The following is a 72,089-nucleotide window of genomic DNA, read 5'->3' as shown; positions in this document are numbered from 1 at the left end:
TCCGCTGGAATGCAAAGCGAGGACCTGAATGTTGGATTAGTGTCTAAGTCCATAACTATTTTGGTATGTACTTGACCCAATGGTGCATGGTCCTTTTGGGTTGCCTTCACCAAAGGAACTTGATTGGAGAAATAAATAAAGAGAGAGAGGTTATTATGATTTATTAATATGTTATAAGAATAATATATTAAAAGAGAAATCATATTTGTTTAATTAATATTGGTCAATAATTAATTAGGAATTAATTTTGTGATCAAGTGAAATTAATTAAACTAGAGGGGCTGATTTGTAATTATATGATAGTTACAAAATAAGGTAAGGATTATCTTATTATTAGGGTGAACGAATTTAAGGTGATAAGGCCTTAGAATTCGACTATGATAAGCATTCAAAGATTATCTTATAGGTTGCTTTGTGGATAAGCATCTAGATAAGGATAACGACTCAAACCCTATCTGAACACCTATATAAACACCCCTTGGCACATGAATTCGTGTATCCCTTCCCAAGAAGTCCTAAGGACGAATTCTAACCTCTCTCCTCTCTCTTTATACCTTCTCCATTTGCTCTTGGTGTTTGTAAGCCATTAGAGGAGTGACACTTGTGACTCTAAGCCTTGCAAAGTCAATTCAAGGAGATTTGGGATTGTTATTGCTACATAACAATCAAGGTAACACCTTAAACCTAATTATATGTTAATATCGATTTCCATATGCTAGAATTAGGGTTTATAGTCTTGGATTCAAAGCATGTACAATAGAGAAACGTAGATCCAAGCATTAGGGTTTGTATGAGCACATAGGATGTCTTATGACCAAAACCCATCAGTGGTATCAGAGCCTACGATGGTTTCAATTGTATTGATGCATTGTATACCTAAAAAAATTGATTTTTGATGTTTTAGAGGCTGGACTCGCCGAGTCCAGGGTGACTCGATGAGTCCAGGCTTGACTTGACGAGTCAACTCGTCAAATAATGCTTATCTCGGGATTTCTTGCTGTTTTTGCATATGGATAGTTACCTTATGATGTTAGATCAATATTAATCCGATTATATGATATATTTGACTATATTTTTGATCTAAATGAAGATATTTATCAATCAATAAGGTAATCGTTTCCTTATAAGATAATTGATTAATTGTTTTGAGTAAATTGATAAATTATTTTGCAAGAAACCATTAAATAAATCAAATATGGATAATTACGTGATTAAATGTTAATTTGAATTACTTGTTATTTGATCCTTGTTGTTATGAAAAGTTTCATATTTTACTCTTTAGGTTTTATAGTTTAAATTTGAACCCAAAAGTTTTTTTGTTTTGAAATTTAAATAGTTAAAACCCTAATGCTTTGAAAAACGTTTCAAAACTTGCCCTCAAGTTTTGGAATTTAAAAGTTGATTAAAAGTTAATTAGGAATGTTAAATTCTAAAACCCTAAAAATGTTTTGAAAAGTTCCAATACACCCTTATGGTTTTATTAATTAATTAAGGAGTATAATTAAAAGAGATTTAATAAATCCATAAAAGTTTAGGTTAACCATTTAATTGAATTAAAAGTGTAATTGTTAAAGTTAACCACATAGTATTTTAAAAGTATAAAATGCACCCTATACTATATATATAACATTAAAAGGCTAACATTATATATATGTATGAGTAAAAGTCAGTCTTACCGTTAGTAGGCCTCATTCACGAAGCTGGTCTATAAGGGGTGTTTAAGAAAATTGCATATAAAATGGCGATTGAATGGGTATCCACTCTTACCCACCGCACTCTTGACTAGTGGAGGGTCGTTAGCCGAACGGGTTGGATATGACGAAACCTTCCATTATAAGTATAATGAAATAAAAGGTAACAATGTTTTTCTAATTCCCAATCTTAGTTACTTAGGCAAAAGTGAATTGATGCAATTCAATGAAATTACACTTTGTGCCCTTGCGAAGACGTTAGTGGAGCATCTGTGGTTTACCGGCACACTAAATGGTTCTAAGCAAAGGTAGCAAAGGGTGACTCAATGTTTGTCATAGTTCGGTGGAGCATGTGTGGTTTACCAGCACATCGAATAGGTGACTGTAACATGTGAGGGCACCATGTAAGTTTGCATGGTTATTCACACCCGCTTTGTGATCCTCGACATCCCAGTCACAAACAAGAGGGGCATATCGAGATTTAAACATGCCATTGAAAGTTCAATGAATCTCAAAGGATCTAGGAGTTTTCACATATTTAAAACTTAAATTTCTTTTTCGTTTTTCGTGGTGGAAATTAGTGAATCGTCATTCACTTACCTTCAAATATTCTGCAATTAGGGTTACGGCATCCCTCTCCCGAGTTGTAGAATATTGTGTTGGGTCCTAGCCTTAGTATTTCATTTGGGTGATTTACTAAGGACTCAATCTATCAACTAACTTGAATTCGTTTTTTCTCCTGTTTTGTAGATGTCAAAGTTCGACAACTATGGTCTTCCCAAATCCTGTGGAACAAGCATTCCACATGAAGATGATATTCCACGATTCGATCGAGGAACAAGAGATCATGCTTCACTTCCTCCTCCTCCTCCAATTATTCTCCCTAACCCACAAGTTCAAATGCTTGAAAAGTTCAAGATCACTCAAGCCCTTTTGGTAAGTGAACATAAAGAAGGAAAGTCGGTGTGTGCACACATCCTAGGGATGAAGTCACACTGTTGGGATCCGTTGTCTATGAGGAAATGGCTGTTGATTGGGTTCTTCAGTCACTTCCTAACTCATAGTGAGTTCGTAAGAGAGTACTATATGATGAACAGCGACGTGACCCTTATTGATCTCACCTATATGCTTATTGCTACTGAATCAGCAATGGTTTGGCACAATAGAAAAGAAAAGTTGATTGGTGAATCTGCCTTCGAGACCTCTATGGATATAGACAATGGCAACGAAAGACATGCTATGATTGAAAAGATTGATCATAAGAGAAAGGCGATGTCTGAAGTAGTTCCATGTCCTGTTCCAAAAAGAGTCAATTTGCTTTTATTACCAAGGGGCATTGGAGACGAAGCTGCCCTATTTACCTAAGAGATCTAAGAAATGGGAGAGTCGAAACGTATGGCTCTAATTTAGGTAAAATCCATTGACTAACTCTTTTAAGCTTCATTCTAGATTCTGAATACATAATGTGATAAGATTACAATTGATGTTTTGAAGGATCGAAGAAAAGAAAAGAAGCTTAAGGGAAGAAGTGAGCAGAATCTAACCGTGAAGGAATGGATTTCGATCGCGTTTCTCGAAGATTAGATTCTTGAGATACTACTTAGAGTTAGAATTAGATTACTAAGAAAGATGTATTAGCATAAGTTTTTCAATGAGTTGCATTGTAAGGACAAATTTTTCCGCAATAAAATAAATTTTGATTTTAAATTTTATTTATTTATCCTTACAATGGCGTGTATGAAAAATTGATGTTAAAATTATTAGCAATAATGGATTTGTTTCTTATTGTGTTATGCAAAGTCAAGAATTTACCAAATAGGGAGAGTTTCTCATTGCCCAAGTTTCAATTGGACAAAAACTTGGAATCATGCAACTTGGTTGCACGATGAATGAGAAATTTCGTATTTGGAAAATTAGACTAATTCATTGACAAAGTGTCAAGTGAAGGACTAGGAGATCGAGTACACAAAGTTGTGTGTTAATCAAGTTCACCATAAGAGTAACAAAGATATTCGTCATGATTTACTAAAGGCTTAGTAAATATGATTACACTTACAAGATTAAGTGTAATTCTGAATTGATTAAAGGGTTTAGATCAATAGTAGAACGAATAAGAAGAATCAAGTAGGCAGAAAGATAAAAGTTTCTCCATTCTAAGAAGAAGGGAGAGTAGCTTTTATGCTTTATAATGGATCTTAATGATTAAGAACCATATCTCAATTGATCCTCTAAGTAAGTCTTACTACAATTGTATGTTTAAGAAGAGGAATCAAGGATTGAAGAAATGGTTAAATCAAGAAGTCTATCATACTTCGTTCCAATAACAAGTCTTAAAGTTAAGATTGTGACAATGAGTAAAAAGTATTAAAGGTTTATAACATTCATCAAATGTGGAGAGTTGTGATGTCTTGGATAAGACAAAGACTAACTAGGACCAATTTATGAAGTGTTTTGATAAAAGCTACACTAACTCTTGAATATTTGTTTGTCAAGAAATGGTTAATGACAAGAGAATCTTATATGTCAAGGAGTCAGTGGGAGTCTTAATGGTCTTGAAAGGTTTCAAGAACAAATCAAATAAACCTTATCGATCATCACTAGCACACGAGTTAAGGTTTACAACCTATCGTGATGACATTATTTTGATTCTGTGCCGATCCAATCGAGTTAATTATGCATGAGAGTTCTATGAGTTCTCATTTTGAACGCATAAAAGACAAGGCACCTTAATCAATGAAAGGTCCATTGATAGGAAAAATGTGAGATGCTTAACTACTTGGAAGACATGGTGGGCAGCTGTGCTATCATAAGGCAAGAAATCAAGATTAAGAAAGTTCAGTCCATATGAGTTTGAATTTGTCGTAAACTTTGGTTTTAACAAATTCACATGGATAGGAACAAATACACCATTTAAATCTAAGTGTCATAAGATTTGCTCCTTCATGAAAATGATTGTGAGGAAATGCTTTCACTAAGAAAGATTTTAAAAAGATAGTGATTGTAAAATTGCATTCTCGAATTAAATTATGGTTACGGTATCCCTTTCCATGATTTGAATTGTGAGGTTTGACAATTAGTCTTAATTGTTTAAGACACACATATGAACTATCTAAGGCAAAGGTGTATAAGTTCAAGAAGCCTTGATAAAAGATTATCAAAGCACTAAGTATTAGAAACATGGACATAAGAAATTCAATAGGTATTGTCTTTCTAAAAGTTAAAATGTTTATGAATACATGTCAAAGCTAGTGGGAGCATAAATGTTATGATTCTATGATTATTAAGGCAAGTATTGCAAGTTGGCAATATTAATTATAGAAAAAAACAAGAGTTATACCTTGCAAAGTCGTAAGGGTTGTAAAGTTGTTTTGCTATAATTAAGGGAGAGAATATTATGCTTCATTTCAAATCTAAAGGATTAGGTTGTGAAATGTTAGTAGATTTAGTCAAAGGTACTTAAAATTTCGATTATGATTACGGCATTCCTCTTCACAATTCGAATTTTGAGAACATAGCAAATAAAACATTGTGCATCGTGTCCCATTCGCTTCAGGTATAGGATCGATTGCAAATGCTTTAATGTTTGACCATTCTTAAATTTTCCAAATGTCTAGCGCATTTAGAGGGAAAAGGGACTAGAATCGGTTTTGATTAAAATAATTAAACAACTATCAAAGAACAATCCAAAGTTCGATAAGGATTGGTTGCTTGTGAGTGGTTGGAAGCATGGTATTGAATGGACCATATTGACATTATTATGAATAGATAAGATTCTATTAAGAATAAGTTGTCATATGGAAAATATGGAAGCGTGTCCATATTGGGAAGTAAATATTGAAAATCTATGACTAGATTAGAAACTTTTATGCAAAAGGATGTTCAAAGGAATGTACTTTGAGTGAGAGACATCATATCTAAGGAATTGTCTTGTAACAATCTCCGATAGAAGATTTTATAATATCATTGGCAATAGTCTTTGTGACTTTGGTGCAGTGACATTACGAAAGAATCATTGCATAGAATGTTAGAATCTAGCATATTCTATAAGTGGCAAGAATTTGATATTCTTAAACTTATGAAAAACGGATATGGAGTTGTGAAATGAGAATGATTGGAAATGTGTCCAATATGATCTATTTCACAAAGTAAGAACCATAGGTAAACATTGTGTGCATGCTAGGAGCATGGGACAAGTGTAATAATTCAAGTAAGAAGTTGATTACCCGAAACGACAAATAATGAGTAATCGGTATGGTGACAAATAAAAGGAGTTTCATTTATACTCAAAGGTTTGAGGCCATACGGGATTAGTATTATTCTTGTGTTTCACCTTGCATGTTTTGACTTCCAGAATAATTGAGTTTATTAAGAATAATCGAATTATTCGAACGGGCCACAGTCATTCATATGTTGGAAGTAGATATGAATGAAGACTGTCATGAATTGGTGTGTGGATTGTCTAAAGAGCATTAGACATAAGCAATTGTTTGCTGCAACGTTCATGAGTGCTTATGAATATGATTTGAGCATTGGATTAAACCCACGCTCACTTGGATTACTCCATGAATTGTATCACGAGTAATTAGTGAGACGATAACATCTTATATTCTTGAAACCGAGATGTGTGAGTTGTATCTTGCTAATCAGTTGCACATTGATAATATGTAAACGCACTAGTAACTTGGTGTTATAAAACATATTGTTGTGTGTGATTTGGTTAGTGAGTGCAAGCAAGCATTGTATCAAAGTTTATCCGTTCCTTTTATTCAAAAAAATAAAAGCGATATCTTTGGGCCCCTCGATGGTTTAGTGATAACAAACGTAAATGCTCGGCCGGGCTAGGGCTAATTTGATTTGTTCAATTAGTCAGTTGTCATAAATTAGAAATCGAGAAGTAGTACAAAGAGCATGATTTGAAATCATATCTCATACGATATCTAGAATGGAGGAATATATGATCCCTTATCTAAGGACACGCGTATCTGATAGGATCAGAGTTGACAGCCGCTTTGGAAAGCTACGATTGCAAATCAGGATCTGAAGTTATACGCATAATAGTTATTAGACTTATCCAAGTGGGAGACTGCTGGATTAGTTTCTAAGTTCATAACTATTTTGGTATGTACTTGACTTGATGGTGCATGGTCCTTTTGGGTTGCCTTCACCAAAGCAACTTGATTGGAGAAATAAATAAAGACAGAGAGGTTATTATGATTTATTAATATGTTATAAGAATAATATATTAAAGGAGAAATCATATATGTTTAATTAATATTGGTCAATAATTAATTAGGAATTAATTTTGTGATCAAGTGTAATTAATTAAACTAGAGGGGCTGATTTGTAATTACGTGATAGTTACAAAATAAGGTAAGGATTATTTTATTATTAGGGTGAACGAATTAAGGTGATAAGGCCTTAGAATTCGACTATGATAAGCATTCAAAGATTATCTTATAGGTTGCTTTGTGGATAAGCATCTAGATGAGGATAATGACTGAAACCCTATCTAAACACCTATATAAACACCCCTTGGCACATGAATTCGTGTATCCCTTCCCAAGAAGTCCTAAGGACGAATTCTAACCTCTCTCCTCTCTCTTTATACCTTCTCCATTTGCTCTTGGTGTTTGTAAGCCATTAGAGGAGTGACACTTGTGACTCTAAGCCTTCCAAAGTCAATTCAAGGAGATTTGGGATTATTATTGCTACATAACAATCAAGGTAACATCTTAAACCTAATTATATGTTAATATCGATTTCCATATGCTAGAATTAGGGTTTATAGTCTTGGATTCAAAGCATGTACAATAGAGAAACCTAGATCCAAGCATTAGGGTTTGTATGAGCACATAGGATGTCTTATGACCAAAACCCATCACTGAATACACCTGGGAACATGAAAATAAGATGAAATACAAGTACCCACATCTTTTTCTCTAATCCACAAGTGTTTTTCTTACGTTAAATTTCGGGATGCAATTCCCTCTAACGGGGGGATGATATGACAACCCGATATTTCGATTCTATGTAATGACTTAAAAATATTGTAACCACTTTTGAAAATAATGAAATTAACTTTAAAAATAAAATGTACAAAAGTCTCAAACCCGAGAAATTATGGTTTCTCTACCCAGCACCTACTAGGTGTGTCCCTCCTCTGACTCGTCGTGTCCACTCATTAAATCTGCGTGAGACACTCAACTCAACTCAGTGAGTTGGATCCTCAACTCGTCGAGTCTCTCCTTTAATCAAACGATTAACCACACAATAATAACATTGAAAATCTGGATGTTACAACACCTTTTGGAGTTTACGGTCCTTGGACCACCTTTGAGAGTTTATGACCGTAAACCCATGAGTTTACGGTCGTAAACTCATGGTTACTCCTACCATTTCGTGTTTTGGTGTTTCTAGTTCATGCATGCAAGTTTCTAGCCTCTTGTCTAAGTATTAGGGGGGAGTTAGGGCATCAAAAAACCTATTTGGGGGTGTTTACGGTTTTGGGAGGTCCCCAAACCGTAAACTCATGTTCTTGGGTGTTTTTGGTGATTAGTCCATGGATTAACAAGTATTCTAAGAAAACAACTAGCTACGAGGAGTATACTTACTTATAGGAGGCTTGTAAGAGTGTTTAGGGCCAAAAAACACTAGTGTGCTCTTGGTGTTCTTGGAGAACACTTGAAGATCTAAGATAAATCAAGAATCTATGGATGAAATGGTGTATAAACACTAGATTAAGTGTTGTATGAACGAATTTAGGAAAGAAAACTTACATTTTTGGTGGATTTGGAAGAACTTTCTTATGATACTTGAGAGAAAAGCCTTGTGTTCTAGAGTTGGGAAGTGGGAAATGAGAGAAAAGGGTGTAAATTCATGCTATATACATGAGTCCTTGGCGAAAAGGTTTTTACGGCCCGAACACCCCATGTTTGGCTGTAATCTCCTAGCTAGGGTGTTGGTTGATTGGTTTGTTACACCTCACTAATAATGACACTTCCTTTTATTATTCGTTTGACGAAAAATGAAAAAAACTAGAATAAAACACTAAAAGGACTTAAATCTGGCCAAAAATGTACTGAGATGTTTTTTACATTTATTTGAAGTGTTTCACTATACAATTGAAAATTTCGGGTTGTCACACTTGGAGTGACAAAACTTTAAACTTGATTCCTAATGAAAACAACATCAGAAGCATAAATGAGTTTCTTAGGCAATATGAATTGTGATAAAGCTACATCCACATGATACACTGCATAAGCTTATAAGAGTAACAACATAATTATGAGTTTTGAGGAAATTATAGCTACCTATTGTTGGTGAAACTGTAGATAAAGCTGCATCCCTACATCCACATGATACATTGAATAAGGTTTTAGGAGGAACAACATAATTATGAGTTTTGAGGAAATTATAGCTACCTATTGTTGGCCAAATTGTAGGTGTATGATCAGTCGAAACTACAACAAATAGTGACACTATAATTGTTGTAAATATGTTTCAGCGGTTTTCATAGGTAAATTTGTTATATCAATTACTGATAGAACTCAAAAAGAAAAAGACAAAAGATATTGAAAATTCAGTCCAACCCACCTAAAATGCCCTATAAGTTACCTTTTTGGCCCCAACTCATATAGACCTAGTATTTGTCTTGTTTCTTTGGTGTGCGCTCAAGTTGGTGCTAATGTTACTTGCTCGATTTCTGCTAAGAGATATTGTCTATTATTGCTCCCTTAACCGTGATGCATAATAAAACCAGCCAAATAAGAAAAAAAACCCACAAACAAAGAAAAATTAAGAAAAATATCTTTTTAATATTAAAAAACGCAGGTGGAATGAAAAAAGGAGAATGGGCTGTCCAAGTCACAGAATAAGCTTCAAATAAGCATTCAAATAGGGCAAAACAGACACACACACAAACAACTGGTAAAAAATTGAATTAGATATAAAGAAATTAACCTTGGTATAGAAAACAAAGTTTATGTTAATTATAAGATGAAAAGAGATTAGGAGAATGGAGATTAGATGAAGAACAATGGAAAGGAAAAGAAATTATAATGCACGGAAAGACAACAACCATCAGGAGAGAATCATTTACCTTCTACACTTTGTAATCGATGAACCATATATCTAAGTGCAATTCAATCGATGTTTGAATGAAGGTCTGAGTGTTTTCAAGAAAAAAGAAGACGATGTAAGGAGAACAAATAAGCATTCAAATAGGGCTTTACATACATACACACAATCAACTGGTAAAAAAATTGAATTAGATATAAAGAAATTAACCTTAGTAAAGAAAACAAAGATTATGTTAACTATAAGATGAAAAGAGATTAGGATAATGGAGATTACATGAAGAACAGTGGAAAGGAAAAGAAATTATAATGCAGGGAAACACAACAACCATCAGGAGAGAATCGTTTACCTTCTAGACTTTGTAATCAATGAACCATAGATCCAAGCACAATTCAATCGATGTTTGAATGAAGGTCTGAGTGTTTGCAAGAAAAAAGAAGACGATGGAAGGAGAAAGAATTGAGAGGGAATATGGAAAGAGAAAGGGTGTGTGACAACCCGATATTTTGATTCTATGTAATAACTTAAAAAGCCAAGTATTTTAACCACTTTTGAAAATAATGAAATTAAATTTAAAAATAAAATGTACAAAAGTCTCTATTTGGTTACCTACTATGTTAAATATCATTAAACCGTGATCGTACATAAAAAGAACGTCCAAATCTGACTTCGTATGAGGAAGTTATAATTTTTGCAAGTTCGGTATAGCGGTAGACAGCTAAAAACTCGAAACAAAGAGCGAGCGAATTTTGGCCGGAATGACCTAAATGAGAATCGAAGGTCCTGACAATGGTATTTCAACAGTAAAAATCTGGCAAAAACGGACATTGGATAAAAAGTTATGGATTTCTAACGAACTTTTCTTACCCCGACCTTTTAAAAATAAATAATAAAAACAATTTCAAAATTTGCCGACAGAGTCTAAACGAAAGTTGTAGAGCGTAGTCTTACCTACGTGTGGGATATAAAGAACGTCGAAAACGGAGTTCGTATGAAGAAGATATGAATTTTTTAAGCTTACTAAATAATTAAAATATAAATTTAAATCAATGTTCGTTATGATCCGAACGAGGAGTCATCGGGCCAATCCGAGTTACGCCCAGCGTAAGAGCGTATGCCCAACGTACTCGAGGACTAGGCCTTGGATCGTCCATGTCACCCCTATGTGTAACAACCCCATTTCTGGTATGTTACTTAATGTTTATTTTTCTAAGTTTTCAAGAGGGACTCGACGAGTCTGTTGCCCGACTTGTCGAGTAGAGACGGGATTTCCAGCACGTGCAAGTGGACGACTCGATGAGTCCATATCCTGGACTCGGCGAGTCCGCCAGTATAGAAGATACCCTAGATCCACGAGTTTTGCACCCTATATAATCCCCCTTATGCACCCAATCTGGCCTCCCTCACCCTCAGAACATTTCAAAGCAATACCTTAACCTATCTTGAGTGTTTTTGGGCATTTTTGTGTAAAGAGTGAAGATTGGAAGAGAGGAGGAAGGCTAGATCCAAAGGAGAAGAAGGGGAACAAGATCTTGCATCCATTTCAGAGTCATTTGAGGTATTAATCGGACTCTTTCTGTTCTTTGGTTGTTTCTCTTTAAAGAATCTCATTTAGGTTACCTTTTGCCCATTTATGAGCTTAATCTAGTAAGGGAGCTTGTGTAAGTGATATAGCTTTCAGATCTAATCATATTTCTATCCCAAAACCCAGATCTAATACCTTTATTGAACCTTGTTGCATATAAACCCTAGATCTAACTTTATTCATGCATTTAAGCCTATAAACCTCTTTAGGAGTATATGTGCACGTAAAAATGGAACCTTTACGTGCAAACTAAGCCTTAGGAGCCAGATCTATCAGTTGGATGCATTGGCCTTGAGCAGAATCATCTGTATAGTAATTTCATACATGTGACTTGGCGAGTCATTCTTCGGACTCAGCGAGTCAAGTCGCGAGTCCAAGACAGTCTTCATACCTCTAGATCAGACTCGATGAGTTGTTCCTGCAACTCGGCGAGTCATAGCCAGAGTGTTCAGACGTTTCAGGAGGACTCGACGAGTTGTTCATACAACTCGGCGAGTCGGATGCCGATTGACTAAATGATAACATTGAAGGGGAACTCGTTGAGTCTATGCCAAACTCGTCGAGTAGTAACGATCAGAAGCAAAGAAGTGAGGATGAGGACTTGACGAGTTGGTGACCCAACTCGACGAGTCAGGTCAACTGTATGTTGACTTTAACCAATATGGTTGAATTTGACCAGCGTTAAAATAGTCATTTTACCCTCAGTATAGTTATCAGCATTTGATTCAGTGTGTTATGGAAATTGTAGCCAGGGAGATACCGGAGCAGCAACAGACAGTTTCCAGAGTCGTTCATTTACCAGCCAGTTTACGAGGTGAGTTTTCTTTCAGTAGGAACGGGTCTAAGGCCACAATGCCTGCCCGTTTAGCTAGTAGTAGTTTCCGGACTTCGGTCCGATGTAGTTTTTAGCATGTTTGATGCCTTCGTGGCTCAGACAAGATTTATGTGTTATGTGTTCTGGGCTATGGCCCGATGCAGTGTGCAGTTTATGTGTTCATGCTAGTTGATATGTTTATGCCATGCTATGTTATGCTCAGTCAGTTTCCGAAATTCGGTCCGATGCACGGGACAAGGTCCCAATCAATTCCGGACTTCGGTCTGATGTAGTTTCCGGACTTATGTCCGATGCAGAGGGCAAGGCCCTGGTTAGTTCCGGACTTTGGTCCGATGCAGTTTTCGGAATTTGGTCCAATGCAGTGGGCAAGGGCCAGTATGTGTTTATATGTTGTTGTATGGTATGTGGTAGTTTGGGGGAGCTCCCTAAGCTTTGTGTTACAGTTTCAGTTTTGGTTTAAGGTACTTCCGCAAGTAAAGGGAAGGGCTTGGGTTGATGGCATCGCACACACCACAGCTTCAGCTTTATTACTGAGAGTTTTGTTCAGATACTTAGATATGATTTTATACAGTTCTTGATATGACATTTTTATTATGGCTTTTGGGATACCCGACGTGTGGTTTTATTATATGACATTCAGTGTTACAACTTTTATTATTATATAAAAAACAAAATTTTTGGGATGTTACAAGTTGGTATCAGAGCCTTGGTTTGAGGGATTCAGGCACACTTCCGGGTGTGTCTGAACTCAAACTAACGAAATGGTAAAATGTTTTTCGAAAGAAAAGAGTTTTAGAAAAGTAAAAAGAATTTTAGAAAGAAAAGAACTTTGATAAGAGAAAATGATGTGGTGCATGAAATCAGTCGAGCTCAAGTAAGTACTCCCAAATTATCCATACAACAGTATGTATCAGTTAATGTTGAGTTTTAGTTTTAGTTTCAGTTTCAGTAGAACATCATGCTAGTATAGGACAAAGGATCTAGGAGGATGCCTTATATGTCTGCTTTATGTGTTTCAGCTTTATAAGAATTGCATGCTAGCATTGAGTACTTAGAAGTAGGATAGCATGTTTAGGTTATGCCTGATAACATGAGCTTAGCATTGTATGTTAGTACAGTTTCCCATTATGAGGATAAAATTGCTTGAGTAGTCTCCTATGTCTGAATGTTGCTTTCTTTGTGCTTTGTGGGACCCTGAGTGAATGGACTTAGCCATTAGGTGAATGCGTCACGTCACATGTGAACATGGTTGAATAATCTCAGAGTGCTAGACTTGGCCCTATTGCGCAGCTCTTGTCCGAGTCTAACCGTTGTAGGGACGAGTCTTTTACTTGAAGGATTATCTAAGCCTCGCCGCATGTTGTTGATGGGTTTTAGCCATAAGAACTTTCCTATGTGCGCATGCAAAACCCTAATGCTTGGATCTAGGCTTTCTAATTAAACATGCTTTGAATCCAAGACTTCTAATGGCTAATTAGGTTAAATAACAACATTGAAACAGATCTAGAATCATACCTTTGGATTCCTTGTTGATCTTGTTGTCTTGGAGCTTCTAGAGTCACAAATGTCACTCCTCTAATGGCTTACAAACACCAATAGCAAGCAAGATGATTTAGGAGAGAGGAGAGGGGAGGAATTCGGCCAGAGTATCTCTACTTTAGATGGTGTGTCGAATTCCCTCACCCCTAGGGTCTATTTATACTTGTAGACTCCTTAAGGGTTACAACCTAAACCCTAATTGGATAATCTTCTCTTAAGGCTATCCAAATCCATTCCATAGATAAGCCATTGGACGAGTTTAGCTATCCTATATCTTATAGAATTCGTCCAAAGCATATCCCAATGGATTTATAGTCTAAAGTTTAACTATCAAACAATTGACAGTTTATACCCCTTTATTTAATTAATCTCTTTAAGTCACCAAATTAATTCCAATTAATTTATGACTTATATTAATCAAATAACCATATATTATTCCTCATAATATTTACTCTCTCTTAACAAATCATCCATCAAGTTGCTATGGTGAAGGCAACCCAAAAGGACCATGCACAACCGGATCAAATACTTGCCTAATATAGTTGCAGCCTTAGACACTATTCCAACAGTCTCCCACTTGGATAAGTCTAGTAACTATACAAGTACAATTCGGTTTGCAATCGTAGCTCTCAAAGACGTTGACAACTCTGATCTAATCAATCTTGTCCTTTAGATAAGGGATCTTACAGTCCTCTGTTAGATATCATGCTGACAATCCTATGGAATGGTTAGTCAAGCATTTGATTTCTCGATCTCCGATTTATTTGACATAGAACTTAATCAAACACATCAATTCAGTTCTGACCGGGCCTGGCACATAAGTCAAATCAAATCATCGAGTGGCCAAGATATCTCTTCTACCCTCTTAGGATAAAATTTACACATAAACTTCGACTTATATGCATTTACTTATTCATTAACCAACTATACACAACAATGCGTTTTATAACACCAAGTTACTGATGCGTTTTCGCATTATCAATGCACAATCAATTAACAAATAATAAATCATATATCTAGGTTTTAAGACTATATGATATTATCGTCTTGCGATCACCTTTTATATCGTATTCCATAAAGTGATTCCAGCAAGCGCGGGTCTATTCCAATGCTCAAAACCAGCTCATAAGCACTCATGAACGTTGCAGCAACCCTTGCTATGTCTAACACCATTTAGACATTCTACACACCAATTCATGACAATCTTCATTCATATCTACTCCCAACATATGAACGATTGTGGACCATTTGAATAATTCGATTACTCCTAATAAACTCAATTATTCTGGAAGTCAAAACATGCAAAGTGAAACAATAGTTAAACAATTAACATGTGACAGTAACTTTACTCATAAATAAAACTCCTTTATTTAATCATCAAATGTTAATTACATTTATCTATTATACGTTTCTAACACTATCTAATCTATACTAATATCATCCTTCAGCCCAATACTCCTAGCATGCTGCAAGTGCTTAACCCTACTCAGTCCCTTCGTAAGCGGATCTGCTGGGTTATCTTCTGATGATATCCTCTTCACTACGAGTTGTCCTTCTTCTACATGATGTCTAATGAAGTGATATTTTCTGTCGATATGTCGAGACCTACCATGATCCCTCGGTTCCTTGGTCAAGGCAACCGCACCTTCGTTATCACAGAAAATCTCCATGGGCTCCTTTATGGCCGGCACAACTCCAAGATCACCAATGAAGTTCTTTAGCCATATTGCCTCCTTCGACGCTTCGCTCGCTGCAATGTACTCTGATTCGCATGTTGAATCAGCTACGGTTTCCTGCTTGGAACTCTTCCATGTCACTGCTCCTCCATTTAGGGTAAAGACCCAGCCCGACTGCGAACGGTAGTTGTCCCTGTCGGTCTGAAAGTTGGCGTCACTATACCCTTGCACCTTCAAGTCATCACTCCCTTTGACGACTAAGAACCATTCCTTCATCCTCCGAAGGTACTTAAGGATGTTCTTCACCGCAATCCAATGTGCTTTGCCAGGGTTCCCTTGATATCTGCTAACCATGCTCAAGGCGAAGGCTACATCAGGGCGAGTACAAGTCATAGCGTACATGATTGAGCCAACTGCGGAAGCGTATGGTACTCGGCTCATTTCTGCTATCTCAGCTTCAGTACTCGGACTTTGAGTCTTACTCAACTTGGCATTTCCTTGTATCGGTAATTCTCCCTTCTTTGAGTTTTCCATACTAAAACGTTTTAGTACCTTCTCTAAGTAAGTATTCTGACTAAGTCCAATTAGTCTCTTACTTCTTTCTCTTACTATCCTTATTCCCAAAATGTAAGAAGCCTCTCCGAGGTCCTTCATAGCGAAACACTTCCCGAGCCAGGACTTAACCTCCTGCAGAGTCGGGATGTCGTTTCCTATGAGTAATATGTCATCGACATATAGAATGAGAAAGCTTACTATACTCCCACTGGCTTTGACATATACACAAGATTCGTCTTCGTTTCGTACAAATCCAAACTCTTTGACTTTCTCATCGAAGCAAAGATTCCATCTGCGAGACGCTTGCTTAAGTCCATAAATGGACTTCTCAAGCTTACACACTCTATTCAGATGCTTCGGATCCACAAACCCCTCTGCCTGAGCCATGTAAACATCCTCAGCCAACTTTCCGTTAAGGAAAGCGGTCTTGACATCCATTTGCCAAATCTCATAATCATGAAATGCGGCAATTGCTAGCATCACTCTAATAGATTTAATCTTCGCAACTGGTGAGAAGGTCTCATCATAGTCAACTCCGGGAGTTTGAGTAAAGCCCTTCGCGACCAATCGCACCTTATATGTGTGTACGTTCCCATCCACATCGGTCTTCTTTTTGAAGATCCATTTGCACCCAACGGTCTTACGTTCGGGCACATAATCAACCAAATTCCAAACTTGGTTATCGTACATGGATTGGATCTCGCTATCCATTGCCTCTTTCCATTTCGCAGACTCCGGGCCTGCCATGGCTTCCTTATAGCTATTAGGTTCATCAAGATTTACTAGTGTACCATCACTAATATACGTGTCCCCTTCGGTAGTAATATGAAAACCATAAAACTGGGGTTGAACTCTAACTCTATCGGAACGTCTGAGAGGTAAGGATTCGTCAATCGGTTCAACCGGGGTTTCCTCCTCGGGTTGAATGCCAGCGGTAGAGGTTCCTTCATCTATCGACTCTTGAATCTCTTCAAGTTCGATTTGCCTCCCACTGTCTCCTTGGCTTATGAGTTCTCGCTCTCGGAAAACTCCTCTCCTCGCAACAAAGACAACATTGTCTTTCGGTCTATAGAAGAGATATCGAAAGGATGTTTGCGGGTAGCCGATGAAAATACATCGCTCACTTCGAGGTTCAAGCTTGTCGTGAGTATCTCGTCTTACGAAAGCCTCACAACCCCAAACCTTGATATGTGCCAACGAGGGAGCTTTCCCTGTCCACATCTCGTGAGGTGTTTTGGCAACCTTCTTAGTAGGGACTCGGTTAAGGATATGGGCGGCAGTCTCTAAGGCATACCCCCAAAAGAAGATAGCTAGTGAAGCACGACTCATCATAGAGCGAACCATATCCAATAAGGTTCGATTACGCCTTTCTGCCACACCATTCAACTGCGGTGTCCTAGGAGGCGTCAATTGCGAAACTATTCCACACTCCTTGAGATAATCGTGGAATTCAAGACTTAGGTACTCTCCTCCTCGATCGGATCGAAGCATCTTGATTTTCCTGCCCAATTGATTCTCCACTTCATTCTTGAACTCTTTGAACTTTTCAAAGGTGTTTGACTTTTGCTTGATTAAGTAGATATACCCATATCTACTATAGTCATCGGTAAAAGTCACATAGAAGCGGTTCCCATCCTTCGTGGTTGATCTAAAGGGTCCACATACATCGGTATGTATTAGGTCCAATAGCCCCTCACCCCTTTCACAAGTACTCGTGAAGGGTGACTTAGTCATCTTTCCAAGTAAACAAGACTCGCATGTGTCATCTTCCCTAAGGTCGAATGACTCCAACACTCCATCCTTTTGGAGTTGTGCTATGCGTTTCTTGTTGACATGTCCAAGACGACAATGCCACAAGGATGCTTTATCCATACTAGTGGAAGAATCAATATTCAAAACATCATTTCCTAAGTTATCAACAATCATAACAGTTTCATATATTCCATTACATGGTATAGCTTCAAAGTAAAAGACACCATTTAGATAAGCCAAAATAGAACCATTCTCATTATTAAAAGAAAATCTAAATCCTTGTCTATATAAACCATGAAATGAAATGATGTTTCTAGCCATTTCTGGCGAATAGCAACAATTGTTCAAATCTAAAACCAAACTATTCCTAAGCACTAAAGAATACACTCCAATCTTGGTCACAGGCGACGATCTTCTGTTCCCCATGATTAGATTGATCCTTCCTTGCTCTACATCCCTACTTCTTCTTAGTCCCTGCACATTAGAACAAATGTGATAACCACAACCGGTATCAAGAACCCAAGAAATAGCATGATTAGAATCGTTAGATTTGATTGTGTATATACCTGCGAAAGATGGCTTGATCTTTCCTTCTTTGATCGCTTGCAAGTAATCCGGGCAGCTTCTCTTCCAATGTCCTATCTTGTGGCAGTGGTGGCACTCTGCCTCCTTTGGGTTGGAGCAGGGCTTAGTGGGATCAACTTTGGTCCCACTAGAAGAGGCACCATCTCGGGCTTTCACCTTGCGATAGTTATTTGATGAAGCTTTCCTCTTCTTTCCCTTCCCTTGACCAATAGCCAAGACAGGAGCAGCGGACGGATTGGGAGTGGGTGCAACAGACTTGTCCTTGAAGTTGCTCTCAACGACCTTCAAGAGACCTTGGAGTTTGCTTAGGGTGACCTCTTCTTTGTTCATGTGGTAGGTCATCCTAAATTGGTTGTACATTGGAGGCAAAGAGTGAAGCACCATGTCGATCGCCAAGTCTTCACCGAAGTCAACATTTAACTTGCGAAGGTGGTCGACATACCTTTGCATCTTTTGCAGGTGCACGGTAAGAGATTCTCCATGACCCATCTTAGCAGAGATCATGTTAGTGAAAATCTCATAACGCTCTTGTCTCACGTTTTGGTGGTATCTCTCCAACAAGTCTTGATGCATCTCGTATGGATACATGTCCTCGTAGGACTTTTGGAATTCGGAGTTCATGGTGGCGATCATGATGCAATGTACCTTCGTTGCATCTCGCTCATGAGTTTCAAAGGCGGTGATTTCTTCGGGAGTAGCAACTTCGGGGTTGATTTTCTCGAGCTTCTCATCGAGGACATACTCTTTATCCTCATAGCGAGCAATGGTGCGAATGTATCTTATCCATTCGCTAAAGTTCGTTCCATTGAAGATGACCTTTTGGCAAAGGCTCATCATCGTGAAAGAACTAGCAGCAGCGTTGTTTGCGTTCGACATCTATAGAAAGGACAAAGATAGATTAGAATAAGAATCCCTAATTATCACCCAATAAGAAAAATTAGGGTTAGGATCCAACAAAAACATTTACATACTAGAAAAGGGATGCCGTAATCTAACATGCAAATAAATTGAAGGTAAGTGAATGACGATTCACTAATTCTCCATTACAAAACTTAAACTATTAGTCCTAAGTGTTTTTGAGAATTCCTAGGTTCGGGTGAGATTCATTGAAACTATTCAATGGCATGTTTAAATCTCGATATGCCCCTCTTGTTTGTGACTGGGATGCCGAGGATCACAAAGCGGGTGTGAATTACCATGCAAATTCACATGGTGCCTTCATTGTAACGATCACCTATTCGATGTGCCGGTAAACCACACACGCTCCATCGAACTATGATAAACAATGAATCACCCTTTGCCACCTTCGCTTAGAACCAATTAGTGTGCCGGTAAACCACACACGCTCCACTAACTTCTTAGCAAGGTGCAAAGTGTAATTTCATGGGATTGCATCAATTCACTTTTCCTAAAGTAACTAAGATTGGGAAATTTTTAAAATGTGTAGTTACTTTGTATTTCTTATTATACTTTTAATGAGAAGATGAGGTTGCCCTATCCTACCCGTTCGGCTAACGACCCTCCACCAATCAAGCAAGCGGTGGGTGTGAGTGTACACCCATTAAGCGCCATTTTATAAGCCGCAACCTTATACCCACCTTATAGATCAGCTTCGTGAATGAGGCCTACTAGCGGTAAGACTAGCATTTAGTTATACATATATGAATTATTCTAGTAATATCATATAAGTATAGGGTTGTATTTTAAAACCTTTTAAAATCTAGGATTTGAAATTTAAGTTGTCTAAATTAAAACTTTTAATCACAAATATAAATTCCAAAACTTTAGGGTAGGTTTTAAACATTTAAAACATGGAGGATCAAATAACAAATAATTCCAATTAACAATTAATATCCTAATTATCTTTATTTGATTTACCCAAGATTTCTTTTAAGATAATTATCAAAATAATTAATCATTTATCACGTAAGGAAATTAAATATTTTATTAGATGATAAATATCTTTAATTAGATCAAGATAATAGTCATATATATCAAAAAATCGGATTAGGGTTGATCTAATATGATTAAGGTAAGTTTCCATAAGATAAACATGAAAAAATCCCGGTTTTGCCTAATCCAGACGCTCGGACTCGCCGAGTACAGGCCTACTCGCCGAGTCCTCTTTGGAACTCGCCGAGTACATGACTCATAAACCCAAAATCGAATTTTGCAGGTTTGTTTCAGTTAATCAAGCAACAATTTAAAGAAAACCAAGCTAGGCTCTGATACCACTGATGGGTTTTAGCCATAAGAACTTTCCTATGTGCGCATGCAAAACCCTAATGTTTGGATCTAGGCTTTCTAATTAAACATGCTTTGAATCCAAGACTTCTAATGGCTAATTAGGTTAAATAACAACATTGAAACAGATCTAGAATCATACCTTTGGATTCCTTGTTGATCTTGTTGTCTTGGAGCTTCTAGAGTCACAAATGTCACTCCTCTAATGGCTTACAAACACCAATAGTAAGCAAGATGATTTAGGAGAGAGGAGAGGGGAGGAATTCGGCCAGAGTATCTCTACTTTAGATGGTGTGTCGAATTCCCTCACCCCTAGGGTCTATTTATACTTGTAGACTCCTTAAGGGTTACAACCTAAACCCTAATTGGATAATCTTCTCTTAAGGCTATCCAAATCCATTCCATAGATAAGCCATTGGACGAGTTTAGCTATCCTATATCTTATAGAATTCGTCCAAAGCATATCCCAATGGATTTATAGTCTAAAGTTTAACTATCAAACAATTGACAGTTTATACCCCTTTATTTAATTAATCTCTTTAAGTCACCAAATTAATTCCAATTAATTTATGACTTATATTAATCAAATAACCATATATTATTCCTCATAATATTTACTCTCTCTTAACAAATCATCCATCAAGTTGCTATGGTGAAGGCAACCCAAAAGGACCATGCACAACCGGATCAAATACTTGCCTAATATAGTTGCAGCCTTAGACACTATTCCAATAGTTGTGGTATTCATGTGATGGCTAATTGGCATCACAAGGAGGCTTTCAGCAGCTGAGGACTGAATCAGGTATAGTCAGAGAATTCCCTAGGGCAAGCCTAGGATGGGAGTAGCAGAGATTATTAGCAGTAATAGCGACTTGGTGGAGTCAAGTCAGTACTTGAGGAAAGTACGGATAGATGTGGAAGGAAGTGTGGGCCCGTACTACTGGAAGAAGAGGATCCATACTCGAATTAAGGAAAGTTGAGATGAGACCAGGAAACTTGTGGTGGTAGTGATTCCTCGAGATATATTAGTGTTCCTGACGTTTATTATGTTGTGTTTCAGAATGGTGGTATTACGCCCTAGACCAGCAGTTGGCAGTTCAGGTGCCGGAGGGGGATCAGGATTAGGCCCGAAGGCCGAGCAGTTGGATGAGCAGACTAGGGAGTTTCTCTCTTCAAAGATTACTCGCACCATACTTGAGCAGACTCCTGTGATCTTCGGTTCGATCAAGGAGTGTATCTTAGAGATGATGGATGAGAGGTTGAGCACCTTCCGTGCTGAGGTGGCAGCCATGATGGGGTCGCGCTCGCTTACTTTTAGGGAGTTTCGGGCATGCAGAGCTCCAGATTATCACGGGGAGCGGGAGCCCATAGCGAGCACTATATGGTTGGTAGACATGGCCAACGCTTTCTGCACTAGCAGATCTCCCGAGGGGGACAATGTAAGATTGGCGTCCTGTATTTTGAAGGATAGGGCACGGGATTGGTGGGAGGAGATTGGTCATGCCATCGGGGATGATGCAGCTTTAGATGCCGTGACCTGGGCAGACTTTACTACCAGGTTCAGAGCCGAGTTCACACCGGTTATTGAGTTATAGCAGTTAGCACGCGAGTTTTAGGATCTTACCCAGATTACAGAGACAGTGGCTGAGATTACCGCCAAGTTCAGGGAGAGGGCTCTTCTTGTTCCTCAGTACGCGGCAGATGAGAAATGAAGAAGGCTTATTATCATGAGATGCTACGGAGTGATATCCTCCAGTTTGTGAGCTGGTCCAGCTGTAAAACGCTGGATGACATGATTTCTAGGGCAAGAGAGAGAGAGAGAGGGAGAGAGAGAGAGAGAGAGAGAGAGAGAGAGAGAGAGAGATTGATCTTGATATGGAGAGAAAGAGGAAGCCGAAGGCGGCTCCAGGTACAGGGAGTGCTGGAAAAAAGCCCAAGGGTTCAGATGATAGAGCTAGGAGTCAGCAGAGCCACGCTCGGTGTGGCAAGTGTGGGAGATTGCACGATGTGGGTGTGCAAGGCAGGGAGTGCCAGCTACTAAAAGTGCGGTCGGACTGGGCATATGAGCAGAGATTTTACAGCCACTACTACCGCCGTTGCGGTATTAGATCTGATTTGCTTCCATTGCAATTATAGGGGACATAGAAAGTCCCAGTGTCCAAGTTTAGCTGCTGCAGGAAAGGTGTCAGCACCTACTCCTGCTACTTTGAGGATTATAGATGGCTGTCAGGGCCGAGCTGAGATGCCGGTGGCAAAGAATAGGGCTTTTCAGCTAAAAGCAGAGGAGGCGCGAGCGACTCCTGACGTGGTGACAGGTATGTATTTTTCCATTATCTCTGCATTTATTATTGATTGTTTCGTATGGTTATATGTTTTTGTATAGGGTCGTTCTCAGTGAACGACATTTCAGCTATAATATTGTTTGATTCGGGGGCTACCTGATCATTCATCCCTCTTGTGCTTAGCAAGAGGTTTAGCAAAGCCCATGGGGAGCTAGATTGTCCACTTGAGGTTGAGATAGCAGTTGATAGGACCGTTAGGGTCGCAAGGGTACATAGAGGACATTCTCTACAGTTATTCGATGAGCGATTTCTGGTGGACTTGGTCCCTATTCCCCTATGAGGGAATACGGTTATAGTAGACATGGATTAGTAGAGCCCCAATGGGCTGGTGATAGATTGTGAGCTGCAGTTAGTGAGAGTTCACACTCTTAGTGGGAGAGAGTTGGTGATTTAGGGAGAGAGGCCACAGCGTGGACCGGTTCTGTGTTCAGCAGCGAGAGCGAGACGTTATTTTCAGCGGAGTTGTGTCGGTTATGTTGCCTATATTCTAGATGTCCGGGAGAAGGGAAAGACGACAGTTGATGATGTTCCGGTGGTACGGGACTACCCGGATGTATTTCCTAAGGATTTGTCATGAATACCTCCTGAGAGGCAGGTTGAGTTCGGGATTGACCTAATCCCTGGTGCGGCTCCGACAGCCAAGGCACCGTATCGGTTGGCTCCCCCGGAGATGTAGGAGTTATCTATGCAGCTACAAGAGCTGCTAGACAGGGATTTTATCAGGCCGAGCAGTTCGCCCTGGGGTGCACCAATTTTGTTTGTAAAGAAAATGGACGGGTCGCACCGTATGTGTATAGATTACTGGGAGTTGAATAAGGTAACGGTGAAGAACCGTTACCCACTTCCGAGGATAGATGATTTGTTTGATCAGCTGCAGGGAGCGTCTTGGTTTTCCAAGATCGATTTACGCTTCGGGTATCATCATATGCGAGTCAGAGACGAGGATGTACAGAAGACTGCTTTCAGGACTCGGTATGGTCATTATGAGTTCATGGTGATGCCGTTCGGGCTCACCAATGCTCCAGCAGCGTTCATGGATCTCATGAACCATGTGTGCAGGCCGATCCTTGGATCGGTCTGTAATAGTATTCATAGATGATATCTTGCTGTATTCCAAGACTCAGGAGCAGCACGAGGAGCATCTGAGAGAGGTGCTAGAGATTTTGAGGAGGGAGAGACTTTTCGCAAAGTTCTCCAAGTGCGAGTTCTGGTTGCACGAGGTGCAGTTCCTTGGACATCTCGTCAACCAAAAGGGTATTTTGGTACATTCGGCCAAGATAAAGGCCGTGATGCAGTGGGAGGTCCCGAGATCTCCATCCGAGATTTGAAGCTTCCTAGGTTTGGTAGGATATCACAGGAGATTCATCTAGGATTTCTCCAAGATAGCAGTACCTCTCACCCGACTGACCAAGAAGTCGGTGGCATTTCGTTGGGGGACTGAGCAGCAGGTATCGTTTGAGACTCTCAGGCAGAGATATTGCGAGGCACCGATTCTTACCTTACCAGAAGGAGTAGAGGATTTCGTAGTATACTGTGATGCCTCGATCACAGGTATGGGAGCAGTGTTGATGCAGCAAGTTCGTGTGATAGCCTACGCCTCGAGATAGTTGAAGCCTCACGAGGCTAACTATCCTACACATGATTTGGAGTTGGGGGCAGTGGTGTTTTCCCTCAAGATTTGGAGACATTACATCTATGGGGTCCGATGTACCATTTACACGGATCACAAGAGCTTGAGGTACCTCATGGACTACCCGAATCTGAACATGAGGCAGAGGCGATGGTTAAATGTGTTGAAGGATTATGTGATGGGTTTTTGTCATAAGACATCCTATGTGCTCATACAAACCCTAATGCTTGGATCTAGGTTTCTCTATTGTATATGCTTTGAATCCAAGACTATAAACCCTAATTCTAGCATACATATAATCATATTAACATGAGAATAAGTTTATAGTGTTACCTTGATTGTTATGTAGCAATAACAATCCCAAATCTCCTTGTATTGACTTTGGAAGGCTTAGAGTCACAAGTGTCACTCCTCTAATGGCTCACAAACACCATAAGCAAGTGGAGAAGGTATAAGGAGAGAGGTGAGAGGTTAGAATTCGTATCTAGGACCTCTTGGGAAGGGATACACGAATTCATGGCCCTAGGGGTGTTTATATAGGTGTAGAGATAGGGTTTCAGTCATTATCCTTATCTAGTTGATTATCCATTAAGCAACCAATAAGATAATCCTTGAATCCTTATCATACTCGAATTCTAAGGGATTTACACCTCAAATTCGTTCACCATATATATAAGATAATTCTTACCTTATTTTGTAACTATCACATAATTACAAATCAGCCCCTCTAGTTTAATTAATTACATTTTATCACAAAACTAATTCTTAATTAATTATTGACCAATATTAATTAAACAAATATGATTTCTCCTTTAATATATTATTCTTATAACATATTAATAAATCATATTATCCTCTCTCTCTTTATTCATTTCTCCAATCAAGTTGCTTTGGTGAAGGCAACCCAAAAGGACCATGCACCATCGGGTCAAGTACATACCAAAATAGTTATGGACTTAGACACTAATCCAACAGTCTCCCACTTGGATAAATCTAACAACTATTCTGCGTATGACTTCAGATCCTGATCTGCAATCGTAGCTTTCCAAAGCCGCTGTCAACTCTGATCATATCAGATACGTGTGTCCTTAGATAAGGGATCATATATTCCTCCATTCTAGATATCGTATGAGATATGATTTCAAATCATTCTCTTTGTACTACTTCTCGATTTCCGATTTATGACGACAGACTAATTGAACAAATCAAATTAGCCCTAGCCCGGCCGAGCATTTACGTATGTCATCACTAAACCATCGAGGGGCCCAAAGATATCGCTTTTATCCTACTTTGGATAAAAGGAACGGATAAACTTTGATACAATGCTTGCTTGCACTCACTCACCGAATTACACACAACAATATGTTTTATAACACCAAGTTACTGGTGCGTTTACATATTATCAATGTGCAACCGATTTGCAAGATACAACTCACACATCTCGGTTTCAAGAATATAAGATGTTATCGTCTCACCAATCACTCGTGATACAATTCATGGAGTGATCCAAGTGAGCGTGGGTTTAATCCAATGCTCAAATCATATTCATAAGCACTCATGAACGTTGCAGCAAACATTTGCTTATGTCTAATACTCTTCTAGACAATCCACACACCAATTCACGACAGTCTTCATTCATATCTACTTCCAACATATGAACGACTGTGGCCTGTTTGAATAATTCGATTATTCTTAATAAACTCAATTATTCTGGAAGTCAAAACATGCAAGGTGAAACACAAGAATAATACTAATCCCATATGGCCTCAAACCTTTGAGTATAAACAAACACGTTTTATTTATCACCATATCGATTACTCATTATTTGTCGTTTCGGGTAATCAACTTCGCATTTGAATTCCAACACTTGTCCCATGCTCCTAGCATGCACACAATGTTTACCTATGGTTCTTACTTTTGCGAAATAGACAAATTGAACACATTTCCAATCATTCTCATTTTACAACACCAAATCCATTTTCTTAAGTGTAAGAATATCAAATTCTTGTTACTTATAGAATATATTAGATTCTAACACTTTATGCAACGATCCTTTCGTAATGTCACTGCACCAAAGTCTCAAGGACTATTGCCAATGATATTACAAATTCCTTTATCGGAGATTGTTACAAGACAATTCCTTAGATATGATGTCTCTCACTCAAAGTACATTCCTTTGAACATCCTTTCGCATAAAGTTTCTAATCTATATATAGATTTTACTTCCCAACATGGATACACTTCCATATTTTCTATATGACAACTCATTCTTAATAGAATCTTATCTATTCGTAATGATGTCGATATCGTCCATCCAATATGGAAACACTTCCATAATTTCCAATACTATACTTCCAACTACTCGCAAGCGACCAATCCTCGTCGAACTTTGGATTGCCCTTTGATAATTGTTTAATTATTTTAGTCAAAACCAATTCTAGTCCCTTTTCCCTCTAAATGCACTATACATTTGGAAAATTTTAGAATGGTCAAACATTAAAGCATTCGCAATCGATCCTATACCCGAAGCGTATGGGACACGACGCATAATGTTTTATTTGCTATGTTCTCAAAACTCGAATTGCAAAGAGGAATGCCGTAATCACAATCGAAATTTTAAGAACACACTATGTACCTTTGACTAAATTTATCAACATTTCGCAATCTAATCCTTTAGATTTGAAATGAAGCATGAAGCATAATATTCTCTCCCTTAATTATAGCAAAACAACCTTTCAACTCTTACAACTTTGCAAAGTATGACTCTTGTTTTCTATAATTAATATTGCCAACTATGCAATACGTGCCTTAATAATCATACAATCATAACATTTATGCTCCCACTATCATGATGATTATTATAAAACATAACACTTATGCTCCCACTAGCTTCGACATGTATTCATAAACATCTTAACTTTCAGAAAAACAATACTTATTGAATTTCTTAAGTTCATGTTTCTAATACTTAGTGCTTTGATAATCTTTTATCAAGGCTTCTTGAACTTATACACTTTTGCCTTAGATAGTTCATATGTGTGTCTTAACAATTAAGACTAATTGCCAAACCTCACAATTCAAATTATGGAAAGGGATGCCGTAACCATGATCGAATTTGAGAATGCAATTTTACAATCACTATCTTTTAAAATCTTTCTTAGTGAAAGCATTTTCTCACAATCATTTTCATGAAGGAGGAAATCTTATGACACTTAGATTTAAACGGTGTATGTGTTCCTATCCATGCGAATTTGTTAAAACCAAAGTTTACGACAAATTCAAACTCATATGGATCGAACTTTCTTAATCTTGATTTCTTGCCTTATGGTAGCACAGCTGCCCACCACGTCTTCCAAGTAGTTAAGCATCTTACCTTTTTCCTATCAATGTACCTTTCATTGATCAAGGTCCTTGCCTTTTACGCATTCAAATGAGAACTCATAGGACTCACATGCATAATTAACTCGATTGGATTGGCACAGAAACAAAATAATGTCTTTACGATAGGTTGTAAACCTCAACTCGTGTGCTAGTGATGATCGATAAGGTTTATTTGATTTGTTCTTGAAACTTTTCGAGACCATTAAGACTCCCACTGACTCCTTGACATATAAGATTCTTTTGTCAATAAACATTTCTTGACAAACAAATTTTCAAGAGTTAGTGTAGCTTTTATCAAAACACTTCATAAATTGGTCATAGTTGGTCTTTGTCTTATCCAAGACATCACAACTTTCCACATTTGATGAATGTTATAAACCTTTAATACTTTTTACTCATTGTCACAATCTTAACTTTAAGACTTGTTATTGGAACAAAGTATGATTGTCTTCTTGATTTGACCATTTCATCAATCTTTGATTCCTCTTCTTGGACATACAATTGTACCAAGACTCACTTAGAGGATCAATTGAGATGTGGTTCTTAATCATTAAGACCTATCATAAAGCATAAAAGCCACTCTCCCTTCTTCTTAGAATGGAGAAACTCTTATCTTTCTGCCTATTTGATTCTTCTTATTCGTTTTGCTATTGATCTAAACCCTTTAATCAATTCAAAATTACACTTAATCTTGTAAGTATAATCATATTTACTAAACCTTTAGTAAATGATGACGAATATCTTTGTTACTCTTATGGTGAACTTGATCAACACACAACTTTGTGTACTCGATCTCCTAGTCCTTAAATGACACATTGTCAATGAATTTGTCTAATTTCAAAATATGGAATTTCTCATTCATCATGCAACCAAGTTGCGTGATTCCAAATTTCTGTCCAATTGAAACTTGGGCGATGAGAAACTCTCCCTATTTGGTAAATTCTTGACTTTCCATAACATAATAAGAAACAAATCCATTATTGCTAATAATTTTAACATCAATTTTTCATACACGCCATTGTAAGGATAAATAAATAAAATTTAAAATCAAAATTTATTTTATTGCGGAAAAATTTGTCCTTTCACAATGCAACTCTTTGAAAAAACTTATGCGAATACATCTTTCTTAGCTATCTAATTCTAACTCTAAGTAGTAGCTCAAGAATCTAATCTTCGAGAAATGCAATCGAAATCCATTCCTTCATGGTTAGATTCTGCTCACTTCTTCCCTTAAGCTTCTTTTCTTTTCTTTGATCCTTCTAAACATCAAATGTAATCTTATCACATTATGTATTCAGAACCTAGAATGAAGCTTAAAAGAGTTAGTTAATGGATTTTACCTAAATTAGAGCCATACGTTTCGACTCTCCCATCTCTTAGATCTCTTAGGTAAATAGGGCAGCTTCGTCTCCAATGCCCTTTCTCTTGGCAATAAAAGCAAATTGACTCTTTTTGGAACAACACATGGAACTACTTCAGACATCGCCTTTCTCTTATGATCAAACTTTTCGATCATTGCATGTCTTTCATTGCCATTGTCTATATCCACAGAGGTCTCGAAGGCAGATTCACCAATCAACTTTGCTTTTCTATTGCGCCAAACCATTGCTGATTCAGCAGCAATAAGCATATAGGTGAGATCTATAAGGGTCACGTCGCGGTTCATCATATAGTACTCTCTTACGAACTCACTATATGAGTTAGGAAGTGATTGAAGAACCCAATCAACAGCCATCTCTTCACCGACAATGGATCCTATCATTCTTAGTCTATCAATGTGCGACTTCATCCCTAGGACATGTGCACACACCGACTTTCCTTCTTTATGTTTACTTGCCAAAAGGGCTTGAGTGATATTGAACTTTTCAATTTTACAATCTTGTGGGTTAGGGAGAATAATTGGAGGAGGAGGAGGAAGTGAAGCATGATTTCTTGTTCCTCGATCGAATCGTGGAATATCATCTTCATGTGGAATGCTTGTTCCACGGGATTTGAGAAGACCATAGTTGTCGAACTTTGACATCGGGAGAAAAACGAATTTAAGTTAGTTGATTGATTGAGTCCTTGGTAAATCACCCAAATGAAATTCCAAGGCTAGGACCCAACACAATATCCTACAACTCGGGAGAGGGATGCCGTAACCCAAATCGCAGAACATTTGAAGGTAAGTGAATGACGATTCACTAGTTTTCACCATGAGAAACGAAAAAGAAATTTAAGTTTTAAATCTATGAAAACTCCTAGATCCTTTGAGATTCATTGAACATTTCAATGGCATGTTTAAATCTCGATATGCCCCTCTTGTTTGTGACTGGGATGCCGAGGATCACAAAGCGGGTGTGAACAACCATGCAAACTACATGGTGCCCTCACATGTTACAATCACCTATTCGATGTGCCGGTAAACCACACACGCTCCACCGAACTATGAAAAACATTGAGTCACCCTTTGCTACCTTTGCTTAGAACCATTTAGTGTGCCGGTAAACCACACACGCTCCACTAACGTCTTCGCAAGGGCACAAAGTGTAATTTCATGGAATTGCATCAATTCACTTTTGCCTAAGTAACTAAGATTGGGAATTTGCGAAACATTTAGTTACTCTGTATTTCATTATACTTATAATGGAAGGTTTCGTCCTATCCTACCCGTTCGGCTAACGACCCTCCACTAGTCAAGAGTGCGGTGGGTAAGAGTGGATACCCATTCAATCGCCATTTTATAGGCAATTTCCTTAAACACCCCTTATAGACCAGTTTCGTGAATGAGGCCTACTAACGGTAAGACTGACTTTTACTCATACATATATATAATGTTAGACCTTTAATGTTATATATATAGTATAGGGTGTATTTTATACTTTTAAAATACTATATGGTTAACTTTAACAATTACACTTTTAATTCAATTAAATGGTTAACCTAAACTTTTATGGATTTATTAAACCTCCTTTAATTATACTCCTTAATTAATTAATAAAACCATAAGGGTGTGATTTGAACTTTTCAAAACATTACTAGAGTTTTAGAATTTAACATTTCTAATTAAACTTTTAATCAACTTTTAAATTCCAAAACTTGAGGGCAAGTTTTGAAACATTTCAAAACATTAGGGTTTTAACTATTTAAATTTCAAAACAACAAAACTTTTGGGGTTCAAATTTAAACTATAAAACCTAAAGGGATAAATTGAAACTATTTCACAAGATAATTCAAATCTAAATTACAAATAATCAAACTTTATCTAATAAAACAAGTGATTATCTAAATTTTGACAATTATCTTCTATTTAGGTAGGGATAATCACATAATAATGAAAAAATTCGGATTTTATCACAAAAACAAGTTTATGGTAATTATCCAAAGCCAAAACAGGAAGAAAATCGCGAAAACGAGCTGTCAGACACTTTGACTCGTCGAGTCGAGCTTGGACTCGTCGAGATCAGCTGACTCGGCGAGTTCACCAAGTGACTCGGCGAGTCAAACCTTCAAAACTCAAAAAAATCGATTTTCAGTGCTTATTACGATTAAATATGCATCAATACAATTGAAACCAATCAAGGCTCTGATACCACTGATGGGTTTTTGTCATAAGACATCCTATGTGCTCATACAAACCCTAATGCTTGGATCTAGGTTTCTCTATTGTATATGCTTTGAATCCAAGACTATAAACCCTAATTCTAGCATACATATAATCATATTAACATGAGAATAAGTTTATAGTGTTACCTTGATTGTTATGTAGCAATAACAATCCCAAATCTCCTTGTATTGACTTTGGAAGGCTTAGAGTCACAAGTGTCACTCCTCTAATGGCTCACAAACACCATAAGCAAGTGGAGAAGGTATAAGGAGAGAGGTGAGAGGTTAGAATTCGTATCTAGGACCTCTTGGGAAGGGATACACGAATTCATGGCCCTAGGGGTGTTTATATAGGTGTAGAGATAGGGTTTCAGTCATTATCCTTATCTAGTTGATTATCCATTAAGCAACCAATAAGATAATCCTTGAATCCTTATCATACTCGAATTCTAAGGGATTTACACCTCAAATTCGTTCACCATATATATAAGATAATTCTTACCTTATTTTGTAACTATCACATAATTACAAATCAGCCCCTCTAGTTTAATTAATTACATTTTATCACAAAACTAATTCTTAATTAATTATTGACCAATATTAATTAAACAAATATGATTTCTCCTTTAATATATTATTCTTATAACATATTAATAAATCATATTATCCTCTCTCTCTTTATTCATTTCTCCAATCAAGTTGCTTTGGTGAAGGCAACCCAAAAGGACCATGCACCATCGGGTCAAGTACATACCAAAATAGTTATGGACTTAGACACTAATCCAACATTATGATTGTGAGATCCTTTATCACCTAGGGAAGGCCAACGTGGTGGCCGACGCTCTGATCCACAAGGCAGTAGCGGCCCCGATCAGAGACATTTGTTTGAGGATGACGGTCATTACTCCATTATTGGAGCAAATCAAAGAAGCGCAGGCCGAGGGCCTTAAGGAAGAGAGGCAGAAGTGTGAGAGGATTGTGGGCTGAGTAGCTTCTTTTGACTACGATAGCCGAGGATTGTTGACCCTTCATGGGAGGGTATGGGTACCGTACTAGGGCGGAGTGCGGCAGGTGTTGATGGACAAGACCCATAAGTCTCGATTTTCCATCCATCCAGGGGCAACGAAGATGTATAGGGATCTTCGACCCGACTATTGGTGACCCTGCATGAAGCGGGATGTCGCCTGGTATGTGGAAAGATGCCTGACCTGCAGGAAGGTTAAGGCGGAGCACCAGAGGCCTCACGGCAAGATGCATCCGTTAGACATACCAGTGTGGAAATGGGAGGATATCACTATGGATTTCATCACTAAGCTTCCCAGGACCACACGTGGAGTGGATTCAATTTGGGTTGTAGTGGATCGGTTGACGAAGAGTGCTCATTTTATACCGATCCAGGAGAGCATATCGGCTGAGAAGCTAGCTAATATATATGTTCGAAAGGTAGTGGCACGACATGGAGTGACTGTTTGAGTGGTGTCAGACTGAGATGTCCGTTTTTCTTCCAGATTCTAGAAGCGGTTTCACAATGAGATGGGTACTCGTCTCCATTTTAGCACCGCTTTCCATCCTCAGACCGACGGGCAGACGAGAGAACAATTCAGACTCTCGAGGACATGTTGCGGGCATGTGTTCTGGACTTCAGTGGCAATTGGGATACGTATCTTCCGTTAGCGGAATTTTCGTATAACAACAGTTACCATGTGAGTATTGATCGACCTCCTTTCGAGATGCTCTATGGGAGGAAGTGTAGGACCCAGATTTGTTGGGGCGAGGTCGGTCAGCGGGTCATTGGGAGCACCGAAGTGGTGCTCAAGACGATAGAGTTGATCCAGCAGGTTCGTAGCAAACTACAGACTACGCAGAGTCGGCAGAAGAGTTACGTTGATAGGAGGCGTTCAGACTTGGAGTTCCAGGTGGGCGATATGGTCCTCCTGAAGGTATCACCCTGGAAGGGTGTTATCAGGTTTTGGAGAGGGGCAAGTTGGTACCCAGGTTCATCGGTCCTTTTAGGGTTTTGGCCCGGGTGGGATGGGTTGCTTATCGGTTGGATCTTCCGCAGAGCTCAGTCAGATCCACAAAACTATCCATGTTTCTCAATTGAGGAAGGGCTTGGTGGATGAGACAACAGTAGTACCCTTGGAGGACATTCAGGTTGATAGCATCCTGAATTATATTGAGAAACCCATAGCGATCATGGATCGGAAGACGAAAGCCTTGAGGAAGAAGGTGGTTCAGTTAGTAAAGGTGTAGTGGCAGCACCAGAAGGGATCTGAGTGGACGTGGGTGGAAGAGGAGGAAATAAGGGAGCACTATCCAGAGTTATTCGCAGATGCAACAGCAGTAGCATACTTCGAGGACGAAGTCTGAGACAAGTGGGGGAGAGTTGTAACGACCCCATTTCTAGTATGTTATTTAATGTTTATTTTTCTAAGTTTTCAAGAGGGACTCGACGAGTCTGTTGTCCGACTCATCGAGTAGAGATGGGATTTCCAGCACGTGAAAGTGGATGACTCAACGAGTCTATATCCTGGACTCAGCGAGTCCGCCAGTTTTGAAGAAACCCTTGATCCACGGGTTTTGCACCCTATATAATCCCCCTTATGCACCCAATCTGGCCTCCCTCACCCTCAGAACGTTTCAAAGTAATACCTTAACCTATCTTGAGTGTTTTTGGGCATATTTGTGTAAAGAGTGAAGATTTGAAGAGAGGAGGAAGGCTAGATCCAAAGGAGAAGAAGGGGAACAAGATCTTGCATCCATTTCAGAGTCATTTGAGGTATTAAACGGACTCTTTCTGTTCTTTGGTTGTTTCTCTTTAAAGAATCTCATTTGGGTTACCTTTTGCCCATTATGAGCTTAATCTAGTAAGGGAGCTTGTGTAAGTGATATAGCTTCCAGATCTAATAATATTTTTGTCCCAAAACCCAGATCTAATACCTTTATTGAACCTTGTTGCATATAAACCCTAGATCTAACCTTACTCATGCATTTTAAGCCTATAAACCTCTTTAGGAGTATATGTGCACGTAAAAATGGAACCTTTACGTGCAAACCAAGCCTTAGGAGCCCAGATCTATCAGTTGGATGCGTTGGTTTTGAGCAGAATCGTCTGTATAGTAATTGCATGCATGTGACTCGGCGAGTCATTCTTCGAACTCGGCGAGTCGAGTCGCGAGTCCAAGATAGTCTTCATACCTCTAGATCAGACTCAATGAGTTGTTCATACAACTCGACGAGTCATAGCCAGAGTGTTCATACGTTTAAGGAGGACTCGACGAGTTGTTCATACAACTCGGCGAGTCGGATGCCGATTGACTAAGTGATAACATTGATGGGGAACTTGTCGAGTCTATTCCAAACTCGACGAGTATTAACGATCAGAAGCAAAGAAGTGAGGGTGAGGACTTGACGAGTTGGCGACCCAACTCGATGAGTCAGGTCAATTGTATGTTGACTTTAACCAATAGGGTTGACTTTGACCAGGGGTAAAATAGTCATTTTACCCTCAGTATAATTATCAGTATTTGATTTAGTGTGTTATGGAAATTGTAGCCGGGGAGATACCGGAGCAATAGCAGACAATTTCCAGTGCCGTTCATTTACCAGCCAGTTTACGAGGTGAGTTTCCAGTAGGAACGGGTCTAAGGCCACAATGCCGGCCCGTTTAGCTAGTACTAGTTTCCGGACTTCGGTCCGATGCAGTTTTTAGCATGTTTGATGCCTTCGTGGCTCAGACAGGATTTATGCATTATGTGTTCCGGGCTACGACCCGATGCAGTGTAGTTTATGTGTTCGTGCAAGTTGATATGTTTATGCCATGCTATGTTATGCTCAGTCAGGTTCCGGACTTCGGTCCGATGCATTTAGTTCCGGACTTCGATCCGATGCAGGGGACAAGGTCCCAATCAGTTCTGGACTTCGGTCCGATGCAATTTCCGGACTTCTGTCCGATGCAGAGGGCAAGGCCCTGGTTAGTTCCGGACTTTGGTCTGATGCAGTTTCCGAACTTCCATCCGATGCAGTGGGCAAGGCCCAATATGTGTTTATATGTTGTTGTATGGTATGTGGTAGTTTGGGGGAGATCCTTAAGCTTTGTGCTTACAGTTTCAGTTTTGGTTTCAGGTACTTCCGCAAGTAAAGGGAAGGGCTCAGGTTGATGGCATTGCACACACCACAACTTCGGCTTTCGTGGGAGTTTTGTTCAGATACTTAGATATGATTTGATACAGTTCTTGATATGAAATTTTTATTATGGCTTTTGAGATACCCGACGTATGGTTTTAGTATATGACAGTCAGTGTTACGACTTTTGTTATTATTTAAAAAACAAAATTTTTGGGTCGTATTTTTGGGATGTTACAATATGCGAAGCTATACCCCATCCCATCTAAGATCCGAGGCAATCGAGGATGCGGTCACACATGACACACGCGTACGCCTAGCGTACCGAGGCGGTTCCTAGCCCCTATAAAAGGGATGCGAGGGTTTCGGGGAAAATGCTCATTTCCTCTCCTCTTTCTTGCATTTTACCTCGTTTTTTGTGCACGTGATATCTCAAAGCATCGGTTTCCATACTCAAGACCCAAAGGTCGTTTGTGCTCCCGAGATTCCCGAGAATCCCGAGAAAATCCGCTTTCTCAAGTCAAAGATCTGCTCGGTTTTCATCTCGCCTTCTTCGATCTTTCAAGTGAGTTGATACCCCTATAAACTATGCTTTTAAATGTTTAATAAATGCTTTTTATACAATATTAAGGGGGGGGGGGGGGGGGGGGAATGCAAGTAAACACACGGTTATTATCGTGTGTAACCTAAAGTTTCACTATATAAACTTTTTATCTAAGTAATCATATGTGATTCATAAACTACTACATGAGTATTCTCGTATGAAATATATATTCTCGATAACACATTGTCTTGTGGAAATAAAACGTGTTATATATATATATATATATATATATATATATATATATATATATATATATATATATATATATATACAAATCAAATACTCAATTTTTACATTAAGTATATGTGATCAGTTATGTCACCTGACATGTTATATTTTACATAACAGGTGAGTATTACACTAGGGTTTACTATACGAACGAAACACATTTTGAAAAACTATAATATGTATAGTTTATGAGGAAATCATGAACATTTACATACTAGTAACACTACATCAAAGAGATATTTTTATATACAAGAACAAATGGACATTTTTATACGTAAATCTGTTTTATACTAAATTTTGTGAGACATTTCATGTACTTTCGAGTATGCATTTTAAGTCCTAAATTATGTACCATAATCCCTTGTAAGGGGAGCGTGATACTTGTGTATAGATCTATACGGGATTGACAATCCCACACCTAAGTTGTTTGCTACAGCTAGGCCGACAGGTCTAGGGTGACAACGTCATAACTTTCCAATGCCTGAAGAACATTGATAAAGGCATCCTGGTCAAGTAGCATGGTTATAAGACTCACATAGGGTATTAAAAACACATTGATTTACGGGGTTTTTCAAATGCCTTAACGATTTACACATAAAACTACTATTTTACGCATGAAAAGCACTATTACATTACAGTTTTGGAACAATCAAACTACCATCTACTATAGTAGAAAATATGGGATTTTCTTGGAACATTTAACATGAACAAACCATTTTCATTCTTTTTCATATAAACATTGTCACTAAATACTTATGAACTCACTAGCTTAAATGTTGACCTACTCTTTCAAAACCACTTGTATTTCTCAGGGATTCAGTAATACAGGTAAACTGCAGCTTTTGAAGAAGGGACGTTGCGGTGTTAGTTTAATTTCATTTTAATAATCATATTTTAATTTATTTTAATACAAGTACCTTTCAACAATGTAAACTTTTAAATTATATATGTGATGGTTGTATTGCTTTCTTTACTATGTATTCAATTGTTACGATACTACATGAAGTCATCCACCCTCGAACGATTCTGCCGTTCTGGTTTGGGGGTGTGACAGGGTGTGCACTGGAATTGAATCGGTGGTGGCTTGAAAAAGTAAAAAAGTGGAACCGCTGAGCCCAAAATGTTGTTGATTAGCAAGCCCAAAATGTTTTGTGGGTTACCAAAATACCAAGCCGAATATTCAAGCACCAACCAAGCACAGAATATTGAAAAAAAACATATGGATGCTTACGTGGAAACCACTTAGATGGATTTTGCTGATCTGGCTTCTGCTGAAATGTCAAGCTGAGAATTCTCCTCATTTCAAATGGAGAGCAAAGAAAATAGGGCCTTTACTTATATAATAATGATATATATATATATATATATATATATATATATATATATATATATATATATTATTAAGCATATTGCCTCTTTCTTGAAAATTAAGAGGTACAATACCTATTATTACATGTACAATAATATTAAACTTATAATCACATGTATATGTATAGGTATACACGGTATTACTTAACATATAGGTATACACGGTGTTAGCAAATCGAAGATGTTACCCTAATCTGCTCAAAACACAACACTACACACATCAGCCGCCATCTATTCAAAATCGAAACCCTCTTCTTTCCCTCTCTCTCTCTCTCTTGTCGTCGTTGCTGAATGTCTCAGCGCCTGCACCGTCGCCACCTGACCTCGGATGGTACACCACAGGATCTTCGAAGGATCACGGAAGTGAATGGGACCATGATATGACTTGGTGTTCATATGCTTATGGAGAAAATGAAGGTACTTCATTTTCTGACGAGTAAGACCACCAGAGAGGCAGATCTCTTCAGTGCGCACAACAGTGACCTGCTAAACATTGAGAAGCTCCTTCTCCAAGATAGAAGACAATCGACCGAGCATATGGTGGCGAGCGTTTACCACTACATCCTTTACGCAACTACCTGATCTACATCACCTGCCAAGCTTCCACCTATGTCGTTGGAGAAGCCGTATGGGCCACCAGACTGAAACTTGGCAGCGACTCTGTCGGAATCGAATACAACACTCACCGTAACATCAGAATCGTACTTTTTACCCTAGGAACCATTAAGGTATGCAAAAATCGATCACATTTTTCATAATTTCTTGTCGATCTTCTGTAAAAATTGAAACTGATATTGTTGGATATGTGACTTATAATGAATAATCTTGAGGGGTTTCTTTGTTCAGGATAATAAAATATATTCCAATCCAAGTGGTGTTAGTATGGGGGATCAGACTGGTTTTCAACTGATTGATGTGGAGGATACATATGATTTTACTGAGCTTGTTTCAAAGCGTGATGGCCCTGTCACTTTCCTATAGTTGCTGCATATTCCTGCAAACCCTGATGGCAATGAGAAGTTCCTATCATTACATTTGTTGCTAATAGTGGTTGCAAGTGATGAAGCCACCAGGACCACCATGGGTCAAAACCGAAGCTATTTGAGTCCAGCTGGCAGGGATGGTTCAGTTGTGTCTCATTAGTTTCACTGGTTCCCTGGTTAATTCTTTGTTGTTTATAATTTCACAATCTATATATATTTTCTATATAATTTTACTCGACTGAAGTGTTGTAGATTTGTAGAAAGGTGGAGACTAGATTCTCATTCTTGGATAAACAGGGGATCCATGGTGTAGGATTTTGGATATGCGAATGTAGCTGTGGGGCTTCATTTACATCCTTGGATCATTTGATGCTCCTTTTTTATCCTTCTTTTTTCCTAATGTTTCAATACACCCGTGATTAAATACACATGGGATCTCATTGTTTATTTATTTAATTGGACGGTATGACAAGGGTTGGAATCTTTCAAGTAAATTATGCCCTTGTAAAGGTACTGTTTTAAGTTTCCATTGGTGTAGTTTCAGATCATTTATACTTAATTTTGAAAGCTACTCTACACAAACTGCAAAATGCAGGGCCTTTGTCCATATTAACAAACAAATTAAGTAGTTGAAATGAGTTTTATGAATGGAGAGGCATCCCTTTATAGCATTGCACTACCACTTCCGCCCTTAATAGCAATGTGAGTAAAAAGAGGGGTAATATAGTCATTTTTTTGTTTTCTCTTAATTCATCATTTTTGTTACATATCATCACAAATCGATTGGTGCTAAAACTTTTATAGTGTTTCCTTTTAAAATATAGTGCATGAGTAGTTCGTTTAAAAGGTCAGTCCATCTGATCTAAGTAGTGCTTTCTCTTTGACTCTTTGTGTGCAGTTCTTTAGCACCGAGCCTTATGCTTGTGAACCATCAGACTTACCAAAATACCCTCCAAGCATAGAAATAGATGTCAAATTGAGGGAGGAGGAAGCTAGAAGGTTGTTATGTTGTATTTTATTTAAATTATTTTTTTCTTCATAATTTGGTCTGAATGTTAATAATGGAAATCACATTACATTTTTTTCCATATAGGCAAAGAAGTCTAAGCAGTTAATCTCATGTTGTGGATGGAAATAGAAGAACAAGGAGATGGAATCCATGGAGACGAAACTATAGGAAAGGCACATGCATGGCAGAGCATATGTGTACCAAAGCAAATAGTTTGACAGAAGAATCCATGGAGATGGAACGATAGGTTTTGTAGGCGATATTAATGCTTTTGAAGCCACTTTTTTATTTAATGACAAATCTAATCTACTCCTATACTACTCCTAATTCTCCACCTATGTCCTTCACGGGACTTGAACCCTCAACCTCAAGGAAAGAAGGCAACACCAGATACCGTTGGGCCAGAAGCCCTTTTAAGCCACTTTGATGTAAGAACTTGATTGTTCTTAGAATTTCATTAATTATCATTTTTTTTAATTACTCAAAACAAAGTCACAGAATAAAACAAATTGATTAATTTTTTATGGTGAAATAAAAATTATAATATGCTTTAAGTGAGGTTTCTAAAATTATTTCGATATTATTTATCATAACATATTCAATTTGTGTTAATTTGGTAGAATTTATCTTAAGAAAACTTTCGCATGTCAAAATGCCATTTTGTTTTGTGTAACATGTTTCGGATTAGTAAATTCTGATTTAATTGTTTTTTTTTTTTTTTTTTTTTTTTTTTTAACTTGGTCTTTATTATGATCTTTATGATGATTGCAGTTTAATGGTTAGAAATTTCTTCAGACCATTAGGTGTTATAATCCCAAGTTATTGTTACGATCTTAAATTTTAACAATCTTTATATCCACACATTCATATTTAAGTCTACTACAACTTTCGTTTAGATTACTCCCGTTAAAGATTAATATATTTTTACTTATGATCTTTATATACATGCGTTCTTTATAAATATATGTATGAACGTTTTTTTTTATAAAATCGTAAGTAAAAATATTACTTTTTAATGAGAGTAATATAAACGAAAATCATACCAGACTTATATACGGACGCGTGGATATAAAAATTATTAAAATTTGAGATCGTATTAAGAAGTTATGACATTCAAAATACAAAACCTAAACACCAAACAATTGAGGTCGCGGTGGCCATAAGCATCAACAACCCAAAACGCATATTTAATGATTGTTCCACATGGGATGTCTTGAGAAAAATCTAAAGAAACCGATCATATATACTGATAGGGTGTTTGGCTTATCTTTTGAGAGGCTAAAAGGACTTTTCCCCAAAGTTACAAAAATCAAGAAATCCTAACTTTTCCAAAAAAGTCATTTTTTCTTATATCAAAATCCCAAAAATAGCTTTTAAAATACTTTTACCAAACATCTTTTTCCTTCTATCTTTTTCAAAAAGTTCTTTTGGTCTTTCAAAAGATAAGCCAAACACCCCCTGAATGTGTACAAAAACAATGACTTATTTTGCAACAATAAAATATTAAGTGCAAAAAAATATAATGACTAAATGTGTACAAAATAAGAAATATATTATCCTATTAAGTTATTTTTTCGGTTTAACAGGTCCTAAAGACTAAATATGTACAATTAAATAAGTTGAAGGGGTAAATATAAACTGAAGAAAAAAAAAATGAACTCATTGACTAATTATACACAAAATTGAACTACATTTTTAAGGGATTATCCCTATACATTTTAAGTTTATCCCTATAAGAAAGCATAATTTTTTAACCTTGAAAAGGAACTTCAGTTAAATATATTTTTTTTTTCTTTGTCCATTTAAATTTACATAACTCTTTCTCTCTCATCAAAATTCAAGATTGCAAAATAACGAAAAATTGGAAAAGGAAGTGAAAGACCTAAGAAGAAAAGCACCTCCTGTTTCTCTTTCTTTCCCTTCCCCTCCCCATCTTCATCTTTAACCCGAAACAGGGGAGGAAAAGACGGATTTGGAACAAAAAGAGGCAAAACCCTAACAAATTTCATGTAAATTTGATCCTCTCTTTGTGGGTATTGTTGGTTTTTCTTTAATTTGGAACCATGGATTACGATAGCATTGAATGCGTTTCAACCTCCGATGGATTGGGCAACGAAGAGATCCCACATCATCATCATCATTTTACGTCATCCAAAACTCACAACGTCAATGTTATTCCTTCAAAAATCCATCCCACCAGTGTCCATGAACTTCTTGAATGCCCTGTATGTACAAACTCAATGTACCCTCCGATTCATCAGGTTCTCTATCTTTTCTCCTCTTAATCCTTATGATTCTGATTCTCAATTTTATATCTATTGTTGCTATTGTTCGATTTGGATGTGACTTAAACCTACGTTGATAGAATGTTATATGTATTGATTTTGGGTTTATGATTCTTTTCTTGTGGTTGAAGGTTTGTGTGATTCGAGGGTTTTTAAGATTAGCTATCCTGCGTACTACTTTGAGAATTGAGGATTGATATGAATCTACTGTATGTAAAGAATAGGATTTTGTAAACATAGTTAGAAGTTTGAGTTAAGATTAAGAGCTGATAATTCTAGAACAAAACATATTAGGGAAAGTGAAAAGGAAAGGTTAATGAAGCACAAAATGTATTAACTATTAAATATATGTGTATGTGATGAATGTGTAACTAACTATGGTCAAATCTATATCATCAAACACTTAAAGAGAAAGATGTTTTTATGACAGTGTCACAATGGACACACGCTTTGTTCGACATGTAAAACACGTGTGGAGAACAGGTGTCCAACATGCAGACAAGAGCTTGGTGATATAAGGTGTCTTGCATTGGAGAAAGTGGCTGAATCCCTTGAATTCCCATGCAAATACTTCCCACTTGGGTGCCCTGAGATCTTCCCGTATTACAGCAAGCTTAAACACGAACTCATCTGCAATTTTAGGCCCTACACCTGTCCATATGCTGGATCCGAGTGCTCTGTTGTTGGTGATATTCCATTCCTAGTCACTCATTTGAGAGATGATCATAAAGTGGACATGCATTCCGGATGCACTTTCAATCATCGTTATGTCAAGTCCAATCCACGCGAAGTTGAAAACGCCACCTGGATGCTTACGGTTTCTCTCTCTCTCTCTCTCTCTCTCTCTCTCATCTCAGTGATTATATATTTAATTTTGATTATTTTTCAAACCACTGACTTTGACAGGTGTTCAACTGTTTTGGGCAATATTTTTGTCTGCACTTTGAGGCATTCCAGCTGAGCATGGCACCAGTGTACATGGCATTTGTGAGATTCATGGGAGATGAAGAGGATGCAAGAAACTACAGTTACAGTTTGGAGGTGGGAGGAAATGGAAGGAAGCTGATATGGGAGGGGACACCAAGGAGCATTAGAGATGGGCATAGGAAGGTGCGTGATAGCCACGATGGTCTCATCATACAGAGGAACATGGCTCTCTTCTTCTCCGGTGGTGAAAGGAAAGAGCTTAAACTCAGGGTTACAGGCAGGATTTGGAAAGAGCCTCCTAACCCTCCTGATGCTGCTGGAGGACCTTGTGTTCCTAATCTTTACACTTAGTTCTTAAAAAAATTTAAGATTTTTCTTTTTTTTCTTTTTGGGGTTGGATTGATTTCCTTGGTTTCTTGTTGATTGTTTATTTTGTGGAGTTGATGGATGGATGGATGGAGAGGCCTTGAAGAAGATCTTTATAATGTTTGATCCGGGAATGGGATGATGTTCTTTCTTTGTATTTTCTAATTGTTGGTGATGACAATCTTTGTTGTTCCATTTGTTTCTATAATTGTATAAATATAATGGCTTGCACTTAAATTGGCAATTCATCTTTTGATGATCACAAGCTTTTAATTTGTTTTGTTTTTTTTAGTTTGGGTTTTTGTTCTAATGTAAGGAAAGTTTAACTATATATATATATATATATATATATATATATATATATATATATATATATATATATATATATATATATATATATATATATATATATATATATATATATAGGTAAGAAACATATTTTATTATGTACATTTATAAAGTAAAAAAAAAAAAAACTAAAACACAAATTTGGTCCCGTTTGCCCAAACCATCAATTTTGGTCCTAGTATTGTGATTTGATCATGGAAGGTCCCTATTGAATTGTTTGGTAACAACTTTGGACCTTGGGACCATTAAAGTTTGTTAACCACAACCATTAGTAATGTAAACAAAACTTGAAGAAGATGTCGATAAACTTCTTCTTCTTCACCCCTCTTGTTGACTCCTCACAACAACTCCGATAACTTCCTTCATTACAATCATCAACTTTGATGAGCATCTCCATTACCACCACCTGCTCTTGCCACCTCTAAGTTAAGATATGCTAAAGGCCCGGTGTGAACACCAACGATTGCTCTGTCCCTTCTTCGATTTCGAGTTTAGAATTTTCCATCTCTTGTTTAATTTTGCATATGGTTAAGTAAATAACCCATATTTTCTGAACTGAAATCAAATTACATTTAAGGTTGGTGGGATGATATTTCGATTATAGTTGAAATAGAATTACAAATCATTACCACCACCATCACAGACACCACACTACCGTCCCACTGTAATTATATCCACCATTTAATTATAGTTTCGATATATTGAAATGGAATTACATAGCTTTGATATATTGAAATAGAATTAAATGCATTTTAGGTGTCGTGATGGTGGTTCATTTTATGTTATTATAGGGTAAGGTTGGAAATTGAATTCCAAAAACTGAAATCGCCTCTATTCCTATTTTAGGTTTTCATATCATCTCTATTTCGAAATTGAAATCAAGTCATGTTGTTTGTGAGATGAAACATAGTTGAAGTGTCCAACAATACAATTGTGTTTAAAGATTCCTACTACTGTGCCAATGGCATTTCAGAGTTAGGCTAAGGTCAATATACATTCAGTATCAAACACTTCTAAAAGAAAATGGTTGGGGTCCACTTTAAGAGATTATCAAAGAAGAGTATCTTAAGAAGATTCCTCTTGAAATTTCGGTTAGTGACTTTTCTGTGGGAGATACTGTGGATGCAAACCACAATGATAGGTAGTGGATGAGCAAAGACTTTACAGAAAGTAGGAACAAAATGTTTGGTGTATTATCAATATTCAAATGAAAAAATTGTTCTCAATAGAAATGTTTACGCTCCACGAAGAATGAGACAATGATGTTTGGGTTTATTACAAGATATAGTCATTGTTGTTGTTGTCATCATGGAGATGTTTTTGAACCTATTTTCCTTGTGTTTTTTTACCAAATTGTCCTTGTGTTCTTTTGAACAATGTGTGCTTTAAACCTTATGTGGTTTTGAAACAATGTATGTTTTTGAACCTTGTATATTGGTTTTATTGTTATAAAATAGCATGTTTTAGATGTAAGTGAAGTGGTTGTGTGATGATGGTATTGTCAATGCATTGAAATAGTTGTGTGATGATGTTATTTAGTGCATTTTTCTTTTTCAAGAAGTGATGTCAATGATGATGGTCCACTGGTTGTGGTGGTTGTGTAGATCTTATTGTGGAGGTTTTTAGGCCAAAGTGTCTTGTGTATAAATTAGAGTTTTTACAAAAATAGTTTTGTATAACATTTTTTTGTTTATGTGGTATAAGGGCAATATTGCCAATTTTTTTTAAATTTAACAGCCATTGGGTTAACCTTGTTAAGTCCATGGACCAACGGTGTTACCAAACATCGCACGCAATAAGAACCATCCATGATCAAAGCAAAATACTATGACAAAAACTGATGATTTGAGAAAACCAAAGGGACCAAAGCTGTATTTTACTCTAAAATAAATTGTATTGATGTATTCTACGAAGCGAGGGTTCATCTGAGGTTTTGGTTCTCTCCATCAACCGAACTCACTACCTCTGTTCTTGAAGATTGTAAAGTTGCTTTAAATCTTCTGTAACTACTTCTTTTTCAAACCATTCGAATCATTCTCTCACAAACACATACACACATGTGATTTCATTACTCGTGTTCATGGATGTTCTGAAGCCATTATCCGCTCAAAACCCTCAAATCTTCTATGGCTCATCACTTCCCTCCATCAGTAATTCTATCAAAGTTTATAGAAGCAAAGACCCACCCAATTTCAGAAGGCCATTCTTCAAATTCCGTCTTAACACATCTCCAATTTTATTAAATTTCCCACTTCAGAGCTCGAGAAATTTCACAGTTTCAGCTCGTTTCGACAGACCAACCAAGCGCAGGAAAAATCATTTAAGGGAAAAGCTCATTGAACAACAGGTACGTCGGAATCCTTCAATTAATCATGATCCAAGTTCTAAACTTGAACACCCCGTTCGTAAATTTGATGATATCAATGATTCCGTATCAAATTTGGTGAATTTCAACGATGATGTTGATTATCCGGTGTCAGTTCCTGATAACAGTAAGGTATCCGACAGTACAGACGCTTTGAAATCCAACAATGTTTTGTGGGATCAGTTGGATAGTTGGGCTAGTCAGTACAAGGCTGATACAGAATTTTGGGGTATTGGGTCTAATCCTATATTTACTGTTTTACAAGATTCCACTGGTAAAATAGAGAAGGTAGATGTTAATGAAGATGAAATCTTAAGAAGAAACCAAATCGAGCCATCAATTTATAAACTGAAAGAGGTAGAACATGTAAAACAAGTGCAAGACAAGATTTCCCATGCCAAGTTTTTGGCTAAAGAGATGGAGATTGGAAAAACTGTGCTTCCACCAAATAGTTCAGTGGCAAAATTTGTAAATTCTGGTGAGAAATCGGGTTTTCTTGGTACAATTCAAAGTTTTACTAGTAAACCTGGTTTTCTTCCCAAATTTTCTAAAGTTGGTGTATCAATATTTTGTGGGTTTCTCGTGTTTTTGGCTTTGAAGGGAGTTTTTGGCAAAGAAAAGGGAGATAAAGAAGAGTATTCTAGTTTAGAGAAAGAGATGTTGAGAAGAAAAATAAAAGCTAGGGCTGTTAAAGAAAAATCAATAAAGGGCAGTGTGGAAGTAATTCAAGATTCTAAAAAGCCTGAAATGGTGTTTACTGAAAGGCCAAGGGTAGATAAGGAAGAGCTTATGAATAGCATTGTGAAGGTGAAGTCATTAAATGATAATTCTCTTGATTTTGATGTCAAAATCCAAGAAATTAGAGCAATGGCAAGACATGCAAGAGAAATTGAGAAAACAGATAATAATGAAAGTATAAACAATGAACCAAATGAAGAGGAAGTGAATCGTATTGAACCCACATTTCTTGATAATCCAGAGAAGGGTAATATAGTAAATTCCGATGTTTTAAAGTTGGGAGTCCCAACTAACAATGGAAGTGTTGCACAAGGTGTGGATACAGAAAAAGTTGAGAAGAAATCATCAGTAAGGATTCTTAGTTCTGTCAAAGAAGCAAGAGAATATCTTGAGAAGAAAAAACTTGACAAGAAAGAGAAGGGCAATATAGGAAATCCGGATGTTCCAAAGATTGCTAATAATGGTGAAATCCCCCCTATTGCTTCAAAGATTGGTGAAGAAGATGAGAAAGCAGAACGTGTAAAAGGTAGCAATGAAAAGGTGAAGGAATTAGGAAGAACGGATCGTGAGAAGTGGATGGAGGATAATTTCCATGAATTTAAGCCAATAGTTGAGAAGATGAGAGGTGGATTTAGAGAAAACTACATGGTAGCTAGAGAGAAAGTGAAAGAAGATGTGAATCTAATCTCAGAGCTGAAAATGCTTGAAAATGATGAAAATGAAAGTGAATTTGAATGGATGAAAGATGAGAAACTTAAAGAAATTGTGTTCCAAGTAAGAGAAAATGAGCTTATGGGTCGAGATCCGTTTTATCTAATGGATACTGAAGATAAAGACTTGTTTTTTAAAGGTCTTGAGAAGAAAGTTGAAAAAGAAAACGAGAAATTACGTGTTCTTCATGAGTATGTTCATTCAAATATTGAAAATCTTGATTATGGTGCAGGTAATTGACTTACATACCCTTTTGTTATGTCAATTTGGATTCTTTTCTTAAAAAAAAAATTACCCAGTTATAGGAATACTAATTTAAATACAAAACAATTTTCATTGTTATAACCGGGTAGATTCTTAAAATCACAATGTCTTAACAATTTATTATCATTATTGGCTTATAAGCTTAAACTATACAAATGCATAAAAATAGTCTTAAGCTTTATAAAAAAAAAACCTCGCACTTATAAACTTAGAGATATGATAAATATATGGATCATGCTTATATATATATATATATATATATATATATATATATATATATATATATATATATATATATATATATATATATATATATATATAATAATCTTTCCATATTGCAAAAAAAATGCCAACATCTAAAAGCTTAAAGATTGAAATAATTGAGTTTATAACTAGTTTCTCCATATATAAACAAATATAGAGGTTTACAAACAATTTTTCACACCATACTTAGAATTCTATTAATAATACAATCATATATTTAACACCAAGTATTCGATGTCCATATTTGGTCACTTTGGAATTCTTTGTCCATTTGGTGTCCCTACAATCTTTCTAATTGTATTTGATTATACAATTGATGTATTCGATGAAAAATTTAAAACAAATCTGGAGTAACCAGATGTTGATGCAATGAATACTAAATCTTTTTTTTTTTGGTACTTGATTCATAAAAGCAAGTTTATAATTCTTGTTTTCCTTGTTTAATATGCAAAGGATACAATATTTTCTTTGATAAAAAAAAAAAAAAAAAAGTTTTATCCTAAACATAATTTTATGTTGCTTTGTTTAGATGGGATTAGTTTGTATGATCCTCCAGAAAAGGTGATACCCAGATGGAAGGGTCCCCCACCTTCTACAACAATCACCCAACAATTCCTTGATGACTATTTAGATCAAAGGAAAGCACTTTTTGCTGAAACCTTAGGAGGGGGGAATTCAAATCTTGTAAACATCATTGATTCACAAAACTCACTTCAACCTCAAGGTGCTAATGGAAAAGATGAAAAGGAGGGTATTTTGGGAAATTCAAAAACCGTAATAGAAGGTAGTGATGGGTCTATTAAACCTGGGAAAAAATCCGGGAAAGAGTTTTGGCAACACACAAAGAAATGGTCACGTGGATTTATAGATTCTTATAATGCTGAAAATGATCCCGAAACTAAAGCTGTTATGAAAGATATTGGAAAAGATTTGGATAGATGGATCACGGAGAAAGAGATACAAGATGTTGCTGATATAATGGATAAAGTTCCTGAAAAGGGTAAAAAAGTCATTTCAGAAAAAATCAATAAGTTGAAGAGAGAAATGGAGTTATTTGGTCCACAAGCTGTTGTGAGCAAGTACAGTGAGTATGGAGATGATGAGGAAGAAATAGATTATTATTGGTGGCTTGATCTTCCATTTCTACTGGTAATATAATATAATACACTTAGTATATGTTTTCTAAATTATATTTAAAAAGAAATCTTGTTTTATCTAATTCAATTTTTTTTGCAGTGTATTGAGTTATACATTGAGGGAGATGAAGATGAAAGAATTGGATTCTATTCATTGGAGATGGCATCGGATCTTGAATTAGATCCAAAACCGCATCATATTATTGCTTTTGAGGATGCGGGTGATTGCAAGAATCTTTGTTATATTATACAAGCTCATATGGAAATGATTGGAAATGGGAATGTGTTTGTTGTGCCACAATTGCCTAAGGTTAGTATAGTCATAGTCAAACTATTCATTTATTTTATAGTGCAAAATGACCAAAATGTCATTGCTTTTGTATGTAGGATACGTATCGTGAAGCAAAGGCGAATGGTTTTAACGTGACAGTTATAAGAAAAGGGGAGCTAAAAATGGATGTGGATCAAACACTGGAAGAGGTGGAGGAAAAAATTGAAGAGATTGGAAGCAAAATGTACCATGATAAAATCATGAAGGGTCGAAATGTAAATGTTGATTCGGTAATGAAAGGTGTTTTTGGACTAAAGAAACCACCGACCAAGAGGTGAGTATATATCTTTGAGCATTTGGTATTCGATGTGTTTAGTATTTTAATCGTTTTTTCTTATTTTTTTTAGACGAAGATCAAGAAAGAAGTTAAGGAGGCCAACTATATGATGCTTGTTTGTTATGTTGAACCAAGTTTGACTTTAGTGTTGTTAGAATGGTCCTCATGTGTTTGCCTTAACAGTAAGGAAGTGAGAATCTATGAGCAAGGGTCTTAGTTGTCAGGTTTCTAGTGGGACACTATGATTCATCTTCTCATGTTGGCTGTGGGACTGATTGGTGGTTGGTAGTTGGTGGGTGCGTGAGAAAGGTCATGCATACTTCTTTTTTTGTTAGAATAGTATTATGCCATCCACGGAAATATGAGGTATCGTGGTTATGTGTAATTTACTTATGATGTCTTATCACGATGCGTCACGTGTTCATTTTGATGTGGGTGTGTTCAACTAAGAGTGTTGGCTGAGCTACATCATATGTACTTATTGTGTTTTATCTTTATTACTTAGAGCATCTCTATTGTTAAACATATAACTTAATATTTTTGCCACGTCATATGTATATAATTTATTAATCTTTATCTATCTAAAATGTTTTATAACCCTTTCTTTTAGTTGGTTGTTTTTTAAACCTATTATAGTTTAATATGAAATATTTTAAATTGAAGTTATCGTTAGAATTAGTATATAAACATTCCATAAATGAAAATTTATGATAGAAATAGTCAATTAGTTAAAGAAATATAAATTTAAAGGTTTATGGTATATTGATCACTCAATAGATATTGGGTGCTCAATAAAATAAACAAAAAACTATACACTCCAATGGTATTAAATGATAACAAGTAGCGATTCAAATAGTAAAAAGTTATAAAATAAATCTCTATTAGAGATTTTTTTTGGTATTATCTCTTCAACGTATGTGTGGATCACTTCTAACTTTATTGATTATAACAAAGCCAAGGTTAAAGTATATTCTTCTTTGTTCACCTCAAATATACCCTCTCTAAACTCATACCTCAAATATACCCTCTCTAAACTCATAATGCCAACTATTGAACCAGGTGGAGTTAGTTTTAGGTAGGTGTGATAATTGTAGACATGAACCACAACATAACACGTACCTGATACAAAGATAAACGGGTTTGAGTTGAGTTTTTTGCCACTTTCGGTTGTATCAACTACAAAAAGCCGATAATTTCTGAATTCCCAAACGAACCACCCAACAATGTAAAAAAAGACCTTCCAAAAATCGTTTAGCAAGAGTCGATAATCATAGAGCCTTAAACCAATCCAACTAATTTGCATAAAAAGATAATTCGGGAACCAGTATACCTCACCACCAACTCATTTGTGAAACAATGCTAGCTGAAAAGGAACAAAGAAAGAAAAGGTGGGAGGAAGACTAAAGAATAGGGATGTTAACCGATCAAACCCGAACCCGAATAACCTGGAAATCGAAATAATTGGAGGAGCCAAAACTCGGACCGATTAACCTAATACGGGTTCGATTCGATTCGAGTATTAATTGGTCCGGGTCGGTTATTACCCGAATAACATTCACAATATAATTAACGATATAATATAACTGAAAAAAACCAAATAAACCGTATTATGATTATCCCGAATAACATTTACAATATGATTATAAACACTGTATTTTCTATTACTTTTGTAGCTTATGATTCCATAACAAAACTTTTAAAGAAACAAATTTGTTGATTAAAATTTATTGTAAACAAGAATTAACTATTTTTTAGATAGAATGTAAAATCCAAACACCAAAATCTTGAGATGTAGTTATGATGTAACATCCCAAAAACACAATCTGAAAATTTCGTTTATGTTAATAATAAAAACCATAGTCGATAAACCTCATATAAAAATCATAAGCAATGTATCTCAAAATATTATAACAATTTTCAAGTATATCAGAGTATAAACATCACAGGCTGAACAAATAGTGTGTGCACTGCAATCTTCCAGAGCTGCTCTTTTGAAAACTGAGTACCTGAAACCAAAACTGAAACTGTAACTACGAAGCTTAATGAGCTCCCTCAAACTACCACATACCATACAATAACACATAAACAACTATTGTGCCTTGCCCACTGCATCGGACCGAAGTTCTTAACCAAATTCCTGGTGATTTGGCATAGTTTATTCTAAGAGTGTTGAGTGGTCTTGAAAGTGGCAGCTCAATGTCACTGTCACTGACTTGTAAAGTCAATATAAAATCAACCAAAAATCATTAGAATAGTATATATATATATATATATATATATATATATATATATATATATATATATATATATATATATATATATATATGGAAAGGTAAAATATGGGAATTTATCAACATAATTTTATCAGAATTCAATAATGGGTGGAAAGATAATTAAACAGGTCCTGATAAGAACATAAAAACCAAAGAGAAGACAAAGGAAGATGTACATGAGTCTTATTAGAGTAAAACACCAAAGCACAAGCTCAATAATATTATAATGATTGTATAGGTTCTATGAAGGGAAAGGATCCATCAATCTCCCGTTAATTAAGTTCCAAGTATAAGGAGATGAGTTACACTAACTCTCTTATTATGTAGGCATTACTTTTTCATGTTGTTGTTCACGGATACCCTAATCCGGAGTGAACAAGGTAAGGAAGAATGTGGTTTGTCCTCTAGTGAGGCAAGTTCCACTTTTATCTCTTATTCTCTAACTAGGGAGTAAGGGGTAATTCCACTCTTATCTCTTATTCCCTAACTAGGGAGTAAGGGGTAGTTCCCAGAAAAGGGAACAATGTTATGATTGGTACCAACAATATATGTTAAGAATGTTTATGTCTATGTCCTATGTTTCATGTTATATGTATGCTATGTGTAAGTAATTGATCTATATAATTTTTGAGTAATGTATATGATCATTAAGCGTTATGCTTACTCATTGTTATTGAACTTTTTTCAGGATCTTCAGTTTTTAATAAAGGAAAGAGATCAGTGTGACTATAGACAACATTCTCATGAAAATTTATGAACTACTAAATTATGTTTTAAAGCTACGATGTTTTTTGCTTCCGTAATGTTTTTAGAAATATTATTTTATAAAAGTGGTTAAATGTTTTGAAGACTTTAATTATGTTTCTAAAAGGGTAAGGATTCGCTTCACTTTATTTTATATTGTTTTATTTATTTAAAAAAAAAATAGGTCGTTGTTGAAGCCATTAGAGTTAAGTGCAAAATATTAGAGTTAACTGCAAAATCAAACATATTTTACAAACTTCAAGAATTATAAGTATATAACTGCTTTAATCATGGATTTGAAATGCTTACGAGTAGAACAACTCACAACTTTCTTTCTGTTTGAGCAACATTGCCAGCAGTCTACATCTAATCTTATTCAAATACCCGGATTTCATGATGAATCCTCCAATCAGCCCATGATTTTCTCAATAGAATGTACCATTTACTGTGAGAGAGTTGATGTTGGAATGAGAGTCTAACGTCTTAAAGTTGTTACAGTAAACCCTCTTGCAACTGGTTAATTGCAATAAATGCAAAAAAATAAGACGTGGTATAAACGAACCAGAATCCCGTCAAAAAGTAAAATCATGAATTTCATACAAACTTAGAGTATACGGTATGGGTCACAACGAGAAACGAATTGGCTGAGTTGGCACACGAAAACGGCGTCATGACATAGGGACCACCCCCCCCCCCCCCCCTCCCAACTCATTGAAGCTCGTTATGGCACTTCTCGTCTTGTTGCCACATATTGAAACAAGAATAATAACCAATCAAAATCATTTTCGTACCTCTTTCTGTCTGTCTTTTTCTACCTCTTAACAAGTTATAAGATTGGAACACGATTTCCTTTATGGTGTTATGATGGTATTAAAGTTGATGTAAAGATACCCGGTGCTCTTAATAATTTTTATGAAGTAATCCAATCATTTTATTTCCCAGATATAAGGTCTGAAAACATTGTAAAAATCTAAAACTCTGAATATTCAGATTTTTCACATACAAACACCTCCTTAAAATACAGTTCCTTCCGATCAAAATGTAGAGTTAGGTGTTTTGTTTTTTGGAAAAAACCTCTTCAAACCTCTTATTGTTGCGCGGCGCAGCACACGCGCAACACTTTTCATCTCGCAGTTGTTTGTTTTTTAGAAGTCTTCTGAGTCAAAAACCTCTGCGCGTGCTCTGTTTGGCACAACACTTGTACTGCCTCTTCCAACCTCTTCTTCTTCTTCTTTTATTACTGAAATTATGATTATATGTTATTAAAGTTTCATTTCACATTTTTTTTCGTTTATTCTTATTAAAGTTATTTTTCATTTTTTTATATTCAATAATGATAATTTTTTGATGAAATATCATTATTTTTTACTAAAATATCTTTATTTTTTTTGTTGAAATATCATTCTTTTTTACTGAATATCATTAATTTTTACCGAAATGTTATACATTATTAAAGTTTACGTATTAAAAAGCTATTTTTGGTTTATAAAATTAGTTTATTTTAATTTTTTAATATCTGCAGCAGTATGCAGATGTTAAAAAAACAAACACGCTTTTTATTATAGTCTGCAGCCGTTTGATCCACCTCTTCTACTGCAGAGAGTTGCAGAGGTGATCCGTAGCCTTCTTGAATTTTTGCTTCAGAAAATCAAACAACACCTTAAATATTTACTTCAAAATAAAACAATATTTACTTGACGAATGCTAGCAATGAAACCCTAACACAGATCCACTACTTACTTCAATGGCTACTCCACAATTAATCCCACTTTCAACTCTATGCGTAAATATCTTCAAAACCCTAACCCTACCAACCAATTTCATCCTCGTCTCGATCTCCATTGTTGGTCCAACAACTCCAAACTCCATTCCACCATCACCTCCAATTGCTGTCACCGTCGACGGCGACGGTCTCTCCGGAAGCGGAAAAGACTGTACAGAGAACTTCGCCGACATGTGCTGTGTATGGCCTCCGTCGATTTTTCCAGCAGGGATGAAAACAAAACCGAGAGGTGCATTGCCATTGGAGTAGGCGAGCTGAAGCGAACTGTCATAGTGAGTGAAAGCTTCACGGTTAGGGTTGGTGACGGAGACGAATTGGAAGAATGTGAAGTTAACGGTGGCGTTGGAGATGGCGAAGGTGGGGAGCTGGACGGCGTCGACGGCGATCTTGGGAGTCTTTGGTTTGAAGATGAGAAAGTAGACGATGAGTAGAGCAATGCCGATGAAGATCAAGAAGAGCGTGGCTACGAAACATGAAGCTAGAGTGGTGTTCTTGTTTCGTTTGGATCTGTTATGGTTGTGAGGTTCATACATTGCTTCCATCTTATCTATTTCCAGAGAGAGGTCAACAGTAAAATGACAATGGAAGCGAAAAGCTGTAAAAACATATGGGCTGAATTAAAAAGATTCCTATTTATACCAAAACTGGAATTGAGGTTCATATTTTATATATTATTACAATAAAATTCAGCCGTTACGTAACATGTATTAGTTCGTGAATCATGATAGAGGACAAACAATAGTATCTGGTCAAAAGATAAAGGCCAATAAAGTTGCAGATAAAGGGACAAGACAAGCAATGTGGGTATTGTACAAATACACAAAACACTGAGAAACATATATTACCAAAAACTAGCAAATGCAGAACAAGAGTAAAATAGTGAAAACAAAATCCATTTAAAGAAAAAAAAAACATGACAAGTAAATAGACTATTTGTTTGACAAAAAGTCATCACTTCCTCACATCTTACCTTATTAATAGTAATACTTATCACTCTAGGTCATATATCTCTCTTATTTTTTAATTTATTTAAAAAATAACAGTAATTTAACTAAAACGATGAAAACTTTGAAAAAAATCTTGATACAAGATTACATGTATCATCTAACTAAACAATCAAATTCTTTTCATTCATATGGAACGAACCATGATTCCTTGGTACCAAACACCACCTTACATTCGTCATTTCTAAACATTCATAATGTGGAGAATAGTCTATTGTGTTACCTAAAATCAAATCTTCATTAAATTCTTCTTATACCATCATACAATTAACACCAATAAAATGAAAATATGAGTCATAACAGAAAACAGAACATTTAAACACTACAAAGGCCCACCAGTTTATGAAGTAAAAACACTTGACAAATCCACTCTCATACATGCATATGTACCACACCACATGCACAGAGTACTTACTTACAACACCAACACCAACACCAACACCACCATATTTACTTAACACCCAAACGACGATCCATAATCTCAGAAACAGTCTCCATGAACGCAGCTTCACTCGACTCAGGAAGAACACAATCATCTGCTTCTTCAACAATCTCCTCAATCACAGATTTCTTATTCAGATTCCCCCTACACATTATGCTCCCAATCGCAAACGGAGTCAAACCTCTCTCAACACCTTTCTTCAAAAGCATGGTGGAAATCCGAAGCGTTTGAGCACATTCCAATGGTAAATTCCATCCGTAAAAGTTAAGCAAAGCAATATCTTCTTCAGCATCTAACGAGTTTATGTAGTCAATAGTTTCACAACTGAACGGCTTGCGAGCTTGTGGCCAGTATAGCCAATCAAACGTGCAATCTTCAAACTGTAAATTATAATAAACCAAGTCAATTATTTATATATTTATTTAAAAAAAAAAAATGATCAAACGCTTACACTGTGAGGCAAACAGTAACCATGATCAATTGGAATCAAAACAAAGTGTCCATCTTCTCCTTTGGTGACGAGAATATTCCCAGCATGTCTATCAGCATTAGCCATCCTGATATCCAACACTGAGATCTTATGAACCTCTTCAACAGGAAAAGCACCGGGGCCCATATCCTCACAGCTTCCAGAATTCTCCATGAACATCTGTAAAGACCCAATCTTCTCCTTCACACCATCTGGATGATTAAACCCTGCGTGCATACATCTGGCTAATAAAGTCGGTGGGACGCCGGAAAATCCTTTGTGTTCGCCGGAAAACGATCTCCGGCCGCTTTTTGGGTGGTCTAAAAGATAGGCGGCAACTTCACGTAATGCACCTTCACCAACTGTTGTCCCTTTTTTTAAGCCTTCACCATTGACAGATAAAGGTAGTCCTCTAGGGTTATTTACAGCCATTGGCTCCTCATCAATCGGTTTGAATACAGATATGTATTTAGTCCCTGATCCATTCATCATGAAGTAAGCACCACCTGTACCTTCGCTTGACCTTTTTGGGTAATTCCCTTTTACTAAACCTTGATAAGTAGAGTTGACTAAGTCAAAAACAACACAAGGGAGTTCAGCTTTTGGGTTAACGATCACTGGATCCAACCAAAAATCTCTATTCTCTCTAGAAACTATGTCACCACCATTTTTACGTTGTATGTTAGAAGAATCAAACTTTCTTGAATCATTCACCTGTGGTGCATCGATGGCCAGCTCAAAATTCTTCTCTCTAGGTGTGACACGAATCTTTGCAACCTTTTTAACAAACAGATGAATCACACCATCGTTGTTATGCTTGCTGATGTCATGTATAAGTCTCTCATCTTCAAGCTGCTCGCCTTCACACATGATGTCTTCTTCGTTGATATCGATTAATCCTTTCTTTTTCTTCGCGAGTTGTTTTTTCACAAAACCAACATTACGGTTTCTATCGACATGAAATGTGAACTCTTTACCTGAACAGGTTTTGACATTGATTGTTTGAAGATCTGAAAGCTTGACAACTAAATGGATCACGTTTCCATCTGAAACGCCATAGTCTTTGACTGAAGAATCGGGTCTTGCTAACTCTCTGCCACCACAAACTAGCTTCTGATTCTTTACAACGAAGCCTTTGTAGCTTTGAATTCGAAGCTTCACAGACTGGATTGAATCTGACCCCAAAACCCTAATTGGAACGACTGAACCAGACATAGCCAAATGAACAACGATGGGGTCTTCGCTACATAAAGGCCTCGGAGGGAGAATCAGTGTATCGGAAAGTGGGTTGATTGCTAAAACGCCGGATGACGACATTATGTGTCTAAATGAACTAACTTTTTACAAGCCCTAAAAATGTTTGAGAAACTCAAACACTAGAAACAGAAAAAAGAATAAGACGTGAAAACTATAAAGGGATCATCCTGATTGCATCCATGATCGATTCAATTACGAATTACGATCGTCAAACTATACAAACCCTAGAAACGTAAACGCCCTCGAATCAAATTAAACCCAAGGAAATCGATTTTGGGAAATCGAAATCCAGGTTTTATTTAACCAACCGAGAATTGACAAATCGAAAACAAGAATTTACAGAAGTGGTAGAAATAATAACGAACAAGACAGGATGATTATTACCAACTGGATCAAACAGGAACCAAAATGAAAGCGCTACGTGGAGGAGACCATACAACCGATCGATTTTTGGGGGAATTGAGTTTTGACGGGTGATTTTTCGGAGGGGTTTAGGGTTCAAATTCAGCGAGGAGCGTTTATCGACCGAGGTTTGTGACGATGACGAAGGGAAGGGAAGAGATTGTTGAAAGTTGAACGTAGACAAATCAGAAAAGTGTTATACGCGCTTTGAACGTTGAAATGAGTTACTGACTTTTTGAGCAAGACATAGATTAGACCGACAGCCATGATTATGAAGTTTTGAAATCTACCAATTATCATCCACGTACTTTCTTCTTCAGTAATTTCCGGTCCTCCACTTCATCTTATTCGCTAATTTGATTTTGGTCTACGTGTTTAATCGTATGCACTCATTTTACGTGCGTTTTTTAGTGGTTTTAATACAACGGTTTTACTGATTTTAATCCTAAATCATTCGTTTTACGTGCGGTTTTTAGTGATTGCTACTGACAATCAATAGGAACCACTAGTAACATTTTTATTTTTATTTTTGCTAATCAACTATTAACATTTCTCACTATTTCTCATTATGATTAGGTGTGTGTGGGTGAACAAGATATATATATATATATATATATATATATATATATATATATATATATATATATATATATATATATATATATATATATATATATATATATATATATATATATGTAAAAGGAATGGTTGTTGGATATGGTTTTGTCCTTAAATGTCAAAGTTCGACAACAAGTTTATATTTAGAATACGATCAAACAAAACAATTATACCAGACTATTTACAAAATGTTGGGGTAAAAAAAAACGCATTTAATATGTAAATTTATGAATGTAGTACTTATAAGTCTGAACTTTTTGTCTGGTATTAATTACTACAAATAAGCACATTAGGATGCCTTAATCATTTGAAATTAAACAAAACAAAAATTGGTATTGATAATGATAGCATACAACCCATTCTTATTGTTAAGTGGAGTGGGTCCAAGCTTTTAATCATACACAAACCATTGATAGTGGGCCCAAACTTTTGATATAACCGTTCCAGCTTAATTAAAAATGAGTTTTACAAGAGCCACTTTGGAATCTTACTTATAAAAGATCCAAGCGAACCTCCTTACTTTTTTTTTTTTTTTTTTCTTGTATATGAATCTTGCACGAATGTACATTTAACTTTTCCAGTAAGTATCGACTTCAGTGGTGTTTGCATAAAACTTATATGTCAATTTATGGGTATGATTTGGTAGTGTAATTTTAATAGCTTTTAATTTTTAGATCTGAAAGAAAAATTTTGAATTAAAGGAAAAAGTTTTAGGGAGTGTTTGGCAAAAGTAGCTAGTAGCTGGAAGCGAGTAGCGTGTAGTGAGTAGTTGGTATCGGAAAGTTGTAACTTTTATTTGTTATATGAGTGTTTGTCAAAAGTAACTGTTGACGAGAGCATTGTGTAACAGAAAAGGATTGGAGATAAGAAGGAAAGTATTGTAATCCATAAATATTCCTAGGTTTTAGGCTAATTCTTTGTAATGCTGTTGTATTTCCCTTGTATATATTGTATACGCCTGTGAATGGAATGCTAACTGATTCCTTCATCTTAAATTTCTCTTATTCTGATCTGATCCATATTGCTACATGGTATCAGAGCATACCAAACTACACTGAATCTGAAATTCTCGAACTCTGATCTTGAACTTGAACCCGAATCGTACGAATGGCTAATAAGGGAGGCTCACCATCAAACATAAACCCGGTGATTGTCCAGAATGTTCAGGACGCACCGTTTCCGACTGGAATCACCCTCGATGATACGAACTACCCGCTGTGGTCTCAACTCATGGAGATGCGCATCGGGGCTCGCAATAAATCAGGCTACATCACTGGTAAAACACCTAAGCCCACCTCCGGCAATGAAAAAGAACTCGAAACCTGGCTCATTGATAATAATCGAGTCAAAAGCTGGCTAATTGACTCAATGCAACCATCCCTAATCCGGCGTTTTATCAGACTGCAAACGGCGGCGGAGATCTGGGAGGCTGTCGGAAAGACATTCTATGATGGAAGCGACGAGACCCAACTATTCGAACTGAACCGGCGGTCCTTCAATACCCGGCAAAACGGACGTGCATTACCGACTTAATACAATGAATTGGTAAGTATTTTTCAAGAAATTGATACTAGACTTACTGCACAGGAAGAAACAGTGGATGAGACTGTGACTGTGAACAAAACTATAACTCGCCTGCGTGTGCACATTTTTCTAGCTGGACTAGATCCCGATTTTAGCCAAGCTAGAAGTGAAATATTGAGAAAGGATCCACCACTAAGCCTAGAATCCAGTTATGCTTATATCAGAAGAGACTTTAGCCAGAGACAGACTATGGAGGAAAAGAAGGTCGAAGCCGACAGCATGGTTCACCTGGCCTCTCGTAACATACCACAAAAAGGAAAAAATACGACTGGAAAGAAGAATAATTTCTCATGAACCCATTGTGGAGAGGAAGGTCATTCAAAGCAAAGGTGTTATGAGATAATTGGCTATCCGGAGTGGTGGGATTTTACGAAAAAACCAAGGAAGAAACTTAGCCAAGCTGCTGCAGTAAATGCAACTCAACATCCAGATCCTCCAATCGCTGCTCATACCTCCACTCCTGACTCGGGTACGTTTTGTAAAACTCAACAAAAACCGACTAACTGGATTATAGACACTGGTGCCACCGACCACATGGTAAATGATAAGTCCTGTTTAACAACATCATGTAACTCTAAACAAAACATAGTACAAACCGCAAGTGGTGACTCAGAAAAAGTTACATGTGAAGGAACTGTACACATATCGAACTCTATGAATCTTGATTCAGTTCTTGTGGTCCCATCATTATCATCTAATCTTCTATCAGTTAGTCAAATCACTGAAACCTTGAACTGTTATGTAATTTTCTGGCCAACCTACTGTGTGTTTCAGGACATAGTAACACACAAGATACTTGGTTATGGTACTAGGCGAGGGAGGCTGTATTACTTGGAGGACAGTCATGAGAGTCAGGCGTTTCATACTGGAGTAAAGGAAGTAAATAAATCCATGGCGATGTTGTGGCACCGTCGTCTCGGGCATTTGTCTTTTGGTTATTTGAAAAAACTGAAACCAAATTTATTTCTGAGTTTAGTTGAAAGTGAATTTAAATGTGATATTTGTGAGTTGGCAAAAAACACAAGGATTTCGTATGTTCCTAGCAATAATAAAGTTTCTACTCCTCTTATTAAAATTCACTCTGATGTTTGGGGACCTGCCACAATCTCTACTCCTAATGGTGCACGTTATTTTGTGACTTTTATTGACGAGTGTACTAGAATGGTGTGGGTTTCGTTACTTAAAACCAAAGGAGAAGTGTTGCTTGCATTTAAAGAGTTACATCAACTAATCAAGACTGAATATAGGATAGATATCCAAATATTACAATCTGATAATGGTGGTGAATACATAAACTATGAGATGGATCGTTTTTGCCAGGAAAATTCTATTAGACAGCAGACCTCTTGTGCCAGGACCCCCCAACAAAATGGCCTAGCTGAGAGAAAAAATAGATAATTATTAGAAATTGTTCGTGCCTCCTTATTCGACATGAATGTACCACGGAAATTTTGGGGAGAAGCAGTCAGGTCTGCTGCATACCTCGCTAATAGAATGCCATCTCGCGTACTTGACTTTGCCACACCTTTACAAAAATTACAAGAGCTTGTCAAACAACCAATTAATCTTGGACTTGAACCAAGAATATTTGGTTGTGCTGCATATGTTCACAAAAACGAAGGTAAACTTGAACCAAGGGCTGTAAGATGCATGTTTATTGGATATGCACACCAAAAAAATGGCTATAGATGTTATGACCCACTCGAAAATAAAACCTATGTATCTCGTGATGTGTCATTTCATGAAAATACTAAGTTTTATGGGGACGAGACTTCACTTCAGGGGGAGAGCGTCGGAGAAGTAAAGTCTCACGATGATGTCTTTGAATTCAACATTGAAGAAAGTAACTTAAGTGACAGTGATGGTCAAACAGGAACCTCATCGGGTGAAGCCCAAAATAGCGAGACACAAATGGAGGCAGAAGTAGCTGGACCAGAAATGGAGGCCGAAGTAGCTGGACCAGAACTAACAAATGAATTGTTTTTTTGATAATAATGTGCAGGAAATCGAAGGTCAGACCCAAGATCATACGCCAGCCCAACAGAACATACCTGGCGCTGATTCTGAAGCCCGCGAGGATGTAATCGGCGTTGAACAGGGGCGACGTTTTCCGATCAGGAGCACACGAGGAATTCCAAAAACACGTTATCAAGCTGACTTAAATGCAAAAACAAAATATCCGATCGGGAACTATGTGTCACACCATCGACTCGCAAAGTCACATGTGGCTACAATCAACGAATTATCCACAGTATCAATTCCACGAGATATTCACGAAGCACTACAAGATAAGAGGTGGAAGAAAGCCGTAATGGAAGAAATTGAGGCATTAATGAAAAATGGTACGTGGGATTTTGTAGATGTGCCCCAAGATAAAAAATTGGTTGGCTGTAGGTGGATTTTTACGGTCAAACTTGATGCAAATGGGAATATTGATCGATTCAAGGCGAGACTTGTAGCCAAAGGATATATGCAAAAATACGGCATAGATTATGGAGATACATTTGCTCCGGTGGCAAAGATGAATACGATACGTATATTGATCTCCATAGCTGCAAATGAGAACTGGCCCTTAAAACAATTAGATGTAAAAAATGCTTTTTTAAATGGGCATTTAGAAGAAGAAGTGTACATGGAGTCACCCCCGGGTATGAACTGTAATGGGAAAGTATGCAAGTTAAAGAAAGCGTTATATGGGTTGAAGCAGTCACCTCGTGCATGGTTTGGGAGGTTCACAGGTTTTATGAAGAAGATCGGATACAAACAGAGTGATGCCGACCATACATTATTCGTTAAAAATGTGAACAAGAAAATCACAGCCCTTATAGTATACGTTGATGATATGGTGATAACCGGAAACGATGATGTTGAAATAAAGAAACTCCAAGACCTACTTGCTACAGAATTTGAGCTGAAAGACTTAGGCCCACTGAAGTACTTCTTGGGTATTGAAGTGTCGAGGTCAAGGAGGGGAATTACCATGTGTCAGCGAAAATATATCTTAGACTTACTAGCTGAAACAGGAATGCTAGATTGCAAACCCATAGACACTCCAATCGAAACAAATCACAAGTTGTCTATACTCCCGGATCAAGTACCAGCAAATAGGGAGAGGTATCAGAAACTCGTTGGAAAACTCATATATTTGTCACACACTAGGCCAGATATTGCTTATGCGGTTAGTGTTGTAAGTAGATTCATGCATGCACCGAGTGAAGAACATATGGCAGCGGTATACCGAATTCTGAGATATTTGAAAGCTACACCTGGAAAAGGACTCTTTTTTGGAATGAAACAAGATCATAGCATAAAAGGATATACAGATACGGATTGGGCTGGTGACCGTACGGATGGTAAACCAACTTCTGGGTATTTTACCTTTGTTGGTGGAAATTTAGTCACTTGGAGGAGTAAAAAACAAAAGGTGGTTTCTAGGTCGAGTGCAGAAGCAGAGTATAGGGGAATGGTGCATGGCGTGTGTGAATTATTATAGATAAAACGAATCTTGCGAGATATTGGCGTATCTGTGACTAGTCCTATTAAATTGTATTGTGATAATGAGTCAGCTGTGAAGATAGCTAACAACCCGGTCCAACACGATAGGACTAAACATGTAGAAATCGACAGACACTTCATCAAAGATCATCTTGAACGAAAGACTATAGAGTTACCACACGTAAGTTCTGAAGATCAACTGGCGGACATGCTAACAAAGGCGGTATGTGGGAGAGTTTTTGAATGCTCTCTTGACAAGCTGGGAATGTTAGATATACATTCTCCACCTTGAGGGGGAGTGTTGACGAGAGCATTGTGTAACAGAAAAGGATTGGAGATAAGAAGGAAAGTATTGTAATCCATAAATATTCCTAGGTTTTAGGCTAATTCTTTGTAATGCTGTTGTATTTCCCTTGTATATATTGTCTACGCCTGTGAATGGAATGCTAACTGATTCCTTCATCTTAAATTTCTCTTATTCTGATCTGATCCATATTGCTACAGTAACTAGAAACTTTTTAAATATATAAAATTATATAAAATAAATAAATATATAAAATGACATAAAATGACAATTGAGTAAAAATAAATAAATATATAAATATATTTTTAAAAGTAATTATGGAAATTAATTTCAAAAGCTCCGTAGCGTTTTGTTAAACGCTACATGAAGTTGCTTTTAGATTTTGAGCGTTTTATTTAAACTAAAAGCTAAACGGCTCGTACTACCAAACAAAGCTTTTTGTTTAAACTAGAGCGTTTTGTCAAAAACTAAAAGCTAGAAGTTCTCAAACGCTTCCAAAAGTTTCGTACCAAACACACCCTTAATGTTCAAATGTTCAAATTCAAAGCAAGCTTTTAAGAGTTTTTAACTTTTATGTTTTATACAATTTTATATATTTCAAAAGCTTATAGATATTTTTATAGAACGCTTATACACAACTAAATGTTGCAACTTCCACTAATCATCCATTTCCTAGTGAGACACGAGATACAACTAGAGATGCACAAAGCTCCGATCCGATCCGATTTGATCAGGCCCGGTCCTGAGGAATTAAATATCCCCAAATGCCTAGGTCAAACAAAAAAAAGAGTCATTGTCGTTATTATAAATTGTTATTTTAAAATAAAATATATAACAAAAAGTTGGTTCAGTACGGCTGCCCACTTTGCCTCCCATTAACGCTCCCCTGGGTTTGATGACGTCAAACGGAAACCGGTTTCCTCTTAAATCCGATCCGGTTTAATCTGATCCAATTTGGATCCGATCCGGAGTTTTATCAAAATTGAAGGATTACTTGGATTTAAGAGGATCTTTTGACTGGGTGGAGAGAAAATGTTATTATTATTATTTTTAAATATTGTAAATTCCGGATCGGATTTAAGAGGAAACCGGTTTCCGTTTGACGTGGATTCTAAAGCTACCGTGAAAGCTTGGACGGTTAGTAAATCGTGGGCCATGATGGAGAGAATACGAAATTGTGCTTCATTTTCTCTCCACCAAGTCAAAAGATCCAAAATTTTAAATTGTGGTACACTCATGAATTTTAAAAAGTTTGACCCTATACTTCCAAGTTCGCTACTAGGGGTTAATGTGCGTGTATTTTTTTTCCCTCCAAAAGGTAGTTATAGAAGTCGATATGAAAATTTGCTCGACCCCCACTACTACCCGATGCACCACTAGTAGAGTCGGTTATACTTGCAAAAGTGTTTGACATATTGTCATATTTTGTAGCGTAATCGTCAAACAAATTAGTAAAAGTATTATTAAAATTGTTGATTTGGTTACGGATGTAGTTTGAGTCATTTTTTTTTGCAAATTTAAAGAGATGGAAATTTTGGTAATCAAAGCCTCTACACCTGTAATATTGATATATGGGTTTAATGTCGCGGCACAAGTAAAAAGTAGTGGCATTTCTTTGAAATATTTGACTAATTTTTCTCTCATTGGTTTTGTAACCAAAAAAAATATTTCACTTCTTTGTTCAAAACGCTCCAATTGTGCGGACATCAACCATAACTCATTTAGTAACAAATGACTTGTAGGATAATACACGTCCGATAAAAAAGTGGTTGATTGTTGAAAAACTTTTAACATTTCCACAAACTCTTCCATCAAATCCCAATAAAAATCCAAAATTAGGTTTTTTATTTTTGAAATTGTGTCGTAAAATAATTGCAAAGTGATTCTTTAAAGTGTCAAACTTTCAAACATCATGCACGTCGAACTCCATCTAGTGTCAACATTCAAAAAAAAATATCTGTAACAACCCAAATTTTACACAAAAAAAATTTATTTAATTTAAATAACACATTGACGTAAAATCGTGAACCCCACATTTAGTTTAAAACATCATTCATTACATTATATAATTTATCAGAGTGTGTCCCCGAACATATTAGTAAAAAGAGAGATAGATAGAGTGCACGTCGCACCATCATGTTTTGCCCTTGCCTTTCGACTCCGATATACCTGAAACAATTCAACAACCTGTAAGCGAAATGCTTAGTGAGTTCCCTAGAGCATACCACACACCACACATACACATATCCTAGTAGCAAATCAAGCTACAAACATATCACATAGACCAGCAAGAATGTCATGGGCTACCCCACATGGACTTTACGTAGGACTGCCATGGGCTACCCCACATGGTCTTTACCTAGGACTGTCATGGGCTATCCCACATGGTCTTACATCCAATGTCACGGGCTCCCCCCGGGGTCTTCATGCAAAACATACGATCACATTACATATCAAAACACAAAGTGATTACACATATACCATAAACACATAATGGGCTGGCCTTGTTGTCGTAGACCCATGGGTATGGTGACAAGACTCACCTCCGTCCGAAGAATATGAATATTGCACTCTTAATGACCCGCAACCTCCCAAACTAAATAATAACAATAATAATATCATCAATGATTGGTCCAAAAATAATCCCAAGGGAGGGCCCAACCTTTAAACCCTACCCCAAAGGCCCAATCACCCTTTCATTGCAAATGGTCCCAAGATCTAAGTCCAATATCCTTAATGGGCCCCCCTTAGCCCAAAAGGGCCCAACCAATAAGTCCATAATCCAAACCGATAAAAAGGCCTCTAACTCACAGAATCCAATCAGGCCCAATAACCCAAAAGTTCGACAGCCCAAAACAAGAACGACCCAAACTACCACGCGGACGCCCAGCGTACCCTTCAGGTACGCGCAGCGTACTGGGTTTTTAAGGGTTACGCGGAGCGTACTCAGAGTACGCCCGACGTAAGTCTCAGTTAAGCACTTTCCCTATTAAGTGATTATTATTCCATTCTTTTACATCTAGAATCTAGATCTGAGTCCATTAACACCTCCTAAGGCATAAAGTTGCTAACTTTATGCCTTTGCATGTCCATTAAACCTCCAAAGTTATCATTAAGACCTTTCCAAAGTCTTTAACTCATGCACAAGGTCAAGACCTCCACCAAGCTCCTATTTTTATGCTCCTAAATGGCTTAAGGACCTTAGATCTGACCTTATTATCAAATGGGGACGATCTAGCCAACAAATGAGGCCCACAATCCATCAAAAGGACCAACTACAAAAACCCTAGCTAGATCTAAAGAGCAAAGATGAAGGATGCAAGCTTTTTACCTCTAAGAGATTTGTAAGATGATTATGATGCAAGATCTTGAAGCACCCTCTTAATCCAAGCTTTCTTGACCAACTCTTCTCCTTGAAATAAACACTAAAGATCACAAATGCACACTTTTAAAGCTCAAAAATGATTTCTCAAGGCTTTCAACAATGAAATGACGTTCAAGGGCAGTGGAGGCTCTCTAGGGTTTAGTCCCAAGGGCTTAAAGTCATTTATATAGGCCTCAAGTTTAAAATTAGGGTTTTTTGATCCTTGGTACGCCCCGCGCAATCCATGGTACGCCTAGATTACCTCCAAACATCCGCGACCAATAAAGCTCCTAGTATGCTAAGCGTACACCTAAGTACGCCCAACATACTAAGGGACTAATAATGCAAAAACTCTAATTAAAAGGGGTTCAAGTCATATCATTTATTTGTAGATGTTACATTGTCACACCCCCGAACCAGACGACGGAAACGTCTGGGGGCTCATGTGACTAACAATTGAATAATCATCACAATGAATATACATGAAACATAACACATTCATCACCAACATTTCATAATACAACCAACATTGTTTACATCAAGTACATTGTTAAAAATACATAAGTTCTAACTATTAAAAGTACGATAAGTGATGTTACATAAAACAAAACCATACACACTTACAATTTTTCTAGCTTAACGATTACCTGAGAATACAAGTAATTTTGAAAACAGTTAACATATATAATGTTGGTGAGTTCATAAGTATGGTTGAATAAAAGTCTTTGTATCTTTCATAAAAACCTAGAAAATCCGATATTTTCTGTAAATTGTCTGAAAATGATGTGAAAATCCAGCATGATTGCATGTGTGAATTTCATAGTTATAACATATATGAGTGTAGTTTAAATTCATTGTATCGTGAATATGTGATAAATGCATATGAATATTTTTCCCAGAAAATCCGATATTTTATGTCTTAATGTCTAGGTTCTTGTCTCGTTGATCAAGTGTTTTCGTATTGACACAATTAAATTATTAATCTTCTATGTGTTTAAGTGGTGTAGAATCCCTACATGAGTCGTTATAACCATACATGATAATGACTAAGTCGCCCGTCTTGGCATTTTTCCAAATGTTGGTCTTGCTAAGGATGTTGTCGCCCTAGACTAGCCTAGTCTAGCTGTAGCGAACAGCTAAGGCGTGGGGGGTCACCCCATATAGATCTATACACAAACTCCCGCTTTCCATCTAGGAAATTCTGATTATAACTACAGGCTACGATTGTACACTCAGAGGTGCCAACCAACATGTCTCACTAGATTCTCAACCCTTTGTACTATGTTTAATGTTTACGCGTAGGTTATAGATTTTTCCATTCCAAAGGTAAGTATACGAATTCATAAACTATGTAGAGGTATATTTACGATCTACAAGTATGTGACTTTTCATTCCAAACCCAATTAACATGTAAATGAGCCACAAAGTCCAATAACATAATAAAAGGGTAATTTAGGCCCAATAGGCACGTAAATAAACCACAAAGGCCCAATAAACATCTAACCCATATCTTAGGCCCAAATTAACATGTAGGTGGGTCGCAAGGTCCAATAAACATGTCATGGAAAACATTGGGCTCAATATACACTTAATTAGGCCCTTAGGGCCCAATGACCAAGATCGTGAATATTAGGTCCAATAAATAGTTATCGACGTGTTTCGTTCGTTTGTTTTACTTCGTTGTTTGTTTTAGCTCGAGGTTTATTAGATTGATAATAAAAATATCATTTTCTATAAAAACGATATTTTTTTGGCCAATAACCTCCCAATGTTTAATTAAGGCCCAAAGTTTGTAAAAACGACACTTTAGTCCATAATTTATAAAAATTTGCAATTTTGTCTCAAATGTCTAAAAATTTACGGTTTTAGCCCAAAAAGTTATATTTTCACATTTAGAATCCTGTTTTGCAGAAAAGTTCATTTTAAACCCCTTGTTTGTAAAAATTTACACTTTCAGCCCAATTTTTGAAAAATTTACATTTTTGGTCTAATTTGAAAATAAATATTATTTTCACCCTTAAATTTAGCTTATTTACATTTATGATCCAAAATTTGTCTAAATATCATTTCTAACCCAAAAACTTCATTTTTTTTTTTTGCAATTTGAGCCCCAAAAACCGTGAGGCCCAAATGTTGGCCCATTAAGCTTAAATTTTCATTTTGACCCTTTTTAAAGTATGATTAACATAGAAATACCTTTATATACATGTAGGACTTGTTTGGCCCTTATGAAAAACTTAACTGACACTTTTTACCCTTATGTTTTGTTTTCTTGACAATTTTGACCTTTAGCAAGGTTTTTGTTGAAATCTTTTGTATCTTAAACATGTAATCACTTTTAGCTTGATAATGTGATGTATATAAAGTCATAGTTCATAGATCTTTGCTCAATATTACTTAAAATTTCAAGATTTGCTAAGATCTAACATATTTGTGCCAAATAACCAAGAATTCACACAAAACATGCATATAACACACAAATCTACACATTTTACTTGTATTCTCTCCCAAAAATCACATGAAAACGGAAAACATGGGGGTATGAACTCACCTTTTGCTTGATGTTTTGGTTTTTGAAGAAGAAGTGGAAAGAGATGAAGTAATTTTTGGCCCTAGCAACTCCCTTGAGTAAATCTCGAACTTAAGAAGATTTCTAGGAGTATGATCACCAAAAACTTTGCTTAAAAAAGTGATATATCATGAAAATGGAGTTATAAAACTTGGATGTGTAAAGACTTACCAAGAAATGACTATTATCTTGTGAAAATCCTCTTGAAACCCAAGCAAAGTCTTAAGAATTTTGGAGGAAGAAGATGAATGATTCTTGAGAGTAATGGAGAGAATTTGGTGTAATGTGTGTGTGTTTTTGGGCTCTCAACCGAGAGTATAAAAAGAGATGGGAGAGAGAGAGAGAGAGAGAGGTGAGCTGACTAGCTTGGTTGCATGGTGGTCTTTGCATAGATACATGATGAACAAAATGGAGGTGGCACCTCCAAAGTTACCCCCCCCCCCCCCTTAAATCTCTTTTTTTTTAATACATGGGTCGAGATTTTGGGCCAAGAAGAAAGGGTGGAATAGGTTGGGCCCATTAACTTTAGTTAAGATCTTGGATCCTAAACATAAAAAAATTTCGGCCCATTGGGCCCTTGGAAGCATTCACGGCCCAAATAGAATAAAAGAATGGGCTTATGGCTCACTAAGGTTAATTTGATTAGTTATGGCCCAATAAGGCCCATTAGGGTTTGAATGAATCATTCTAGACCCAATTGGTTCAAAATGTTTTATATTTATGAATCGGGTCCAATTAGGATCCAATTAGGGCTTCTAAGTCCAATAAAGTTGAATTGGGTGCTTATTGGTCCATGAGGCCCAATAAGGAAATCCTAGTCCAACATGGACTCAAGCCGGGATTCTTAGGGTTTTTAGTCTCCTTGATGAACATAATCTAAATGAGCATCGAGTGAGATTTACTTGAAATACATGTTTTACAATAGATGAACGGTTACACAGGAACATAATTTCCTAGCTAAACTGCTAGTTGTGACAATTCTAGTCAACACATTTTTGAATTTTTCAATCTTAGAATCTATCATTTTTAAACCATCTTGTACTGCTATATTAATAATGTGACAAACACATCGAGTATGAAAAAATGAATCATCCAAAATAGGTCTATACTTTGCAATTAATCTTTTTGCAGTGACGGTATTGTTACTTGCATTGTCAAACGAAATAGAGAAGATTTATCACCTAAATTATAAGTCTCTATAACGCTTACTAAAATTGCAAATACTTGTTCCCCCATGTAAGGATGCGCAAAAAGTTCAAAAGCAATAACTCGTTTGTTCATTACCCAAGTAGAGGGGTCTATCTAATGTGTTGTGACAACAAGATAGCTTTTGGAAACACTTTCGATGGAGGACCAAACATCACAAGTTGAAGAAACACTGGTTTTTAAATTTAAAAATCTCAATTGCATATCATTTTTGGCTATACACCAATACTTTATAGCATCACATCTAAGAGTAGTGCAACTTACTTGTTGGTATTGAGGTCACATTTTTTCCCGTAAAATATGTGTCAATCGTGGGTTGTCAAAGTGGTTGAAAGGCAATCCCTCTTGAATCGCGTGCTTGCAAAAGCTTTCACGAACGTCTTCATTGTTGTAAATAATTATCGCCCCATCGGGAGTAATATTAGGCTGGCTCGAATCGCCTTGATCTTTTACAACCGGACACGTTTTAGTTGCATGAGTCCTCAATGTACTATTGCCATCTTTACCCATTAACAACCCCCACTTCTTGCATCGAGCTTTTTGATTCCCATTCAACCATAGCACCATATCAAAATGTTCTCACACTTCTTTATTCCGACCGGTTAGTAATATTTTCACCACCGTTGCATCCGAGTCTTGAGCACCGGTGGCGGTAGAATCTCTCGAACTCATTTTTTTGAAGTGTTAACAAAACTAGAAGATGTGAAAAATATGTGTGATATTAAAAAAACTTGAAATCTAGCAAAATAAATACTATTTATAAGTGTTTA

At 36.8% G+C, this 72,089-nt stretch overlaps 4 protein-coding genes across 4 annotated transcripts; 2 read left to right on the top strand and 2 right to left on the bottom strand.

The window, feature by feature from the left end:
* The first annotated feature begins 41,670 nt into the window (after positions 1-41,670).
* Positions 41,671-43,608, top strand: LOC145037906 (E3 ubiquitin-protein ligase SINAT3-like). The gene is made up of 3 exons (XM_078986661.1): positions 41,671-42,054; positions 42,509-42,895; positions 42,985-43,608. Exons 1-3 carry the CDS (start codon positions 41,857-41,859, stop codon positions 43,354-43,356), a joined length of 957 nt encoding a protein of 318 aa, XP_078842787.1. The 5' UTR covers positions 41,671-41,856; the 3' UTR covers positions 43,357-43,608.
* Positions 43,609-45,634: 2,026 nt separating this feature from the next.
* LOC145037905 (uncharacterized) lies at positions 45,635-50,351 on the top strand. Its single transcript, XM_078986660.1, has 5 exons — positions 45,635-47,765; positions 48,591-49,210; positions 49,298-49,507; positions 49,585-49,802; positions 49,876-50,351. Exons 1-5 carry the CDS (start codon positions 45,800-45,802, stop codon positions 49,913-49,915), a joined length of 3,054 nt encoding a protein of 1,017 aa, XP_078842786.1. The 5' UTR covers positions 45,635-45,799; the 3' UTR covers positions 49,916-50,351.
* Positions 50,352-54,489: 4,138 nt separating this feature from the next.
* Positions 54,490-55,281, bottom strand: LOC145037904 (uncharacterized). Its single transcript, XM_078986659.1, has one exon. It carries the CDS (start codon positions 55,145-55,147, stop codon positions 54,527-54,529), a length of 621 nt encoding a protein of 206 aa, XP_078842785.1. The 5' UTR covers positions 55,148-55,281; the 3' UTR covers positions 54,490-54,526.
* Positions 55,282-55,906: 625 nt separating this feature from the next.
* Positions 55,907-58,410, bottom strand: LOC145037903 (phosphoinositide 4-kinase gamma 4). The gene is made up of 2 exons (XM_078986658.1): positions 56,503-58,410; positions 55,907-56,431 (listed from the first exon to the last, which is right to left on the bottom strand). The coding sequence occupies exons 1-2, from the start codon at positions 57,835-57,837 to the stop codon at positions 56,060-56,062; spliced, it is 1,707 nt and encodes a 568-aa protein (XP_078842784.1). The 5' UTR covers positions 57,838-58,410; the 3' UTR covers positions 55,907-56,059.
* Positions 58,411-72,089: the final 13,679 nt, after the last annotated feature.

Source organism: Lactuca saligna, chromosome 3 (genome assembly GCF_052625555.1).
Source record: "Lactuca saligna cultivar CGN05327 chromosome 3, ASM5262555v1, whole genome shotgun sequence".
NCBI classification, from domain to species: Eukaryota; Viridiplantae; Streptophyta; class Magnoliopsida; order Asterales; family Asteraceae; genus Lactuca; species Lactuca saligna.
Note: the sequence above shows the minus strand (reverse complement) of the source record. Positions and strands in the feature narration are given on the sequence as shown.

Coding starts and splice junctions, on each gene's coding strand:
- LOC145037906 (XM_078986661.1), top strand. CDS start 41,857: ATGGATTACGATAGCATTGAATGCGTTTCAACCTCCGATGGATTGGGC. Junction 42,055..42,508: donor TGTACCCTCCGATTCATCAG/GTTCTCTATCTT, acceptor TTTTTATGACAG/TGTCACAATGGACACACGCT. Junction 42,896..42,984: donor ACGCCACCTGGATGCTTACG/GTTTCTCTCTCT, acceptor TGACTTTGACAG/GTGTTCAACTGTTTTGGGCA.
- LOC145037905 (XM_078986660.1), top strand. CDS start 45,800: ATGGATGTTCTGAAGCCATTATCCGCTCAAAACCCTCAAATCTTCTAT. Junction 47,766..48,590: donor AAATCTTGATTATGGTGCAG/GTAATTGACTTA, acceptor TGCTTTGTTTAG/ATGGGATTAGTTTGTATGAT. Junction 49,211..49,297: donor TTGATCTTCCATTTCTACTG/GTAATATAATAT, acceptor TTTTTTTTGCAG/TGTATTGAGTTATACATTGA.
- LOC145037904 (XM_078986659.1), bottom strand. CDS start 55,147: ATGGAAGCAATGTATGAACCTCACAACCATAACAGATCCAAACGAAAC.
- LOC145037903 (XM_078986658.1), bottom strand. CDS start 57,837: ATGTCGTCATCCGGCGTTTTAGCAATCAACCCACTTTCCGATACACTG. Junction 56,432..56,502: donor GTTACTGTTTGCCTCACAGT/GTAAGCGTTTGA, acceptor TATAATTTACAG/TTTGAAGATTGCACGTTTGA.